Genomic DNA, 68,122 nt, shown 5'->3' with positions numbered 1-68,122 from the left:
TGTTAAGATAGGGGAAGAAATGACGGAAGAGAGTGCAATTGGAAGGGGAGTTCGACAAGGATGCTGCTCTCGCCAACACTATTTAATGTCTATCTAGAAGAGATAGTGAAAAAGAGTTTACATGATGATGCTGATATTTCGGTAGGAGGTAGAGTGATTAGATGTATAAGATTTGCAGACGATATGGCGCTTCTTGCCGAATCTGAAAAGAAAATCAATAAAATGTTAGAAAAATGAGAAAGGGCTTTGAAGAATATGGGATGAAAATAAATGTTAGAAAGACAAAAGCCATGGTGATTGGAACGAAGGGATCTGTGTCAAATATAAAAGTAGGAGGGGAGAAAATAGAACAAGTGAATAGTTTTCGATACCTGGGTAGTGTTCTTAGTAATGACATGAAATGCGAACGTGAAATAAAAGCAAGGATAGGAATGGCGAAAGAAGCCTTTAAAAGAAAGAAAAGTCTGTTTTGTGGGACCTTGAACAAAGAGTTGAGAAAAAGACTCATAAAATGCTTCGTGTGGAGTGTTGTACTGTATGGGGCGGAAACATGGACATTACGTAAAGGTGACGCAAATCGACTGGAAGCCTTCGAAATGTGGATGTGGAGAAGAATGGAAAGAATTAGTTGGGTCGAGCGGAAAACGAATGAGAGTGTGTTAGAAATGGTGGGTGAGAAAAGAACACTTTTAGATATTATTAGGAAGAGGAAGAGAAACTGGTTGGGACATTGCCTAAGAAGAGATTGTATCATGAGGGACGTCCTAGAGGATATGGGGGCGGGAAAAAGAGGGAGGGGCGAAGGAGACTACAATTAATGGATGATATTAAAACAGAAAGATCATACGCGAAGACGAAAAGGTTAGCGGAGTACCGTGGAGCATGGAAGCTTCTCAACTGCGGCAAGTGACCTGCCAATAAAGGCAGAATACCTATGATGATGATGATGCCATAAAACAGAGCCTCACCTCAAATCTGTCGAGGACGAAAGCCGAATAGCAGAGAGAAAAAATGAAATAAAAGAGTATACGAGAGAGAGAAAAAAAGGCAGAGGCAAGTTGCGAATGCCCTATAATAAGACCGTAAGAAATCGGTCAAGTCGGGGGATGTGGAAACTTAACAAACAAACATACATACAAACAAAAAAATCGTTGAGGTCTTTTTAATTTGGCTAATCAGAGTACTCCTTTAACCGTGTATATTCGACAACGACCGTTTGGGATCAGATAAAATGCTTTCGCCATTGTCATTTTATGATAAAATGACGCGCGTCTATTTACTTTATTTCATAGTTCTTTCATATTCACCTTCTAATGATCGGCGACAGTTGCCTTCTAAATTCATACAATTATACGCACTCATCTCAAGATTTTTCACTTCATGATGTAGAGGCAGGGGTTACTCTTGACCCCCGGAGCTCACTTTAGGAACAATTCGTCAGGAAATAATAATAATAATAATCGCATGCATATGACGCGATAGTTCGTGTTGGTCCCTTCGCGACGAATCGAAGGAGCGCGACCAAAATGAAGTCCTTGCTGCTGCTACGCGGTCGTAGCTTCAGCATCCCGACTCTAAATATATGTTTCGACTCGATGAAACCCTGCCGCCAGTGGCACACTAGCGGCAATCCTTTGACACGTCGCTATATGACGATCAACATTTACCGGCAAGTGGGCCACTAGCTGTTGGCGACGTTTACGGCATGGGATATTGTGCCATACACGTAACTATTCTGCACATCCTACTGACAATGATACCAGGCGCTACAGTGTTAAATTGCAAAACCTGTAAAACAAAAACAAAAGCAAACAAACAAAAAAAGCAGATAAATTAACAAAACATATCTCATCAGTCCCTGCACCGCTCTTTATTGTGTCGAATACTTTTGCTGTTTCACCCACATATGGCTGGCGGGGAGAAAACAAATTTGTTTTCACTTTTTCTCACCTGGTGTCGCTTAAATCGAAATCTTACGAATTTTCTTTCCGAAATATAGCGCGCTGTAAACACGAGAAATCTCACAGGATTGTTCAGAACATAGGAAATGACATAGATCTGATGCCATACACGTTGAGATTTAGACTCTAGGAAAAATCGGAAGAGATTTCCTAGGATCTATCCTATAATGTATAGCAGACCTAAGATTTTTTCTTTGGTCTTAGTCCACTGTAGAGACCTGCATGGGCCGGGCCCGGCCCGCGGGCCGACTCTGTTATTTCTTTGGGCCGGGCCGACACTGATTTCTCTTCAGGTCGGACCGGGCTGGGCCGATTAATTGCAATTCCTTAATAATTATTGACATTCGTTAAACGATAATTGGAATAAAGTCAAACGTTGAAGAAGTGTGTCTGTGAAAAATATTACAAAGAATGTAGTAGCTATTTAGTTTTTGTTGCTTAGCGGCTCCACTTTCAGTATAGAGGATTGCAGGCATTGCGCGGTAAATTGAGCTCTGATCTTGATCTTCACTGAACCCAAAAAATGACAAGAGGGGGTGGGAAAGTTTTGCCTGTCGCTAAACAATATTGCAATCTTCACTTACGCTCAAAATCAATTAAGTTAGATTTTTCTGACAGGAAATGGAGATTTTGTTCTCTCGATGACAGGCAAAGTTCTAGGAGGCAATGGTACTATTCGGTAGGCAAGCGTCAGGTTGTGAACCAGAGTTTAGAAAATGTTTCTGAGGGTTAAGTCAAATTAGTACTAAATTTTGAGAAAGATTGGGGCTCGAGCTCAATTTTTTTTAAAAATTATCGGGCCGGGGTTGGGCCAAAAACTTTTAAAATTTATCGGGCCCGGGCCGGGCTTGGGCCAAGAATTTTAAAAAACTTATCGGGCCGGGCCGAAAATCTCCAAAACTTTTCGGGCCCGGGCTGGGCCGGGCCTAGGTACATTCGGGCTGGATTGGGCTCGGGCCGAAAAATTCGGCCCGTGCAGGTCTCTAGTCCACTGTAAGATTTTGTACACAGGTCCTGCATACCTTATCTGGTGCCCAGGATTTGCCTTGGTCACCCAGTCTACTCCCGAAATATGGACTATAAAACTTTCCTTACAAATTCGGTAATATTTGTCTTCTGTTTTGGGGTTGTAAAGGAATCACAAATATAGCAAAATATATCTGGACCGTTCTTGCACCTTCGACGAAGAGATGCCTTATCTTTGACGTCCATTAAAATCGGAAACAGCTGTAGAGATAAGTATCTATAACGTTAAGTATCTTTCCTTCGCAGAGAACAGCACAACAAACAAATCACTTAATGGAGATGTGGATTTGAAATAGGCCTTATGTGGATTTAAAACATACAGAAACAATAACACGAATTCAATATTACAATACCTGTACCTATACGAATCCCGTCAATGCTCGCCTACCGAAGGTATTACAGTGAAACCTCTACTAACGGACACCTCCCTTAACGAACATATTTTGTAATCTCCAAACACTGTAATAGGAAAAAAACATATTGACAAACCTCTCCAAAGTGGACACTCTCTAGTACGGACACGGACAGTCTTTTCTGTCTTTTATAGGTATTATTTACCTCCGTATTACGGACACTTTCTCTAGAAATAAGTTGAAAAGTGTAGTAAAAATACATTTTTAGTAATTCATACATGTGTCACCAAGGAAGCATTATGACAACATTTTGCCTCCTCAACTGTCTGCTCAGCAACCCAGATGAAGCGTCTCTGTTTAACAACATCCTTATGTCTTTTGCTTGCATCCCACTCGCACCCAAGCTGTTTTAGACACAAAAGTGATTGACAGTTGCCCGCCGTTAGGGATGACACGTTATGCTACTGTCCCGTTGGAGTCTGTAACCAACCAGAAGACAAGTTTAGTATTTTTTGCTCTCAGGTATATATATTGTCTCAAAAAGGACACTTCAGGACTGCAATTACCCCACAAATTAAAGTGCCACACTGAAAACGAAGAAAGTACTGATAAGTGTAAAGTGCAGAGAATTATAACATGTTATTTCCATGTTGTGCCTCGAACATAGAGTATTGGATGACAGAGGATTGATTATGCAGGTAATATTCGTAAATACGTGATTCATGCAAAAATATTTTTTTTTCTAATTGTATATTACCTTGCTCACTAATTTACATAACAAAATACTGGAACCTCTTGAAGGCGGACACCTCTCTATAGCGGACAATTTTTGATTCCCCACGGCTGTCCGCTTTAGAGAGGTTTCACTGTATTTGTTACACGTCATGCCTCTCGTGCCTGAATTATATTCATAAACAATTCATGAGACAAGCGAAAAAAGACATATTTTGCTGTTTCTACTTCTCGTTTAGGAATAGTACATACATATCCAATAATTCATAGTAATAAAATAGCAATTATATAAAGGATAGAAGTGTAAGTTTATCTCTCAAATATATATATATATATTTTACTAATCCTTTTAAAGATAAAAGGCCGGTTTTTGAATTTAGTTTGCCCGCCATTCTGTTTGTCATTCAGCTTATCTCGAAAATAAAAAGAAATACCTATTTACAAACGAACATCAGATTCGGAATCGTAGGCATCATGACCTATCTAGTATTCCTTGTATGTTAGAATGAATATAATATAGACTCCAGATTCAGAACGAGTTCCTTCCATTACTTTGGTTGTCTTCCCTCTACAAGTGTTTTCATCCACATGCACGCATATAACGCTGTGTATCTTAATAACGGTAACACGCTTTAGACTCGGAATCAGAATCCTCGATTTACTCGGCCAGTTTAAGTACGATTTGAATTTTTTGGAATCAATAACCTCCATTTATCAGCTTACATAATGATTTTCTGGCAGTCTGTCTATAACTTCCGGTATATCGAAAAGATCAACTGACATTCCAAATCAGACAGAAATGTTACGTTGTGGAATCAACTACTATTTAAAATATCTTCATGAGAAGTCTGTTGAACTGTGGAAAAATATATTATGCAGTATTAGAAGCTGTAACAATATTATTGTGTTACATACGTAAAGTTCCAACTGTTTTGAAATGCATTTACCGTACTGTGTTTATAATGAAAACTCAGCTCTTTTGTTTTCTCGCGCGTTCAATCATGTTCATGTTCTCATGTGTTGAAAAATCTGGTAATGGCTACTGGTCAATCATACTTATTGAAAAGTCTTATAGTTAGTTGCCCATAGGTGAAGTTATATCATGGGTTTCCAAGGTGGATGAAACGTTTAGTTCAAGTAACAACCAAAGATTAGATATAAAGTATATAATTTCTACAAGAACAGGGGTGGATTGGCCCATCAGGCAACTGGACAATTGCCCAGTTAGCCTTTTCCTTTATGCCGCCCTCTCAAAAATCTATTTAATAACGAATATTTTTCTCTGAAATTTTTACATTATTTTTCTCCAAAACACAAAATAATACACGAATTTTGTAAAACTTTGTTGGCAGTAACTTTCCAAGACGCGTGTGAGATCGACAAACCTTAAGTTACAGCTATATTTTAGTGTCATTATGGCTGTTTTCTATAATCAAACATCAGACTAAAACAGCTCCTTGATATTCTTCCAAAGTAGTGTTGTGGGTTTTAAGTTGGATTTCTGTCTGCTGTATTAGATAGATACATGCCGTGGTAGATGGATAGATAGATTGAATAATCTCTAAGTAATTTATTTTCAATGGATCTCGTCTAATCAATTGGTATGGCGCCCTTGTAATATACGGACTACCGTTCCTTTCATGGATTCAATGAACAACTATATAAGACCAACATTCTTAATCAATGCCTTACTCAAGGCAAGGTGGTATTAATGGTCAGAACGTACTAAGTAATCAAAATGGTAGGATCTGCCCCTCATGGAATTAAGCAGGGTTGGCAAAAACCATGGTTTTTATTGAAAAAACCAAAAAACCAAGTTTTTTTATTTAAACCCGTTTTCTTTTGGTTTAAACCCGTTTTTTTTTTTTTTTTTTTTTGGTTTAAATAATTTACTCTATGTATTTATATTAGATATGGACAGAAATAAGTTTGTTTCGCCTTGGTGTTATTATACAACAACAAGGTTATGCTGGAAGGGATCGCATAAGCTTAAAGCGGAATCCAAACTGCTTCTCGACTTACATCCAAGAGAAATTGTCCATTTGGACAAGAAACCGGCACTAATTGATCACAAATGCGATTGCCGACTCACTCACGAAGGACGCCTGATAAAAATACGTTGTACTGATCTTTACATAGGCGTACTTGTTAATATAATTGTCAGGAGTCATTTCAAAAGGACAAAAGATAAACAGTTATACTAGTAGAATTATATATAAATCGGGAAACTCCCGCCTTAGCCATTGGAATCCTGTTATTACTTTAAATGTGTTTGTATGTAAAATTTTAAGGTCAACATATCATAATCACTACGCTAAAACTGAGATATTAAATTACAAATTTGGTATGTAGAAATCATTCAAAAAAATTAAAACAAAGTCAAATCCAAGTTGATGTAGGAATCTACGTAGGCAGTTGATAAATTTTGCCAATTTCTATCAATAAGAGGCAAGCTTGGCTTCCTTATAAAACAACTGACATTCATTCAAGTAGAAATATATAATTTGGTTTCATTTCGTATGTTTAGGCTTAATATCCTTATGAAATACCAAGGTTATCACGGAGAAGACTTTCGCTTAAAGGCACACCTCGAATCGCTACTTGGTTTACACTTGAAAGATGGGTTGTGGTTCGACCGAGAATTGAACACGGGACCCCTTGATTAAAAGGTAAAAAGTAGATAAACGTAATGCGGATGGTTTGATCTGTGGAAACGTCACCATTAGGTTCACTTAAACCAAGGTTTAAACCAGCCAACCCTGGAATTAAGTAAGCTTTAAAAGCAACTACTGAATTTTGAGGCACACTGTAAACAAATAATGTATGCGTTTACTGTATCAACCCTTTATTAGAAAACAACGAATTCAAATAATAAACGCTTCTCATGGTTTTATGATGGAGTCTTTCAAACAGGACAAGCAACTAGAGTTTTCTGAATATGTCAACAGTTTTCTTGTTTCTCTTTCTCTTAATTCACCAAAATAGACGTGTTTCACTATGAATTAATTCAAAGCTGAGCAGTACTATCATACAAATACCATATACAGCATTTTGAAATAATAAAGATTGTTACATTTTAAATTTATAAACATAAGTTTCGTTTAAGCTCACGGTTAAGCTCATATATGCTTATCGCATAGCATACTTCTCTTAAAAATGAAAATTAATAAATACATTGAAAGGGTAGTGAAGAAGGAAATTGTTGCTATTTTTATTACATATTTTTTAAATATAATTAACGTCTGAGTATGTTTTGTAGGATAAATGAGTTGGTTATTCGTTTGAAGTTAAACGTCACTTTTTAAGTACCAATGCTATAGAAGGAAGTAGACCGGCAGCTTAACGTGGGATCCGAACCACATGAACTCCCACTGCGAGTAGAGTCCGAGTCTCCCTTGCCAAAGGCGTGTACGTTGGTTAAACAACCATGAAGGAACTCAGTAGAATTTATTGAAAAATCAGAAATGATCGCAACAGTAGTCAATATAATATGTTACACAAACACTCCTTCCCTAGCAAATAAAGCTCGGACTTGCGACTTTTATCTTGCACTTACCAGCCACCGTCTCAGACCAATCGACTAGCCATGTTGCAAGTTTTCAGAACTCAGAAAATAGTGCACAATGACTCAGTCCATAAAATTACCTTTGGGAACACATGGAAAATGAAATGAAATCTTTAAGTTTTACGTCCCACGGTTATGCTAAAGGAGACGGTGATAATGAGAAATGAATGAAATGGTGGAATGAAGAAAGTGGGAGGGAACGAGAGAACCCCGAGAAAACCCACGAGCACGGTGTTTGTCCACCACAAAGTCCACATGGCGCGAGCTGGGATCGAACCAGGGACCCCATGCACCGGAGATGAACGCTCTACCACTGAGTTACCGCGTCCCCCTGGGAATACATGGAGACGTACAAAATATTTCTGCAACATTTTTCAGATAACATCCCCAATTAGTTGGCAACACTTGCTTTTTTAACCTTATCAGCAGTTTCTCGCAGCTGTATGCTCCAGCCTGGCCTACAAGCTTGTTCGGAGCTACGAGTGAGTGGGTGTGCAATTTCATTGCTGGATGCGTCCATTTCTTTAATGAGATATATCCTTAGTATTTATGTTTCTGACGGATAAGAGGCAAATTTGGGAGCGCAAAGGATTTTGAGGACTCAAAATTGAAAGTAAGTGTTGTATTGTACAATAGTACTACTTTTTTGGAATAGTTCTAAAAAATTAATCATAAAATAGTAAACTACGCAGACCAAAGCAGCTGTTGTCTAAATATAATATAAGTTGGCATAAAAAAAAAAAGCTTACCTTGTGCCTCCGTGTTTATTACTTTAACTGAATATTTCCTTCCTCTGTAGGAATGTCATCACCCATAGAATAGATGGTGCATCATTTTATATATTGTTTCTGTTAGAAGCAATGTTTATTGAATAAACACGGATCAGCCTTCGGATACATTATATAAATAAGCTTTCGAAATAAAACACAGATTTTTAAAATAAATATTTAATATCGTGTGAATAACGGATTTATCTGTACAAGAAGTCATTGCAACTTAAGGTGGTCCATTTATACATATCACGATTTTTCCTGCTGGTAGTACAAGAAGAGCTGCAGAAGAAAGACTGTTTCATCCAATTGGATTTCCGCATGGTTCAATTTGTCACTTGTTTCACGCACTTTCTCCAGCAACGCACGCTCGGGAGGGGTTAACATTTCTTCAATCTGTAACAAAACTTCTTATTAAGTAACATTAAATACCCTAAAATGCAAACAATTTTACTACGAACCTTTTATATATAACATAATTTATTTTCTTATATATATTTAATTATTAAAACTAAATTTTGCTCAATATTGTAAGTACATGGAGATAAAATGATCCCGGCGGTAATAGATTTAGAAATTAATAATGGTCAAGAAGATGAGGGAGAAATTAAAGTTGAAAATACGTTAGATTGACAAATAAACAAGAAAAACTACTAAATCTACGGAGTGAAGTGCGTATTGAGCGGTATAATAAAGTATTGCACGTAGGATAACTTTAATTCCTGAAAATAACTGGTATTTCCAAGTTTTCGGCTCTCTCCTGAAGCCTTGATCATGCAGACTAAAAACACCAAAAGAAATAATCAAAATATCCAGAAAATAAAGAGAATGGATCCATCAGAGTCGAGAAAACACACTCTGTACAGGTTCTTGTCACTAATCAAATGGTGGACCAGCACATTGTAACATGGCGGGCTCAGCATGAGCCTCATTTCACATAGGCCATGTCCTCGGTAGATAATCCAATAAAACATATGTTAAAGTACTAGGTGAGTTAATACGAAAATACATAGTTTAGGCAAAGGTCAAACAGAGACGCGAAAATTGAATTTGGAATTAAAATAATCGTCTTTGGGAAAAGTACACCCACCCACCCACCCACCGACCGACCGACCGACCGACCGACGGACGGACGGACTGACTGACTGACTGACTGACTGACTGACTGACTGACTGACTGACTGACTGACTGACTGACTGACTGACTGACTGACTGACTGACTGACTGACTGACTGACTGACTGACAGACAGACAGACAGACAGACAGACAGACAGACAGACAGACAGACAGACAGACAGAGACACACACACACACAAAAAAAAAACTTTTGGGTTTTTATTACATATTTCAATAGTACTTCGTAAAACTTTTTAAATGAGCATACACTCGCCTTCAGAAGATGTACCATTGTCGAGCTATGTTCAATCAAAGTTCGACCGAATTGATATTTTAAACATAAAAGTCTAATAAGATGCCGCTTATCACATAAGAAAGATGATCGAATGATCAACAGTTGGACTGCATACCAAAGGTTCTGGGGTCGAACGCCTTCCACGCCAGAATCTCATTTTTTTAATATATATATATATATATATATATATATATATATATATATATATATAAATCGAGTTTAGTACTTTAAAAACGAAGGAAGAGAATTAAAAAAAATCTTCTAAATGAAAATAGAAAAGCAGGTTGTAAACAGTTTTCATCAAGCAAAAATTATTTGTGGATTACGGAAGCATATTTTGACAACCACGAATTTTTTGAAATTCCATCCCGAACAGGGAAGGAAAGAAGAGATATAAGTTTATTTTGACTCGCTAGATGTACACACGCACAAATTTCATATACTGAGGGAACCGTGGTGTTTCAGTGGTAAAGCGCTTATTTCTGGTGTTGGAGTTCCTAGTGCGACTCCAGATCGCGCCAAAAGAGCTTTGTGGTGGACAAGCATCTATACATGGGTTTTCTCGGAACTTTTACCTCCTTCATTTCAGATTTCCTTACTCTGGAAATATAATCCTTATTCCAGATTTCCTTACTGAGGCTGTGATTCATTTGCACAGTACTATTCAGCCCAGAAATGTTTAGAAGACTGAAGAAAACAGTAAGTGGCCACCGGTTCGATGTTCTAGCTACTGAGTAATGCCCTTTGATCTCGTCTACAGTATCTACCCCTCCTTTAATAGAATTATAAAATGTCAGCACAAAAGGTTTGTTCTGTTCTCCTGATTCCGGATCGATATCATCGGTGTGGTGCAAAGCAGATAATAACAATACTGCTTTATTCTTCTTGGGACAGTATGATACAAGTGTCTTATCTCCGTTAAAACCAAACATACTCGAGTTAACTTCTCGGACTTTTGTTTCCAGAAATATAGGTGAAATTTCCCGCTTATTTTTTCGAATGGTTCCTACAATTGTCAACCTATGACGTGTCAACAAACTTGAAACAAGTTCTACTGATGTGTAATAATTGTCCATAGTGACATTTCTTCCTGTGCCACTTATAGGTTCAACTAGTCTTTCAACAACACTCTGTGGAGAGTTAGCCAAGGCATAGGGGCCTTCTGGTTTCTTCCTCACGTAAGGTTCTAATTTCACAGTATATAATGTTCTTGCACAACACAGAGCATAAATCTTCAAACCATATTTCGCCGGCTTGTTTGTCATGTATTGTCTAAACTTACAACATCCTTTGAAAGACTAACATTCCGTCAATAGTCACAGTCTGGCTGGAAACATAATTGCTTTCATAGTTACTAACAAACTGCTGAAATATCTCTCTAATCGCAGCAAACTTCTCTTGTTTCATCCGATCATTTCGCATCATTGCGTCATCAAATCTCACGACTCTCAGAAGAAACCTAAATCTTCTTAAGTTCATACACGCTCTAAAATATTCGACTCCTGTACCATCTGCACACCATATATCACTTAAATTAACATGAGTAGCTTTCAAAAGACCTGCTAAGTACAAAAGACCTATAACAGCCTTTATTTCTGTCTTTGTTGTGATTTATGCATCACGGTCAGGGCCATATTTATCCTTTATTTCAAGGATCCTTTGATTAGTGTAATTAACTATATCCAACATAGAGTCTGTGAAAAATAGACTCCATGCAGTAAATGGAGTATTAGCTACAGATGCTACCTGTTTTACTACAGGCATACGACTTACTAATTCGTATTTGCTCGTCCTATGTGTTCGGGTTGGACAGTGTACATTCCATAATGTGTTCCCATCTTTTCCTGTGTACATTAGTACAGATAGGGCATTCGGGAATTCTGTTGCAATATTTGTGTCATCACTGGATTTCTCACAATCACAGTCATTGCTATCTTCTTCAATATTATCTTCTTCTTCATCACAACCCAACGGAGAGTTGAGTTCTATTTCAGAAAGATTATCATCGAAAAACAATTGCCTTCGAATACGCCTCACTTCACTACGACTTACAGAAAACTTCGAATTTTGTCTACTTGAATTTTGTCTGCATAAAATTTCCCTCTCAACTCTATCTAGCATGTTTCTAATTCTCTCTTCCTCTTTACCATCCATTATACTTATTCAAAAGTACGTACAAAAGCACTAAAATATCAAAATCCACAACAACACATTAAAATAAACTAAGAAAATAAAAACCATACCGTCATAAAACACTATTATTTAAATGCAACGCCAGAGGTCGCTCATGGTGCAATCGACCGGTTACTTATTTCTTCAGGAGTCGCGCACGGTTCAAAAGATCAGCTGGTAAACAGAAGCATTGCTGCGTGCAACTTATGGCAAATAAAAGGAAAAAATAAAAATGTGCTTATAGAGAACGAGTCTACATGAAGGTATAGAGACAGGGGGTATTGTGACTTGTAAAATATTCAACGAAATTGTTCAGCACGGTCTTTTAAACCGTGACGCGACTCCTGAAGGGTTGAAAAACAAAGGGGGGGGAGAGAGAGATATATGAAATATATTCTTGCCGTACCAGATCCATACCAAAAAACTGCTTATTGCTATCTATTTCTATTATTTACTATTGCGATCAGTGTTGCAACCAGGAATCTACGATTTCTACCACTTCCAGTTTGAATAGAGTGATAAAAGTTGAGAGAAACCTTATTCATGGACGCTGAATCCATGTCAAAAAACCGTGTCTCACTCTCTCTTGCAACTTTTGCTCTATGAAGATCAATATTGAAACCGAAAGTGATACTAAATTTCTACCAATTTTGATTTTGGATAGAAATAGAACCTAGGCCTACTCTTGAAACGCAGAATCGATTTCGGGAAACCGCTACCTATTGCCGTTTATGTTCTATGAAGAATAACGTTGAAACATGAAATGGTACTATCATTTCCGGTTTGAACAGAGGATTAATAGAGAAGATGAAAGTTGTTATTGAGCACTGAATTGATTGCAAAAGACCACTTCTCTCTATCTCTTACAATTTTTCTTCTACGGTGATCAACTTTGAAGCCGGAAATTGTTAATTTCTACTACTTCCGGTTTGCACAGAGTTAACGAAGTAGACAACTTATTATTGGGACGCCAAATCTACGTTTTCAAAATCTTTTTGCCAATTCCTCACCGTTCCTCCTCTTAAGATGATCAATATTGAAACTGAAAGTAGTAATAAATTTCTACTACATCCAGTTTCAGTAAAGCGATGCGAATGAAGATGCGATCCTTCCTTGGGTCGCTTAATCGATTCCAAGAAACGATTTGTCGTTATCTGTTACCGTTTTGTTGTGTGGCGATCACCATTGAAACCGGAAATGGTTAGCGAATGATGAAATTTACCCTTGAGACGCTGAATCAATTACAACAAACGCACATACAAATTGCTTCCCCAATCTCTTATCATATTTGCTCTGATACTTGTTGACAGACAGACGGATGGATGGACTATAAGACTTCCGATCCTTATGAATAACATAATTTGAAAATCTAAAATGAAGAGCAATGTCCTAGCCAAATTTGTTGCAGCGGCATTCGTTTATCCGGATATTCCTCCGAGATGTTTGAACGGTTCTTAAAAAAAATTTGAGATGGTGATTCAAGAGCGCGAGCGGAGTATCGTAAGGATCGCATGACCCTATCGGACATACCATTGAGATAATTACCGAAAAACGAGATGCCCATATACTTGACCTTGGAAAAGCATTTGGCGTGCAAATTCTCATTGTAAACAATGGAAAATAGAATTTTCAGCATTAGAAATATGGCGATGCCCTTTTCGTTTTGTTCTGCGAACACAACTTTTGAAAGCTATTTTGCTTTTCACTGATTTGTCAAATTAACTATTTGCATGTCGTGTTCAAAACAATTGATACAATAAAAAAAAATTCTATGAATAATCAATAAAAATCGATCACTTCACTCCAAATTTGCAAGTAATGCATACCTAGTTTATTTCTACTTATTTATTTATTTTGTATTTGATAATTTAGTTCTTCCTCAGTATCTAACAGTATAATTGGCATGAGAGTATCTCAAGCTTATAGGTTTTCTTCTGTTCAATGATTGGTTCACTGTACGGTATACAGCTAAAGAAAACCTTTCACAATATAAGGTAACTCTAGCTAAACTTACCGTAATTCATTTTCAGATTTCTTACCTCTGTTAACTGTTCTTCCGATGCCCCTTGCTCTCTCATATTGTGCATAATTGAATCAATTCTTTGTTGCTTCTCTATCATGCGCCTGTTTTCTGTCCGTTCATGATCCATACGGGTCATAATATTATAAAGAGCCTTATATGTCATTTCCAACACCATTCGCACCACCTTGAAAGACAAATTTATTCTCAATATTTTTCAGGTTTATAATAATTAATTTTATTGCATAATCGTATATTTTATGCACAATATATCTATTGAAAAACTATTTTATAATAGTAAAGCAGTGTATGCAATTTTTCTTTCATCTTATTTGATCACATTTATGTATCATTAAAATTTTACAAATTCTGTACACTATCTATCTTAAACGTAAAGCAACATTCTTTTATTTCGTATATCGAGATTAGCAAGTATCAATATCTGGAGCTTTGATATGCTGCAGCACCACCACATATAACTTTAAAAAAGAAAATACAACAGGCAAAACAAATTCACATTATTCCTTTTGGACACTTATTTGGTTGAATAATATCATGGGAATTGTTAACTTAGTTATTTTGATTATTATTTTTTTATATATAGTAAATGCTTCAACACCCTGGGTCAGACACTGGTTATTAGACGGCAGAAGTGAATATCATTTTCGCAACATGTATTTTTAGAATCCAAGCTTTTCTCGTTAATCTAATGGTTAGCACGTGCTCCTTTACACGTGCTTCCGAGTTTGATTACTGCTGGGAGAGTGCTGAAATCTTAAGTGGTTTGGAATAAAATTAAATGAAATATTTCAGTTTTACGTCCCACGTTTATCCCGGTTAGGCTAAAGGAGACGGTGATGATGAGAAATGAATAAAATGGTGGAATGAAGAAAGTGGGAGGAAACGGAAAAACCCAAGAAAACTCACGCATACGGTGTTTGTCCACCACAAAGCATACTTGGCGCGAGATGGGATCGAACCAAGGACCCCATGCACCAGAGGTAAACGCTCTACCACTGAGCAACAGCGACCCCCATTACGTGGTTTGGATTCCACCTTAAATTGTAGGATTCACGTTTCATACGTCCTCGGTGTTGAAATGGAGCCCGAAACTTCAATAAACAAACAAAATTTTAGAAGCCAAAAAAGTAGTCCTATTTGCATGAAATGGTCCTACACATCTATGGAAATCTCTCTCAATAAAGTGGAAAATCAATCAGCTACATTTGGAGTACTAAGTCCTCAAGCAATCTTAAATTACCAGCAGCCGTTTTTCACCCTCAGTTGTTGTAATTTTAGAAAGCACATCAACGTAAATTTTACTGATCTGTAGCGCAAACAGATAACATACGGAAACCAACATTCCATTAATATATAATTCTAATATTACATTAATTGTATTAGTAAAAATTAACTTGTTTTTAAATAAACTAATTGTTTTCCTCTGATTCGATCGGTCGCTCATATTGTACATCTTTAACCAGGAAATAAAGACGTACCCAAAATTCCTCACACTAATGCATTCTGGTATCAAGCAAATAATCTATACGGCATTCGGATATCGCCGACTCAGAAAAAGAGAACGGTGTCTATAACACTCAATATATGAAATAAGGAGTTACGAAGAATAAGGAACAAAACTGAAAGGGTCAACAGGATATAAACGAAGAAAATAAAAATTAATATTCGAATGAAATGAAATGAAAATTTTCAGTTTTACGTCCCACGCTTATGTCGGATATGCTAAAGGTAATGGTGAGAAATGAAAGGAATGGTGGAATGAATAAAGTGGAAAGAAACAAGAGAACCCGAGAAAACTCGGCAACCCCTCCATTGGTTTTTCCTCCAAAGAACGGCTATAAAAGAGGATGACGGAACCAAGAAATTATCGAAGTTTTGTACTAATCATTAACATACAATACTTTCCCCTGAGGCCGCCATGGGCTACAGAGGGAGCATAAACCTATAGTACTTTCTCCTGAGGCCACCATGGGCTACAGAGGGAGCATAAACCTATAGTACTTTCTCCTGAGGCCGCCATGGGCTACAGAGGGAGCATAAACCTATAGTACTTTCTCCTGAGGCCGCCATAGGCTACAGAGGGAGCATAAACCTATAGTAATTTCTCCTGAGGCTGCTACGAGCTACGAAGACATCTACCCCGTCTGAGGCCGCTTTGGGCTAAGACACATGCTATCTACCCGAGGAAACATCGTATGCCGAAAGGAATCATTCATATTTTACACTGAAAACATTTATTTAGAGTGTTTATAAACTTATAAAAAGACTTATAGTAGCTTTGTATGATTATTATATACGATATTTTTTATAATAAGAGAGTGAAGGGTTAAGACTCCCGTGTACGTTATTGACTCTACCTACAGAATATTGCAATATTTAATTCAAACTGTGCATTGTGTAAGTTCTAGAAGAGCATTTACCAAACTGTGGTCCACGAAACCGTAAGTGGTCCTCGTGCTCTGCCTTTTGTGGTAGTCATAGATTAAACATTAGTTGAAAAAAAAAAAACACACAATACACAAACAAACAAACAAAAATGAAATTCAAATGAATTTCGTACCACATACTACTGAGAATTTCAAACAGAGGTCACAAATTTTAATAGGCAAGCATCTTTCACTTTTTCTCCCAGGACTGACATTTTATGAAATTTATTACCCTAACCTATTTACTTCAATTATTAAACCAAAGTAATACGTATTTTCTTCCATTAATACCCAAATAAAATTAACGGAACTTTAATTAATAATATCTTTTAAAAAATACGTGTACTGGTGTTGATAAACGTGTGCTCAAAAGTTTTCTTAAAAGAAAGATAAATTTACTTTCAAGGGGAAAAAATACTGTGGTTCATTTGCCAAAGAGACGGCGTAACCCTATGAGAGGCTGGAGAAGTAATAATTTTTTTTGAAAAACATCATCCTTATAAGAAGCCATTTCTCTCTTCTCCTTTCACACACACACACACACACACACACACACACACAAATTATAGAACATTTCGACTGATACAAGTAGTCCTCAGTTCAAATGAATTTTGAGAAACGTTGTTTTAGAATCTTCATCTTACATGCCTTTGTGGAAAACCTATAGCATATGTGGTCTTATACTCCATAATGTATCATAAATTAGTATCAAAATCTAAGGTACTAAACGATCACATAGCACTACTATATAAGAACTACACAAAGCCCAGTTCAACGTCAAAATGATCCTTTCCTCCTATAATCCTTCGTACCAGTGGTTACAATTCTGGCTCTTAAGTAGCAGACAGTAACATAATATTTGCTTCAATATTATCTTCTCAGTCATGTTCACCGATTATACACTCTTGCCTTCTTTGATCATGTGACAGTTATCTGTCTGTCATACTTCTTATCATATCCTTGATTTAAAAAAAAAAATTCTCTAATTTTCCTTTTTGAAAAAACAAAAAAAAAAAAAAAAAATATTTCTAGTATTGGTTTTCTTTCCTCAACTTCAATTAATACTCACTGCATTTTCGTGCTACCCAGTTAACACTGCTACCTTGTAATCTGTCATAATTTTATGAATATAATTGTCAGTTTTACACTAATATTACCTTTAATGAAACAAGCCCCAGGCTTTTAATTTTTTCTGGACCTGCCATGCAAACACTATGCGTGTTTTGTCTTTTCTCACCATTTCCTTTTCCTCTTCCTTCATCGTTTGACCAACACTTCTATTATTCATTTCTACGGGAGTCAGTCAAATGCAAACCTTAAAAGTTTATTATAAATTTGAAATGTGTGATGCTACTGTTATATTAGTTAGTAATATTGTTGCTAGCAATTCTCTTTTTCCAGCAGCTGGCAGAAGAGTGTACTGACACAAGTGCCATCACAGAAAAATATTGCATGAAATCTTTGTTTTACGTCCCATGTTTATACTTTATAGCAGAGAAGAAAGCTTGTTCACTGTTTTTCCCTGTGGTAAATCATTATGCTTATTTTTCATTTCAATTTAAAAATAGAAAACAATTGCAATCAGATATATGACTCAAGTTGTTAAAAATACACTTTCTTTTTCGAAAACTGTATCCAACCTTTCATTAAGAAGGCGAATCACTAAATAACGAACAAACAAACGAATTTCTTTTACTTTTAAAAAAGGTAATTCGTAGGCATGTTTACTTTGCCGGAAGGATTGAATAAAATCTCAAAATTTCAAGTTACGAAATAGTCTGCAACAATAAAGAAGCAATAATGGTTATAACAATGATAATAAATACTTTTTTTTTCAAAATTAGAAATGCACAGAAAAAAAGTTCTACAGAAAAGTAACACAGTATGAAACTTTAAATTTTAGATTCATAATAGTAATGTGAAATACAAATATACCTTTTTCTCGATGTCTTGCAATTTGATTGCTATAGAATTAATAATTTTGTTTCGATTTCCTCGCAACACACCAGCGACCCATTCGCGGCACACCGGTTGGGAAACGCTGCTGTATAGGCTAAAGGAGACGGTGATGATGAGAATGAGTGAAACGGGAAGAAATGGGAAAACCCCGAGAAAACCCACACATCCCTTTTGTCCACTACAAAGTCTATTTGGCGCGAGCTAGGATTTAACAAAGAAACCCATGCACCAGAGATGAACAATCTATTACTAACCCACTGCACCCCCATTGGGCCGTCACAAGAGCAATTTGAAGGTGACTGCCCAACACAACATGCACTAAGGTCGAACAGCGTTCTGTCGTAAGATTTTTAGATTGATCGGAGAATGCAGATACAGGCGACGAACGTTTGTGAATCGCCTGACAACAACTTTATGAGTGGAGTAGGAAATTCTTAAAGTCTGTAACATCTGATGAGAAAGCTTCTCGTATGGGTCAAGCACATCGAATTGTGACGCCGGAGAAGACTGAAGCTGTGATAAGAAACAATCGTCGAGTGACTGTGGATAAGTACCGACAATTATTGGCGTAAGTCATGGTTTAAGCCATAAAATTATTCACGGTGTGCTTCGGTTTCGGAAAGTGTCTGCCAAATGGGTACCACGGCAGCTGACAGACAAGCTGAAACAGCGACGTTGAGTTGATTTTGAGTTTAACGTCCCTTTCAGCAGCGAGGCTATATGAGATGGGACCTACTGATTGACGTGGAATCCAAATTACATGAGCTCCCGCCGGGAAGCGAACACAGCGATGTGTTGATGTGTGTGAGAGGTTTTGTGGTGCTTCGAACGAGAAGATAACGACTTTCTGAAGACTCGTTACTGAGGATGAAACATGTATGTACTATTACACCTCAGAAAAAAATAAATAAAAATAAAATAAAATAAAATAATCGAGCATAGAATGGCGGCATTGATCATCTAAGCCCAAAATTTTCGAATACAATCATTTGCAAGGAAGTAAACGCTTATTCTCTTCTGGGACCAACAGGGTGTCATTTTGGAGTACAACACGCCTACGAGATGCAGTCAATAGCTCTCTTATTCCGATCTCTTCCAAAATCATCTTAGACCTGCCATGCAAATTAAGCAACGCGGATTACTGTCAACAGGTGTCCTGCAGCATGACAATACTCGGGCTCATACTGCCTTATAAGGGCTTCGATCAATACATTTCGAATATCTACCTCATCATATTTACTCACCTGATTTCACCCTCAGTGATTTTTACATGTTTGGACACTTTAAATGAGGCACTCACTAGGCGAAAAGAAGTTCCAATCGACGAAGAGGTGGAACAAGTGTTAATGACTGACTGCACAGCTAACAAACAAACAAACAAACAAAAAACTTTTTACAAAGGCATTGAGGCACTTTGTAAGTGATGGGAAACTTATATTAAGTGTGTGGGGAGTGATTATTAAGGGAGGGGAGGGGTTACGTAGAAAAATAATATTTTGGCGTTTCTCATTCGTCCAATAAATTTTTAAAGGGTTTTTAAGGTTTTCATTTGACTGATTCTCGCATTAGAAGTTGAAAACATAACAGTATAATTAAATAGCTTTAAGTCTTAAATATTCTCAAGCATTTCTTGCTCGCCAACTGTGTACCTGCTGTTGGTAACAAACAAACTTTTATTGATAATAATTTGAATAAATCAAGCTTGCTATTTACCTGGTTTAAATCAATGTGAAACAGAAAAAAGGTTTTATTCGGTCCAGCATTAGACATAGATTTCCTGAGCTCCTGAAGCTGCAAGAAGTTTTCTTGTAACAAACGATAAGTTAAAAGCTTTGCTTCTTTCGCTGGAATCATTCCCAACTCCTGAATTTGGTCTTGTTCTAAATGTTTCTTCATTTTCACTAACCTATTATACAGAAAATTATCATATAGTAAAAAAGAGGATTGCAAACAATATGTTTTTCATATACTTTTTTTTTTTTTTAAAGTAAGTATTACATTACAAATAATGAAAGTATTCTTCTTTATTTTTTTCTACAGATGTCCTCTTATTAATATAGACAACAAGTTATTTACCATACAGTATGAAACCACGGTAGATTTCCAAACTATGCAAATTTAATACTCAAACTGGAAGCAGTACATCTACAATTACTGCCTGTAATAGTGGAATAAGATCAAAGATAAAACCTGCTCCTCGAACACATAATTCATATCAAAAAGCCCTGACTCGCAATCTTTTACTGTTATCGCTCTATGAAGATTATTATTGAAACCGGAAGTGTTAATTGCTCCATGAGTCAAAAGTTATCTATAAAGAAATACTTATTTTAGTTTGAAACACAGAAACGAAACATGATGTGTGCAAAAGACTTATGATACAGAAACAACCTATTTTCCAATATATTCGTCATACGCACGCAAGCAATTCTCATAGCATGCGTGACACCAGTTTTTCTATTCCGCCATTATACTCTACTGTCGCCGATGTATTAAAAAAAAAAATTGAAAATCTTTAAGATTTACGCCCCACAGTTATGACAGCTAGGCTAAAGGAGACGATGATGGTGAGAAATGAATGAAATACTAGAATGAAGAAAGTGGAAGGAAATGGAGAACCCCAAGAAAACCCACGCACACGGTGTTTGTTCACCACAAAGTTCACATGGCGCGAGCTGAAATCGAACCAAGGACCTCGTGCATCAGATGTGAATGCTCTATCACTAGGCCCCCGCGGCCTCTGGCAAAGAATTTTTGAGTTCACTAGTGGAGAGAAATGCTTTTCGGACAGAGCATTTCAACTTGCGGAACAAGATAAAACGACAAAACTTAGCACTAAGGCTCGGGTTTTTATGAGCTAAACATCTTAAAAATATGCATGTATTTATTCCATAAAAATGGCAGCATATGACTTAAAATATGTCAGACTGGCCCACAAAAATAAATAAATATTTAACAAAAGCTCCAGAGTAATAATTAAGAAGAAGTTTACACAAGGTTATTTTGTGCAGAATAAACCTCTCTGAGATCTGTATCATAAATCTCACCAGTTTGGTGACCCCCATAAAGACAAAAACTACATGGCTCACTCTTCGTTGTCAATACTGGAGATATATATATATATATATAAACAATAAGTGAAACTCACCTAAAATATGATTAAAATTATGCTTTTAGATTAACCTCGGCTCAAACATGGTTCAAAATGTATTTATATTTAAATGAATATGCAGAAAGATCCCAGGATGAAAATATGTCTGTCAGAGAAATTCGAGCCTTACTTACGGCACTTCGCACCTGGCAGTTTTTAGAGTGCTCCAGTTTGTCATCGCTCACAACTCGATAATGTTCATGTTCACACTGGCTACCGCCTCACTGCTTGGCTTAAGCTGTAAGGAATAGTATGTGAAGCATAGGTGCTGCAGGAATTTATTATTTCTGGGAAAGCTATTTTCCCTTGTTGATGAACTCAAAAAAAGTTGTCATGCATGGTTGAATACACAAAAAGCTGTCATGCACAGTTGAATACACAAAAAGCTGTCATGCATGGCTGAATATATTTATTAACAGTAACAGAGCACAATGATGGTAGAGAAAATTTAGTATCACTCTATAACGATAAGTGTGCATCCATATATATGACGAATATCTTGAAAAGTAGAGGAAGATACGTAATTTCTGTACCACGTTGAAAAGCAAAGTAAGATACGTAGTTTCAATATTACATTGAAAACCAGAGTAAGATATGTACAACTGTAGTTTCCCTATCACACCTGTATCATTCTGAAAAGCAGAGTAATATGCATAGTTTCTGTACCATGCTGAAAACCAGAGTAAGATATGCAGTTTCTGTATTATGTTTAGAAAAGAGTAAAATATGAAGTTTCTCTAAGTTTTGGACGAAGTTGAGAAGCAGAGTAAAAAAAAGTAGTTTCTACACCATATTGTTTAGCACAGTAAGATATGTAGTTTCTGTTTCATGTTGAAAACCAGAGGAAGGTTCATAGTTTCTCTATGTACTTTCTGTACCATGTCCAAAAGGAAATTAAGATATGTAGTTTCTGAATCATACTGAAAAGCAAAGTAAACTATGTAGTTTCTGTACCATTTTGAAAAGCAGAATAAAATATTTAGTTTCTGTATCATTTTGAAAAACAGAATAAGATATGTAGTTTCTGTAAGTTTCAGCACCATGTTTAAAAGCAGAGTAAGATATGAAATATCTACATGTTTTGTACTATGTTGAAAAGCAGAGTAAGATATGTAATTTCTGTATCATACTGAAAAGCAAAGATACGTAGTTTTTGTATCATGTTAAAAAGCAGAATAAGATATGTAGTTTCTGTATCATATTGAAAAGCAGAGTGAGATCTGTAGATTCTGTTCCATGTTTAAAATCAGGGTAAGATTTGTAGTTTTTGTGTCATTGAAAATCACAATAAGATGCGGTGTTTCTGTATCATGTTTAGAAGCAGAGTAAGATACGTGGTTTCTGTATCACGTTGAAAAGCAAAGTAAGATACATAGTTTGTGTATCATATTGAAAACCAGAGTAAGATGCATAATTTTTGTACCATTAATCTTTTTCACACATCATTTGTTGTTTGTTTCACAACACTTTTTTATTTATTTATTATTTGTCATCTATTTTATGTCTTATCTACAAAGTAAAATACTTAAAGACAATACAAAAGCAATTACTCCTTCAAATAGGAGTATAAACTCAACCTACAGTATTGAATAATACCTGAATATCCTTGCAGCTTTGGATCCAAACCGTTCAAGAACAACGTTTTCAACAGTTGCCCATGTCAGCTGTAAGAATGCATGTTTTATATTCACACTGAACTGTCCTCCTCCACTGTCGCCAACTTTGTTAATAAATCTCGTCGAGTCGTCTTCTGAAAAATCAAGAAATACTTTCAATTTTATACAGAGCCAAGTAATTCGTCTACTTGAAAACAGAAATAAACCAGATGAAAACAACTTATCTTTTCAAGAAACTGTATTATCTACAGGAAAGGTTACTTCAAACGAAAAGAGAATTCCACTACCAATTGAAAATGTTAAAGCAAGGCCACATTGTCAAACCATACTACTTGGACAGTTAGCATATTCCCTTCAGTGTATGCGGTTCCACGGTTCATTCTAGGTTAGAACAATTTTTATTTTCCCACATAACAAATTTGGTGAAATCTATTCAATTTCGTATTCAGTTATTAGTTACAATATTTTCCACCTATTATTAATTAAATTTTGTCGTGTCTAATAGCAAACAAGACCAATTTGCTTCATGTGAAACCAGAGTTGGACGTGTGTACGATACTAAGCAGGAAAACTGCTTGTAAGATGTATGTGTGCCCAGTATTCTCGATATGTGCATAAAGTGCAGCAGCCTTATTTGAGTAAGCACAGTAATAAATCGGTGTTGTGGCGGTTGCTTGCGTTACTTCGTTGAACGTCCCATTATTATGCTGCGAGGCTCTAAGGAAGGAAGTAATGATCATGAACGAAATGGTACAATGAAAAAAGTAGGAGGAAACGGGAGAACCCAGATAAAACCCACGCACATGGTGTTTATCAATTACAAAGTCCACTTGACGCGAGATGAGATCGAACTAGCGACCCCATGCACCTGAGGTGAGTGTGCACCGTGACCCTAGCTTGCGTTAAGTATTAAGACAATTGATTGGATGATTTGAGTTTAGTGTACTTTCAGCAGCGAAGCTATAAGAAATATGTACTTACAGTTAGCGTGGTATCCAAACCACATAAGCTCACACTCAGCATCTAATCCGGATTTCCCAAAGTAATTAAAAAGAGTATTAACATTGTACTTGTATGACACCGCAGAGATCAGATGATCAGCAGAGAATCAGACTTTAAGAGCCTGCCTTACTAAAAATAATACAAAATTTACCATTTTTCTTTTGCTTGTTTATTCATAAGTGAAAGGAAATAATGAAATGCAAGTCACCATAATCATAGATAATGTTATTCTATATCAGAAAATATGAACTTGAAGAATGTTCAGTGTTGCCATCCATAGAAATTACAGTGTTGCCAGAAAAACAATTTCCCTAAAATCTAAGTTAAGGCAGCGAGTAGAGGAACGAACTCAACTGCATTTGATTACGTATCATGTTGTTTTGGTTTCTTGTGAATTACTTTTTAATTAACATCATTATTTAGTTTTAATAACTGTATGTTAAAACTATTTTGTTTATTACAAACTAAATACAACTGTTATTTAAAAAGTAGTTCACAGGAAACCAAAACAATATGATACGTAACCAAATGCAGTTGAATTTGTTCCTCTACTCGCTGCCTTAACTTAGATTTTAGGGAAATTGTTTTTCTAGCAACACTGTAATTTCTATGGATGGCAACACTGAACATTCTTCAGGTTCATATTTTCTGTTATAGAATAACATTATTTATGATTGTGGTGACTTGCATTTCATTATCTCCTTTCTCTGATGAATAAACAAGCAAAAGAAAAATGGTAAATTTTGCATTATTTTTAGTAAGGCAGACTCTTAATAGCCATCTTTTTAAAATTTATATTATGGAGTAAATCTTCGAATAATATACAATGTACTGAGTGTCTTATATACAATGTATGAAATGTTCTGTTTAAAACAATTACTGTTTTTCATGTTTACGTAAAACTAAAAATTTACTGAATTATTAAAATACTGCGAGTTCTGAATATACACATTTCTCCAAAATATATTTGCGCGCCTGAATTTTTTAAAGTCTCTTAAAATAGGAAGTTTGGCAACAGTGCGTTCGAAGGAGGGAAAGCCCGAGTAGTGAAGTACTCTCAACACACCTCACTGTTTGCTGTTTGAAATATTCACTCCCTAATTTGTTACTCAATGTAATGTTACTTCCTGACATCAGACGAACGAAGAGAATGAAGAAAGGAAGAAGGCAGCCACCTAAATAATAACGTGTTAATATTCAAAACTGTCGCAATTTGAGGTGGATTTTCAAAAATAGTGCTGATGAGAACCTGTCCCAGGTGATGATCAATGACCTGACCGAAAATGATCTCGATTCACAAAGTAATTCATGTGTGATGATGCACATCATAAACAAATATCTTTTCATTTGTGAAATATATAATTGAAACTCACCGAGGATTTTTAAATATTGATCTATATACTGCAAAAGAATTGGATGATTTCCTTGCCTCCTAACTGACTCCTTTATTTCTGTGAACGGAATGGGATTTGATGTCCCTGACCAAGCATCTGTTCGTTGGTACATCAACTTAAGAAGATGCTTCATAAGTTCACCTGCATTCTCATCAATTCTCCTAGTTATGGCAGATATCATGATCTGATCCCTGGAAATAAAAGTAATATATTTGTTTAGTTTACGTTCAATACTTCTGCCCAGTACACTGATGAACAGTATGTCAATACATACAAGCAGAATGGAATCACTTACGCCAAAACTAAATGGACTGATCATTTGGTTTCTGATGATCCTGGAAAAACAGCATAACTCATTTTTGATCAATTTGAAACTTTGATACCTTTAGCAAAGTGACAATTATTTCTACAGATGTAAATATATTTCTCTAGAGATTAACACTCTTTTCAACGTGGATTTATAGTTTAAAGTAACTAGAAGTGATCCTGCAAAGGTGGATAATATTGCAAATTCAGTTATTAGCAGAATGTTCGTTTTTCGCACAAGAACAACAAGCTATTCGAAATATATACATTTTTTTTCAAACTACTTGTTTATGCAAGTTACATTTTACTGGAGTTACAAATACTTCCCCCATTCTTCCTTACGGGTAAAATTTCATTTTATCGATCAGTCTAGAGAACATGGAAAATATTTAAACAAAACTTCAAATTCTACGTCTAATAGTTCAGAAGATCTGGAGAACAGAAAACAATAAAGCCTCTATTTCCCCTTCAAGGGTCACAGGTCAGAAAATCCCGTTTTATCTGCAGCCTACAGTACAACTTTACATCTGATATAGTTTCAGAGATCCGGTGATCAGTGAGACAGTGTATTTACTTTTTTATATAACTCTTCGAAAATGTTGTCTACTCTCACGCAGCCATAGTATTAGTATGAGTCAGACCCCATAGAACATAATTTTCGGTATTAATCCAGCATCCAGATGCTATTAGGAGCTGGATTATTTTTTGTCTGAAAAAAAATATCCCAGGATCATCTTTTGAACCAAGAAAAAACGATTAAAAAATGTACGCTTACAAGCAGGTAAATACGGCATATTCTTTGCCATTTCCGAATATAAAGAAACACAATAGACAGTGTAAAAGGCACTAAGTTGCAATAAATATTTCACTAAAAGGTATCTCTAATGTTCGATTTCATTTACTTAAATATATAAAGGATGTAACAAAAGTCCCGTGCCACAGGCCAACTTTCTTATGAGTGCTGATTTAAAAAATGTAAAAACAGTGAAATTGTTGGACTTCAATCTGACAGGTTTTCAATCTAAAGTGTTAGAATTTTTAAAATCGAATCAGCAATTTTGGCTTTACACTAGTAGTCGCGCCAATGGTAATTCAAAAAGCAACGTTGTCACACACAGTGTTTCAATAGAAGTATTAGTTCACGCAATAATTGAGCGGAAAACTAGCAAAACTTATGTCGTAAGGAAGAAACAAAAATACTACAAATCTCGGTTGGAATCTTACCATCGTGGGGTGTAGGGGGCGGACGGGAGTAGAGGAATGAAATTCGTAACAGCTTGAAAACTTGTTCGGAAAAATGCATCCATGATGTTGCGAAAAACAAACATTGCCACATATTACTGCAAATATTACCTCCTCTTGCTACGTACTACTAATAGTATTATGTTAACACTACCATTAAAAGTCTCGTACCCTTACTACGGGTATTACCATCTCGTACTGGAATGCTGTCACGCAAAAAGTAATGTACTGACATTCGAAGTATTTCTGCAAGTATCATTTTTGAATCGTAAAAGATCCAGCCATCATGAGTTAATGTTCATTATGTTATAGATCCCTAAAGGACACTACTGTTATTCTTCTGTCTCTCTGTCGTACCTTCCCTGTCGGTTACATCTCCGCTATCTCGACACTCAACTTCACATCGAAATGTCAGTCAAATTTCAGACCGCTGATCCCAAGCGGTCACTTCCAGTCAAGGCTGAAATATGTCATTTGTTAATTTCTGTAGGGATCGCCTGAGTTATGTACCTGATACAAACTCAAATTATTAGCATTATAACACTCTCAAGAATAAAAATGTCAGTACTGGCACGTGTAGCCAAGGCAGTAGAGCATCTGGCTGCAACGCAGGGGACCCGGGTTCGATTTCCGAGGAGATCAGAACCAGATACATTTTTCATCGTCTCCACACCTAGAGGCTCTGAGACTTACTTAGCCTTAAGATAATGTGCGTACCTGGGAATAAGAAGAGGCCTTGGCGTCGTGTTGACCATCCATCTCCAATATGATTGAAGTCAAGAAAGAATGGAGCTCTGTATCTGTATCTCCCTCCACATCCCTTCATAGCACGAGCTTCGTACGAGGCACACTTTCACCTCCACCACTGGTCATTACTTTGTTTCAAAATATTTAACATACCTAAAGATAATGGCAATTTATCAGAGCAGTAGGTCGTACTTGTTTTACTTATTGGATCAATGAATAAATAGAAACTCAAATTACCTGAACTCCTGATGAAACCGATCGAAGTTGGTGCGCCAATAGACATTGTCATCTGGTTGACTTCCCAAATCTTCAGCTCTAGATTGAGCTTTCAATGTCAAATCTTTAATATCGATATCTGGAACTAAGTACAGCTCTCCCTCCTTAACTTTTAACACAGGTACTGACGCAGTACCTTGCTCTGTTGGGGACGGGCATCGTTGGATGAACTGGTTTGTCACCAGCGCTGTAAATTTATCGCGTAGTACAACTAACGACACAGATTTGTTTTGACCTGAAATAAGAAGTGCCTAATTCAATATTATTTGTGAACTGTACATTATGTCAAAACCATTTAAATTACGAGGGAGTTCAAGTTTGACCTAGCTTTTATTACCAAATAGATCACTTTATATTAGATATTTTTTCGAAATATCCTCCACTCCTCCTCTGATTAATTTTACAGTTCTTCTGGAAGTGTCCAGATCCAGTTTCATTAACACACTCTAGTATGTAAACAAGCTCAAGACTGTTTTTTTTTTATTATTATTATTATTATTATTGATGCAATGTCTACCTTACATCATTCAAACATGGATAAACGGGAGACAAGAGAATCACAAAACTATTCAATAAATCTACGACTCTCCTCTCACCTTCCCTGCAAGTAATCTTCCTGAAACTAACGCGGTAATTAAAAACAAAGAAAACGTTACTGATTTGATTATCTAATTCACACCTGATTTCAATACACGTATAATTAGCTAAAAAGAATTACCTTAAGCGTCTGTTAAACAACACAGCTGCAACGGTTTCAATGATTCTCTCTCTCACCATCTCACCGGACAAGAATAATGCAGAATTCCTATCCTATGGAATTTGTTGAAGTTCACCGAAGTGATAGTGGCTCACTGAAGGGTGACAAATTAGGCTGTGTATTCTTTTATTAGGAAGTCAAGGTTGCTAACCAATATTAACAGTTTTATTGTGTTCTGGTTAGGTTTTTTAAGTTCTGGTTAGTTTAAATAAACACATTTTCAAAAACCAACCCTCTGAGCTCCACTTTCGGTTCCGAATAAGAACTAATTCCATTATCTAATGTTACCACTGAATCTATAGCCGAGTGAAGTGTTCCTCTTAAAAGCAGAAAGAATAATTTGAAAGCTAACAAACATTATAGAACAGAATCCTAGAATATAAAGTAGAGAAACAGAGAAAAGTTCATGTTTTTATCGTATACCAAGTTCTCTGAAGATATATACATATATGTACAATGAAATTTACAGTAAAAATATGACGTTGGGCCGGAGATGGAACCCTGGTTTCCACTTTACCGTGCCAGTATGCAGCATAATAATCTACAGATTCCAGACTTTTACTCTTTAAATTTCAGACACACCAATTTTACCTTCCATGGCTTCATTCAGTCTTTTAGCAGCTCTCAGAATAATTCTAGACGCCGTATCTTGTCCATGTCTGAGTAGCTCTTCAACAAGCATTTCGGCTTCGTCACCATAGAGTTTCTTAATAAGAAACAAATACCTGAAGAAAGAAGAAAAAAATGCACTCAATAAAAGCACAGGCATTCACGATCACGAAGTGTTACGAATTGTTCTTGTAACACTGCTTTTCAAGTTTTCATTTCTTTTCAGACATTTTCAAGCAATTTTCCTTTCTGTTTCAGATCCCTTTATTCCAGCTATATACAATATTTAAAAAGCATTAGTATGGATCTATCTTGTTTAGATAGATCCATACTGCAATAAACAATGTAGATCTATGTGTATACATAGTATTAAATAGTACAGTATAACCTCGTTTATCCGGACTAACTGGGATCAAAGGCAATCCCGAAAATCGAAAAAATCCGGGTAATATGGATAACAAGCAAATCAAATTCTTAAATAAGCAGACTTACCGTTTATTACGATACTTTAACAAAGAATTGGTTCACTGTTTTCTGTCTCAAACATGTGTTGCGTTTGAATGAAGCACGGTCACGCAAACGCTTCATCATTAATATTTCAGCTGGAGTGCTGTGGGACTGATGGTCCAAATACGCCATGATGTTTGTCAGCTGGTGCGCATCATTTGCATGTGTCGACAGCTCTTTTCTGAAATGTCTACAAATTTGATCCGGATTGTCGAGGGCCGCATAAAGGAGGTTGTACCGCATTAAAAATTGGTCACTCCCTTTCTCAAATATATATATATATATATATATATATAAACACACTTAAATACAGATAGAGTTCATTTAATTCAAAGTTAGGCTCTAACAAAATAAACACACATACTTGTGTGTATCTTGTCACTAACATCTCTCTGACGTTAAAATCATACATAAATTGAGCGAAGCGAAATGAATTGTACATTAGTTTATGCATTTTTTTTTAAAAATGCAGGTGAATAATAATGCTTATGATATTAAATTGTCTCTTAATGTTGAAGTTCAGCGAGGCTTATACGAGAGTTAAACCCGCAGTTTAAGGTGGAATCCGAACCACCATAATGCATTCGATGTTGTTCTACTGGAGAAATCAAACCGGGGACTCGGTGTGACAAAGGCGCGAGTCCTAGCCAGAGGATCATTGGAGAGAGCTGTTCTTGTTCCTTAACGTTAGCGATTAATTTTTTCGATTAGTTATTCACTATTTGTGACCACTTAAGATGCTGTCTACGTATTAGGCATGGTCTATTGACCAGTCTCACATATCAGCTATCAAATAGGAGAAAAAATGAAATTAAATCTTTAAGTTTTACGTCACACTTTTATGCCGGTGAGGCTGAAGGAGACGGTAATGATGAAAAATGAATGAAATAGAAATGTGGAATGGAGAAAGTGAGAGGAAACGAGGGAACCCCTAAAAGCCCCGCCCATACGGTGTTTGTTCACCACAAAGCTCACTTGACGTGAGGTGGGATCGAACCAAGAACCCCATGCACTAGAGGTGAACGCTCCACCACTGAGTCACTGCAGCCCCTTTAAATAGGACAGTTAGGATCCGTGTTAGAAAATACTATTACGCTATTATTATTACATTACTATTATTAGAATTATAATTATGCTGCTTATTGGTGGTGAATTGGAGTTTAGTGTCCCTTTCAAGTTTCAAAGCTACGTGAGAGCAGATCTTAAACTTAACGTGGGATCTGAACTATATGAAATCTCGCCAAGGGTCGAACCCGAGTCTTTCACGCCGAAGACGCTTACGCTAACCATGTATCAAGAAAAGAGTTCTACTATGCTACTTATTATTAATTTATGTTCAAAACTTGTTAACTGACCGGACAATTTATATCGACACTACGTTTTAAATATGTATACTTATGACAAAGGAAAGCTACTAATATCAAAACCTGCTCTCTTGATCGCTAAAGACGAACTACAATTCGAGAAACGAAAATGATGACCTGGAACATTCAAACATGGTTTAGTAGTTCACTCGGAAGACGTCTTGAGACATTTCTTTCTCAGCACGCAAATAAGTGAAGTCACGAATTGTTCCGAGAAACTAACCTCGAGCAAATGGAATGATGGCCAGAGATTAAACGAGATAAACACTTAAAGAACTTTATTTTGACATGACACCTAAACAGACCTAAGAACAAAGTGTGGAATTAAGTTTCTTTCTCTCTTTTATTATTATTATTATGCACTTCCTTATATATAAGGATTATGTTTTAACTAAGATTTGCTCTGCAATGAAAACGAACCAAGTACATTCACAAAAAGCAATTATTTTTTGAATTTACATATAATTTTCTATTTCTCTGCGTAATTTCTTTGCCGGTTTAAGCATTGATCATAACGAACAAGGAGTTCTCGGATACCCTCCTCACAGATCCCTACCGCCTGCGGTGATAGCCAGTTCTTCACGGTCCTTTTCACTTCTTCATCGGTGTCTAAACGCTCGCTGTTCAGGAAGGTTTTCAAATGAGAAGATAGTAAGTTGCTAAGCACAAGTTCTGGACTGTATTGTACGTATCTCCCAGCCAAAATACATGATCAGATCTTGAGTTTTACAACCTGTCGCACTTTCGCATTTTACTGATACTCATTGCATTGTGACCATACCTTTAATATATCTAGCGATGGATATTTGAAGCTGTCATGTTTCTTGCTGTTAGGGACCAGATGACTGCCTGTACTTCACAGTCGGCAAGCCGCTCAATAAACTTAAACATGTTAACCTCACGCTACGAAGCATACAGACTGATACCGCGAATGTAAATGGCGTCCCATTGTACGCAAAGGATGCCAGAAGCCTGAGCACATCTTAAGGACACACGATATTTCAAATGGACTTAAAAAAAATTCTTATTTTATAAATGAATTATTTCTTTTTAAATCTAAGAAGAATCGAATCGTAAGTACTGTATTTTTTTTTTTTTTCATTAATCATTCTAGCACTGATTACCTACTACATACAGAAACTTATTCTGATGATTACGAAGTTAGATGTGTAACCAACAGTACTTATACAGGCATGATTAAACGCAATATAAAAAACTAGAAATTCTAAGGAAAAGAATTCAGCAAAAAAACTAAATGACATACAACGTTTTGCATGAATCAGCGTAGCCGATTAAAAGAAAAACATCTGAATCATTTTTATACGTATTAAAGATCCAAACCTTAACACTCAGATAGACAGGGAGAGAGAAAGGGAAATAAACAAAGCCTAAGGTACAATTAAAACAGCCTTTTATCAAAAATAACATATCATCAACAGATCTATAATAAATTTAATGGTCTGCACCATATTAGCTTCTATAATTTAACAACACAAATAAAAATCGAATTAATATAATTCAACGCTGACGCACATATAACATCGTTTAGCGTTGGTATTTATTTTAGAAAGTTTAATTACGGTAGGAGCATTCCTTTTCAAATAATAGACCATATGCAGTACATAAAATTTCCTACCTAAATTTTCCTAATCCATTCGTATTAACTGCTTCGTAAATGGGTAAAGCGCAATTAGCCAAAATTGTAAGCTACAATTGTAACGGTGAACACAAATAGGTTTACAGATATTGATTATGAATAATATGCGTTCTTTGTGTATGATTAATGGATTTGGCTTAGTTGTGTTAAAATAATGAGTAATTGTACACAAGAAAAATATTTAACTCCTTCCACTACGATTTTTATTTTCTGAATTCTCATAATTGAGGTATAAGTTATAAAAGTGCATTATAGATGGTTTATTATTATATAACTTTCAAAACATCAATACAGTAACCCTACGTGATGCTACAATAGTTTAAATTTTATGACAAGTGTAGCTCGTCATTGTGCGATTTGGCACCGAGAGGCCATGACGAGCTAGACTTGTCATTTCAGTGCGATGGGTCAAGGTTATTCCATTATTATAATTTAATATAGGAATGAAATTAAATCTTTCAGTTTTATGTCCCACGGTTATGCCGGCTAGATTAAAAGAGATGGTGATTATGAGAAATGAATGCAATGGTGGAATGAATGAAATTGGAGGAAACGGGAGAACCCCGAGAAAAACTCAAGAATACGGTGTTTGTCCACCACAAAGCCTACTTGACGCCAGCTGGGATCGAACTAAAGACCCCGCGCACCACAGGTGAACGCTCTACTACTGAGCCACCGTGCCCGAATTTAATATAGAGAATCAGTAGAATCAACAAGAATCAGTTTCTCAGAGTATGCGAATTAGTCTATTACAAACTGTTATGCGCAGCTGGTTACTCATGAATATGTTCATTTGAATTAAGGCGTATACACTATATAATTACCATAAAAACGAATAGTTTAGTTGCTTGAAGCATATAAATAATTACTGGTGAACTCGCCTCTGTATTCGCGAAAATTTTTACACAGGATACAGAGGAGAGTTTACCATTTATCTGCGTAATATTACGGCGTTCATCAGCAAATAGGACTTTCTTTCTTTGCCAATAATATGAATTAGTATTTGCAAAGATAAAATTGAGATGCAATTACAAGTGATAAATATTAAAGAACTAAGAGCTCCCTTAAACCATTCTCTTGTCCTTCTAAAATTTTAAATTACTGTTTGATTTTTACAACCTTTCTCATTTCACCTTACCTCGGATAGCGAAGAAACAGAACTACTTTTTGAGGTAATAATTCATACTCTGCTACATCTGGAACCTTGCCGGGCCCGAAAGAAACCAAACCATACTGGATTAAAACGCACAGCGCCTGTTTGGTCTGAAAAGAAAGAAAAAAAAAAAAAAAAGAAACGAAACCACTGATTCAGAAGATTCAGATTCAAATATTAAGTACAGCCAATTCATTCTAAATATGGATTTATAAAGAATTAGTTATTCATTTACAACATTGAAGTAAGGTTAGGTTTAATTTTATTGCAACAATTACACTTTGAGCACACACAGCTCAATGTGTTGACTTACTGCTCCGATTACAAGTAATTCTGAATACACGAATTGTCACGTAAACAAAGTAATTGAGGGCGATGTAAACTAACGGTAAGAAATACAACTTCAACATGAGAGTATCAATTTAGAAGTCCCTATAGCCTGACAGTGGTTTATTTTTGTACATAATATTCGTAAGTAGAATGAAAACAAATTACCTATTTTAATCAAAATAAATTATCCCACATTTGTGTCCTATGATTCAATTTTTATTGATAATTTCGATCACTTATGCAGCAGCCTTGGACGGAGAACAAAAAGAGTACAACTCAAAAACTAGAATTAAAGAGCTTCGCAGATAGAAAGGAACAGTTGTGAATTATTTAGTTGAAAAGTTTGGCTTACTAAAACACTTTTATAAATTTACCTCTCTGTTCGATCGTCCAGGAGATAAAATATATCAAGAACTACTTGATTGGCCAGGATGTTGAAGGTTAAAAGTTAGGAGTTTGCTGATAGGTGATACTCAAATCAGAAATGGTAGAAATAAAGCATTTACGGTTTTTACGTTGATTCTATAACGCGATAACGTATTAGATAGCAAAAATAGTGTCTTTGCAATTGACTAAGCATCCCAAGAATGCATTTAAAAAAAAAAAAAAGGTCAAATCCCTCGGTTATGCTCTTTAGCCTAAAAAAGATGGATGATTAATCGAGCCAGGAGCCATGTGCACATAGCAGGATTCAGAACATTGGCCCGCACCCACTGAGTTGTAATAAAAGAAAAAGAAAAAAAATCTGGCTACTAACCCACCTTCACTCATATATGCAGAACAACGTTCTAGAACCTTTTCCCAAGGCACACACGCTGGCCACTACACGAGCGAGTAGGACTAAATGGCATGCAAGTTGTAATATCACTAGTGACTGTAGTTTGTAAGAATAACTTAGTTTATGGGCATACCTACCGTCACAAACGCGCCTGCTCCCTACGGATAGACCCTCAGCCAGTCTTATCATCTTTGATATTTCCCAAAACGGAATAGGCTCCAGCTTGTTAGCTGGTATACCGAGACGGATTGTTACGAAAGTACTTCGGTGGCGTTTGAGTTACATTGTCACTTTTAAATGGCTAAACATAGTAGACTATTTATTATAATTGTTATGCCATTATATGATTTGTGTTGGGGAGGGTAGGAAGACTTGTCACCCTCACTATCTAAAGTGTTTACTTTATCTTAGTCTTACATCGATTTCTGGATATGATTTAACATCCCTTTCAGCAGCGAGGCTGTATGAGACACAGACCTACAGATAACGTGGGATCCGAACCACATAAGCTACAGCCGGGAATTGAACTCAGGTCTCCAGTGCCAAAGGCGCGTATGCTATCCACACAGCCACGAGGAAGCTCTACCTTGTCATAGATGTCTACCGTTTCACTTTCTCCTCTTACATTTTCAGATTGTATACCTCTCCAGAGAATTTGGTAGTAATTCGCAGTGTTAAAAGAAATTCAACATAAAGTTAGTTTGGATGTTTATTCATTGATTTACATTATTTTGCTCACTTCATTGAGAATGTTTTTTTCCCAAGTTACTTGGGATTCGCGTATAAATATAGCGCGGCGTAAAACCGTCAGCGCATAAATCACAAACCAACCTGTGCTAGGTGGAAACTAAAACACGAACACTACCTAACCTAGTCACGGCAGGCCGAAGCTGGTTAGTGCAGGGGTGTATCTGAAGGAAGCTGGCGCGTCAGTGACGGTGGGTGGATACGTAAGCAAAGGTAGTGAGAACTAGTGGTTTTTGGCAATGATACGAGTTTCAACGGCACTTGTCATGGTTTCATACTAGTAGGGCTCCATTTGTTGTACAGTGAGCAGAAATACACCGAAGGTCGAAAATAGTATCTAATACAGGGTTTTAACTTTTAGAATTGCCCTCCGTGTGCGTGGGTTTTCTCGGGGTTCTCCCGTTTCCTCCCACTTTATTCATTCCACCATTTCATTCATTACTCACCATAACCGTCTCCTTTTGCCTAACCGGCATATACGTGGGACGAAAAACTCAAAGTTTTTTTTTTTTTTTTTTTCCAGTTTCAAACCCACAAAAATTCTCTTAAAACATTAAAAATTGTTAGGTTACCCGGTACGATTTTACTTAGAACATAACAGTGACTGAAACCGGTTCTCACAGATTGTGGTTTTCACTTCAAAATAGATTTTCTTCATTATTCTTATATAATTTTGTAAAACTCAACATGGAAATATCATACCCAACACACCGATTCACCATTCTGTACGACTACCATGCTCCTGAATCATCGAAACCTGTCGCGTATTGCAAATAGTATCAACTTCTACATACAACTATAGAGAAACCCAATGAAACACCTATAATGACGAGATGTTTTAGTTCAAATAATATTAGTTATTTTGTTTATTTGCTTAGCTTAGAGACGTGGGATGATATTTATGAACTAACCGACGTGAATGACGTATATGAGAAAATATATGATACTGTAAAACATAGTTTTGAAGTAGCATTTCCAATAAAAAATAATTTTAGTAAAATAAAGAAGAAAAAAATAAAATGGATTACACCTGAAATCTTAAAAGCAAACATGGTAAACATACAACTAAATAAAACTAGGAAGCGTTACCCTACCGGGATGAATGAATTAATTTAAAACTAGTTATAAAAAAATGTTGAAGATAGCGAAACAAAATTATAACAGTAGGAAAATTCTTCAGTCACACAATAAAACAAAGGCAATGTGGAAAATAATTAAAGAAGAGCTCAACATGCAAATACGTAGTACCCATATAAACAACATAATTTATGAGGGCGTGAACATGACAAATCCAAAGAACATAGCAACGACTTTTAATAAATATTTCACAAATGTAGGGCAAACTCTTATTAAAAACAAAGGAACTAGTAAAACTAACTTATCGGAACTTAAAATTAAAAAATGTGATAAATCTATATTCTTGAAACCAGTAACAGAGAGTGAAATAATCATCATAATAAAACAAATGAAAAATTCGAATTCGGCTGGGTCGGACGAATTATCTAACAATTTAGTAAAAAGTTGTTACAAATATTTAGTTAAACCATTATGTTATCTCTCAAATATTTCAATCGCCACAGGAACCTTTCCTGATAAACTAAAGATTGCTAAAGTTAAACCTTTGCACAAAAAAGGTAAACGCAATGAGATAGAAAACTATAGACCGATATCATTGCTACCCATTATAGGTAAAATTCTGGAAAAAATAATGTTTAATCGGGTTATGGATTTCATTAATAAATATTCTATTATATCCAACGCACAACATGGTTTCTTGAAAGGTAAATCTACTGAGACAGCAATTTTTCATTTTCTAGAAAACTGCAGAAAGTTACTGGATGACAAAAAATTATCTATAGGAATATTTTTAGATCTAACAAAAGCCTTCGATTTAGTAAATCATCATATATTGCTAGAAAAACTTAGTTGCTATGGTATTAGAGGCTTAGCAAATAAATGGTTTGAATCATACCTCAAAGATCGGAAACAAGTAATTGAAATCACAGGAATAGTTAAAAATAAAATTAAAAAATGTGTGTCAAGTGATGAAATTATTAATCGTGGAGTACCACAAGGATCAATTCTAGGACCACTTCTCTTTCTTCTTTATATAAATGATCTTTCTGAAAGTATTAATAGTTCATGTGTGACTTTATATGCAGATGATACAAACGTAATAGTTAGTGGGAAAGATGAATGCGAATTAGCTTTAAACTGCCAAACGGCAATGAACCAACTTTCAAGTTGGATGAATAAAAATGACCTAATCATTAATGTAAATAAAACATGTGCCTTAAATTTTAACAATGGTAAAAGTAATCAAGCCAATGCAATAATAAAAATAAATAATAAAACAGTTAAATATGTAGAAACTGCTACCTTTCTCGGAGTTAAAATATCTAATAATTTCAACTGGGAACCACATATAGAACATGTAAGAAGTAAGCTAAGCAAACTATGCTATGCAATTAGATGTGTAAGAGATAAGATTAATGTAAAAACAGCTAAGTGTATATATTACTCAAATTTTCATTCTACAATAAAATATGGCTTGATGTTCTGGGGAAATGTACCTAAAAGTATTGCTATCTTTAGACTACAGAAGAAAGTAGTAAGAATACTTGCAGGAGTAAAATGGAACTCTTCTTGTAGAAATATTTTTAAGGAACTTGGAATAATGACTCTTCCCTCAATGTATTTGTTCGAAATATTAATGTATTTGAAAAAACATAGTAGTGAATTTATTGTTAACAAAGACATTCACAGCTATAACACAAGAAGTAAAGACGACATTCACTTGCATGCACATAGGACAAATATATACAATAAATCAGTTACGCACAAAGGTACTCTATTATACAATCTACTTCCATCATGTATAAAAAATCAGGTCTCTGTCAGTAGCTTTAGATCCAAACTGGAAAGGTACTTGATAGAACATTGCTTTTATTCGGTTGAAGAATATGTAGAAAATAATTCGTATACGTAAAATTAAATGTATAGTAAGTAAATTAGTGAAACCATAAGAATCTATATGTAATAATAGTATGTATGTTTATGTATACTGGTATATATATATATATATATATATATATATATATATATATATATATAAATGACATGTCCAATTTCGTTGTATGACGATGAACGGATGCAATAAATTATGATTATGATTATGATTACATTTTCTCGTACTAAACATTACTTTACTTCGAAGATTATACATATAAACATCACATAAGGACTCCAAATCACCATATTTTACCTGATTTGTTATGTAATTTTTTCTTTTAAATTTTTATAAGAAACGGAGAGGTATCCCTGAAGTTAGCATTAATAAAGTTCTTTTTATATATACTCACTTATTTTATCTGTCGTAAAGTAATTCCTTTTAATGATTTTTATACTAGTAACCCTACACTTGTAAGCCTAAAATACAGCAGTATTTAATTCTATCGTATGCAGAAATTCGTTCTTTATAAATGTGTTTTCAAGCAAAGTATTGAATTTCACTAGTAAATCTTCCAAAATGTGGTGTCAAAAGTAACCCACCACCAGAAATCTTGTTTGTAGTGATCATTTAGCACAGGTTGTTGCATACTTCTGACACGAATAATCGTTGTCTAGCGTGTCAGCTAGTCTGCATATTACCAATTTGTGCACAATTTAGACTTGCGCCATGGCAATAACAATCTAGAATGCATTAAGATGTTATTTGCATCAAGAAAATCGGAGTAAAAGAATTTTAGGGTTACTGTAACTTTACAATGCCCGCTCCAGCTGATATATTCACTCAGAAACGAGTAATTACTTTCTATTAATTTTATGAAAATGGATCAAATATTTCCTAAGGATATAGTATACGTAAAGCCGCGTCACTTCCCGAATGAGCAGGACGCTCATACTTTTAGGGATTATTCATTGAGTATCTACGAACTTACCAAGGGGGAAACAAAACGACTTTTATTTACTTATCGACTGATACGAAAATAAGAAAGAACGTACCTATACTTTATATCTGTACGTGTTGTGCCCTTGTACTTTATCTATGACTATGTGTGTATGTGTGTGGGGGGGGATGAATTTAACGCATATCGCATGTATTGTGCACATGGATACTTCTTACTATTGTACTACGTAGAAAATTTATGGTATTTTATGTAGAAGTGGTAATAGAACACAGAAGAAACGCAGATCAGGGGGTTTTCATGTATACTATTACTTTCCTAACCTTAAGCTAGCCCGTTCTTACCACCTACCCTACTTATCCCTATCTTTACCCTATCCTACTACACTATACCCTTTTAAAGCGGCCCTACTTATCGATTCGCAGCTGGTATGTGTATTGTAAAAATTACCGAATTTTATAAAGTAGTTCTCATATCTTACATCTGTACGTATTTTACTCTCAATTTTAGAAAATAACACTTATTCTTAATCTACACAAAACACTCAGTAGGCGCAAGGAATAAAGAGGAATTTAATGTAGTACAGCTTACTTTGCCCAGAGGTAATCCAGTGTTTGAAGCTATTAAGTTTAATGGTTTTGGTCCATATTTAAATAAATCATAACCAACTTTCTGCACTATCTCACCAAAATACTCAAATAACATTAGAGAACATAACTTTCCAAATTGAGACGACATGGTAAAGGCAGGTCACAATCTCAACTCTTTGATAGTTCAGTTCATCCTTGCAAATGTATAACCATTTATTTTTATTTATTTAGTTAGTTTTCATTTCAGTTCTTAGTGCTTGTTGTTATAAATAATGAACAAATAGCACGTTTATTTTGTATACCAACTATCAAAACTATACTACACATGTTTAAATGAAAACAGTTGATACTCGTAATTCGCATTAACAGTGTTGTCATAAGAGGGTAACTGACATAAGATTAATGCTGTGTTTATAATTTAGGATAAATTGGTGTATACGTTCTGTATGAAATTGGTAAGCATAACAATGTTGTTGCATGAACTAAAGATGTGTTCCTGCCGAAGAAGTTAAACTAATAAATAAAAAAAAAAAAAACAGATGAAAATATCTCAATACAAAAATTGAAGGTAGGGAGTTGCTTATGCCCTCGAAACCGTTACATATTCCTCTCAATTTAGACTTCCAAACTACTCTGCATAAGAACCAAAGAACGGCTCTGCATGCCGATAGGTATCAGAGTGAAAAATGTAAAAGATTGTGAAAAACTGTTTCCTGATATGTTTTCAGTCTCCCAAGAATAGGCTGCAACTTAATGTTTAACCCTCTGTTGCAATTAGTGAAAAAAGTCGATCATTCCCGGTTTCAATATTAGTCGCCAAAGAACAAAAACGATGAAGATTACAAGAAATGGTTTTAAATGTGGCTTAAGTATGTCAAAAATAGACCCCTTTCTGTAGTTATCATTCTGCTAAAGCCGGACGTAGTCGAAATCCGCTTCAACTTCTGTTTTCTATGTTGGTTCTCATAAAGTATAATAGTAATATATCGAGAAACTTTTTTTTATATATAAAGTTACTGTTTCTAAAATATGTTCGATCTTCTCTCTAATGTCTGTATTGTAACCGAAGTGGCAGAAAACTACTGTCTCCGGTTTCGGTGTCTATCGTTATAGAGCAGGAACGATAGGATAGCCTTTGACTGCCTGGGGAGTTTGATCCCAGACACCCAATTTTGCTCAACCTACAACCTCGCAACTCACATTTGAGCTTTTACTTCCGTTCTTCGCAAGCAAGAATACATTTATGGCATCATTCTTTGGAGAAAAATTTAAACCTCTTTCTCCCCTAGAATACGCATTAGGGTGTTCTCTATTTATATAGGAAAATATAAATTTCCGAAACTGGTCGCGGACAAATCCCAACATGATGCAGTTTGATGCGAAAATATATCGTGCAAAATTTTTCTTTCTTTGCTAAAGGGGAAAAGGTGCCGCATCGCGTCTAAAGATTGATACTGCATTCTGCAATTTGTCAGGTATTGTGTAATCAGGTTGTTAAGTGGATTTCAAGGAAATACTAGTTATTGTAATCAGCCTCATGTCGCGTCTTCCAGAAAATTTTGTGATACTTACACGAACGTCATTTAGGGGGAAGAAGGGGGCAATTGTCCCGTCCCCCCAAGTTAGAGGAATACATATACTTTAATCGATTGTCTACTAATATACTAGTACAAAACGTGAAAGTCCTATGTCAGTGGTGCTCTTACCCCCTCAAGTGAAGTCTGAAACGACGCCCCTGGATACTTATCCGATACATGTCTTAGGCTAGTTTTAGACGGAAGCATTTATTGTAGCATTTCTCACATGTGCTGCAAAAAAATCTCGTATAATATTCTATGGCATCAAAAATATATGGTTGTTTTACACGGTAGCATTTTGATAAGCATCTTGTCGTGACGTAGCAAACAAATCATTGGAAAAGAGCGCAATTATGGCTCCGAAACTAAAGCGTGAGGTAGCTAAAGCTATAGTGGTTGTAACAACAGTTCTGGCCTGTTATATTAAAAAAACGAAAACCACAAAGAAGTATGTGGGCAAAGAGCATTCCCACTCCAACTCATTTTTCTTACTACAATTCAATCTCCCACTCCCACACAGAATAAAGAGCATGGATATTTGGCACAAAATCTTTCGCTTCTTTTTAACACACCACGGCACTGGAATCGGACCAGAAATGCTGGGGAAAATGCTACGAAATAGAGCAGGTTCTATAGACAAGAAATGCCATAGGATATGCCATGGCATGGGAAACGCTGTAGCATTTGCTACTTTACATGGTGGGATATCGATGATACGATTTTTACTACGAGAAATGCTAGGATAAATGCTTCCGTCTAAAACTAGCCTTATACACCCCGAAATCACCATTAGTTCAAATATATTTACAGGGTTGCAGAAACGTAGGTATACAGTACCGTACGGATAAGCTCATTGCATTTTATATAATTTCTTATTGTTATCCATGAGGTTGACTTAGTTTCTTTATTATTTACTCTTAATGTGTTTTTACTTATATCTTAAGCTCGGAACAGCCGAAGCTAATACACTCATAAACTAGAATGTTATATCGATCAATGCAGAGGTGTATATCTACTTTTGGGTTACCCTGTATATCAATAGCATAGGGTAATATAAGAAGGGTCATATGTATGCTCACCCCCTAATAGCATGTTGGTTTGCAGCAAGTCTTTCACTATATTTGATTTTAACATGCTAGACTTTCCGTGCACTGTACACCTGCTGCAGGTTTTTCGAAAGAGTTACTCGCAAATGTCGTAATTTGGTTTTCACTTACTAGATTTTACTTGCCTCGGAGACTTGCTGCAACTTTGTAGCAAGTGTGTCACTTCTAATTTCTACTAACAGGTGGCACAAAAGTCTAATCTTAGAAATCTCTCCGCCAGGTCGCCATTTGTAGTAGGTGCGAAGTGTGTGAATCATTAAAACAAGTGGATAATTAAGACAATTACGTAAGATTCCCAGTATGTAGAGATAATTTATATGTTAAACGTGTAATGTTTGACAAAGTTGTTGAGAAAAATATACTGTGTGTATATTCGTATACAGTATGTATACAGTATACGGTAAATTCAGTAAATGTACCCGCAGAAGACTTACTACACTCATTTGCTGAAAACCTGATGTAGACTTGCAATGTAAGTATATACTCGCAAAAGACTTACTACAAACTTGCTGGAAACTTGCAGTGCAAATGGCATCGTTGCACAGACTTGCTTTCAACCTACACAAACTTGCTGCCTACTTGCTGTGTACTTGCAGTGCAAGTGGAAACTTGCAGTAGGCTTGATGTGCAAGTAAATCCCTTCCAGAAACTTGCTTTGCAAACTCACCATACACTTGTAATGTAGGCGAGCTGCAAGTTCGAAGAGCGTCAACTAGGAAGTTTGCATTAAACTTGCATCAAACTTGCAGACTTGCATCACAAGTCTGCTGCAAGTTTGCCAGACTTGAATTGCAAATCTGCTGCAAGTTTTTTGCAAGCCATTTTTGCTATCCGGGCCCTTTTTGCAAAATGATACCGTCCGTAATTCTCAACAGGCCGGACTCGGGCCTACAAAGCATATATCACTTCGGGCCCGGGCCGTAAATTTTTAAATATACAATCATATTTCTCGGGTCTTTTCGGGCCTAACTTTGTAAATATACTATACAACTATATTTATTGGACCATTCTTTCTGGAGAACTTTTAAAGCACAACTGCAAAATCCAACCTCTTCTTGCTGTAAATAAAAATACAATTTTGAGTTAATTATTAAGTTTCTGTAATTCGGGCTTATTTCGGGTTCATTTGATTAACACACGATTTCGGGCCGAGCTCGAGCCTAAGTGCTAAGACTCGGGTCGCGCCTCACATTATAAACTCACGGCCTGGGCTCGGGCCAAAAATTCTGGCCGTGCAGACCTCTATCCTTCTCCCCTTCGGGCACCCATGCATATGAACTATTTCTTAAAATCTATTGTTATTTATTTCTCTTTTCAGACTGTTTCAGGTAATTTTCAATCTGTCCAAAAAGATTTAAAAGCTTTGAACTTATAATAGAATAAAGGCACAAAAGGTAACAAATCTGTATTTCAAAGATTTTAAAAATGTTTGGCAACTGTAACTCTTTTTGAGTCAGGAAATGTACGAGTCGGTAATGAGATACCTCTTGCATAATAAACTGTTCCTGTTCTTCATTCTTTGTCAGCACAATGTTATACTCTTCCATAAGTTTCACTCCTCTTTCTGCAGAATCATTTACAACTTTCAAGCTCTTCACAATGGTTCTGACTTATTGGTACCTTCTATCTATTTTTCAAACCGAAGGATCTTCCTGAAGAAAAGTTTCATCTATATTGAATAGATGATAAATTTCCAAGGAACATGGATAGATAAACTGTTCCAATCCTTGTTTTGAAAGCATTTCAATGTTCTCTGGCTTTAACCGTCAATTCCTTTATTTCGAGTGATAATAGGTCCTCTTCCCTGTCATTGTTGCAGTGTAATACTTTCACCAAATCGTTTGGTATTTGTAGACACCTTGTTATCGCAACTGTTTCTGGAGACAGATACCACAAATGATTATAAAAATTTACTCGATGTTGGAAGGCTTATTTCAGGATCAATTATGTTGTATTGGTGTATACTTTTCAAGAATTCGAAGTCTTGACCGGGAGCTTCGATGGTATTAGAAGCGTTAAGCCAAGCTCTTATATGCAAACTGGCAAGGAAAATACAAATATCGCGTAGTCCGGATTCTTCAGCTCGTCTCAGAAGGCAGGGTACCTCAGTGTAAAACGCCGATTGTGATGAGATTGTAGAGACATAAAGAACATCAAAAAAGAAATGACACGTATTTTTATATAGGCCAAGAAGGATCAAATAGGGGCATAAAGATGGGGTCAAAATGCGATTATATGGAATATAGCGAAAACGAGAAGAGATATCGGAAAAGTTTAAATTTACGTAATATGTACTACCCATAGTCGAAGAAAGGCAATAAGGCAGAAAACGCCCATGAGAAGAAAGCAGAACATCCGGAAATGGACCAATCATGTGTACAACATTGTCACAATGTGTTACGGAAATGAGTGAAAAGGGTGGTAAGGAGCAGGAAGAAAGAAGAAACGAAAACAAAAAATACGTATTTTTGCTTTGGGTGCATATGTTGACCGTATGCATATGTTGCCCGTATGAGGCTCAGACTTATCTCAATGCAAGAAGATGGGAGAACACGCAGGAAGGATGCAAACGCCGTTCGTATAGGCAGCCAGCGAAACATACTGCACAGTGGGTTGCATATATCGCATAATTGGAACAAAAATACATAGCACAGTAGAATGTAATAGCAGGTGCTCCACATACGTAAGAAAAACAGCAACAGTAATATCAGTAACACGCATGACTATCAACATTGCATAACTACGGAAATACGCGTACAACATATTAGTAACATTTTTGATTTGTGTTACTACTGCCTATACACATTTTCATTTCGGACATCAATCTCATTGTTGTTCCCATTACGTGATATATGCAACCCGCTGCGCAGTACTGTCTCGCTGGCTGCCTATACGAACGGCGTTTGCATCTTTCCTACGTGTTATCCCATCTTCGTGCATTGAGATGAATCTGCGTCTCTTTCGCATACGGGCAACATATGCACCCAAAGCATAAACACGTATTTTCTGTTTTCGTTTCTTCTTTCTTCCTGCTCCTTACCACCCTTTTCACTCATTTCCGTAACACGTTTTGACAATGTTGTGCACGTGATTGGTCCATTTCCGGACGTTCTGCTTTCTTCTCGTGGGTATTTTCTGCCTTATTGCCTTTCTTCGACTATGGGTAGTATTTCGTACATTTAAACTTTTCCGATATCTCTTCTCGTTTTTGTTATATTTCACACAATCGCATTTTGACCCTATTTTTATGCCCCTATTTGACCCTTTCAATGCGATTGTTGGCCGATATATATTTTTTTAAAAAAAATTCGTGTCGCTTCTTTTTTGATGTTCTTCATGTCTGTGCAATCTCATCACAATCGGCGTGTTACACCGAGGTACCCTCTTGTCAGTGAAAATGAGTCATGGAAGAGGAAAATTTTCAAGGAATATATGGTTTTTGCTATTCATCTAACATGATGATAAATAAGCTCCTGGCACTCGAAATTAGCTGGCAATAAGCTCCTCTTGGTGATGTGGTTAAATAAACTTTATGCCAAAAAACAGTAAATATGATAACTATCCAATCGAAATAACTTATTTTCGTAGCACATCTTAACTTATTATTTTTTCTTGAAAATCACAGAAAAGAATTTGGAAATGTCGCTTGTAAGTGCTTGTTATTGCATCTTTATTAGTGCTGCCATCTATTGGATAATTCAAAAGCTCCCAATAAATGAACTAAAACTTTAAGGTCTTTGTGGCACGATTTATCCTCATTCGATTGGAATGAAATTTTGCACAGGATAGTAGCCCTATTTCGACAAGTGGCAACAAATGAAGAAGAGTCCCGAAAAAAATATTTTACTAAGAACCAATCAGAAAAATCAAACGTTATTTAAATAACTTTGGATAACACTTCTTGAGTAACCCAAATTCTAATAATCTTTAATCGTTTCCTTTTAAGTCTAAAGCCCATTATACATCGTCATACTTTTCTTTGATGGTAATTTGGTCAAATTAGTTGGCTAAAACTTTCGTACCCATTATAAACGATCAAATATAAAGATCAATATCCTTGCTCATTTGTTTATATTTCTTGATTCAATTGTTAGATTACTTGAACGTATGTGTATAGTTTTATACCGCCAACTGCTGGTGTAACTATAAGGTTGTAGAAATGAATGGAATGGTACTCACAATTACTTCTGTCTCACTTTCCTCCTTTATTGCTATTCCCAAATACTTCTTATTTTCATGATTCCTTTCTTGTTCAGTAAATACGTATGAATCTACCTGTATATTGTATTTATTTGTCCGATGCTTAAATTTCGTTTAACTCAGTTAATTTTCGAGTAACTTTTGTAACTTTGGGATACTGATTAAAAATGAATAGTCCGTCATAAAAATGTTAGGTTTTACAGTTAAAATGCGAGAGTGCATATTAAAGAATATATAATATATTCTACATATTATATTATGTAGAATATTAAATTCCGGAGGAATTTTTCACAGTATAGTAAACCACTAATTTATATTTAGAAATGCGAAAATATTACATGTGCTATGTGATTTTATGCAACATCAAGTGTTTTTCGCACTATTCTTCTTTAAGCGCCCACCTTCTATGACGAATGCCCCTGCCTCTTGCGAACCCAGCCCTGAACTAACTCGCGGGTTCCCTGCTGTGCTCCTGCTCTGAATCGTTAAATATCATCCTCGCTTTTAATGGCCATCTAACGTAAGTTGCTTTTTCCGCAGTCTTTTTTAATGGTATTCGTCCGATGCGTATTTATACCATAAAAGGAGTCTCGTAAAGTGAATCTGTACGCAAGAATGTAACCCCTACCCTAAGAAACAATTTATAAGACATTATGGATGAATTTCGTGAGGCGTAATAAGATAGCACATAATGATCCCAGACATTTCATATGCAAGCATATTGTCAATCTGTACTCAATTATCTGAGCATGTACCAAAGTAATAACATACCAGAACGTCTTAAGAGATCATTTAAATCAAGAAAAATGAAAGAAAATGTTTGTTTTTATACATTTCCCGAAATATTCTTAATCTAAACCAATTTTGGGAGATCACCTGCGGTACTTATCCCTAATATTCTTTAATTTTATAGTTATGCAAAACATTAATGCTATAAGAATGTCAACTGCTTTCCGTGTCCACGCCATCCTCAATTTTAGTGACATCACATAGCGATTTTCGTTTGTTTTCTTTGAGACAATGATGGATAGAAATAGAACAAATTCTAATTTAGAAGAATTGTATCAAATGTTGTAACCAATCTAAAAGTTGCATAGAACTTGGTATCGTACACGTTCAAATTCCACTTTGACGAAATATTTGATACAATATTTGATGGAATGTTTGATCGTCTATAACTGGCTTAGTACTAAAATGTTCTAGAAGTATCTGTACATTATCTTCTTCTTCTTCTATTTTATGTATAGTGCTTAAGCACGGCTGCCCTGATTACAATCGAAAAAATACAATGTACAACGTTATCGTTGTAAATACACGCAACCACCACGGCCGTCATTTTGGTGTTCGCTACCTTGAACATCAGTTTATAGCAGGTTATCATAAAATAAGTATGGCTGTTCAGAGAACTCTGGAGACGTAACCACTTGACAGAATGGAACCAAACCTGGTAGGAGTACTTTTGGGAACATGCAGAAGTGATTGGGGTAAAAAACAAAATTAGTTCCAATTTTCACCACCAGAGGTAATTGTGGCACTGTATACAACACCAAGTAAGTGCAACGTGGAAGAAAAACGACACTAGAGATGCTAAATGATAAGAAAGGCTGTAATTACCCCTCGTGTGGGTCTCCTGGCATTGATTACTAATGTTAGTAATACCTCGTGGTCAGTGGCGGATTTACGGGGAAGGGGCATTTTGAACTGAAGCATCTCTTTTAAATTCTTGGATATCTTACAAAAACGAAGTTAAATGTTAGTCTTTCCTGTGGTCCCTAAAATGCAAGCTCCCTCCAAAATTTCAAGAAAAGATTAGTGTCTAATCTCGCCTCCAGAGGCTATTGTGTTTCTGCTCAGTGTTTCCACTCAGTACGGCGAGTTTGATATGGAAGACAGATGATATTGATGTTCAATTAAAGAAAGGCCGTAATTATGACCCCGTGCGACGCGTGCATTGATTTGTACTCCTATTAATAACCCCGTGCTGTAGCGGTGTTATGGAGTGATGATGCTGATGTGGAGGTCTTTGAGAAAGGAAATTGCATGGTGACTAGTACTGTGTGTGATGATGGTGATCTACGGACGGGACCTACAGGGTAACGTAGGATCCGACTCACATGTGTCTTCACCAGAAATCAAACCCGGCACCCTGGTGAAAGAAGCAAACATCGGGTCACCATCAATTCACTTCTGGCACATAGTGGCCCTCAAACCGTATCACTGAAACACATGCAGGCGTGAGTAAACGCCTGGAGAGGTAATTACAGTATTTCTTATCATTTAGCATCACTAATGTTTTTCTTTTACGCTGCACTTACATGGCGTTGTACAGCTCCACAATTACCTCTGATGGCGAAAATTGGAACTAATTTTTGTTTTCTACACCAATCGCTTCTGCATGCTCCCAAATATGTTCCTATTAAGTTTGGTTGTATTCTGTCGGGTAGTTACGTCTCCAGAGCTCTCTGAACAGCGATACTTATTTTATGGTAACATGGTATTTTCAATAAGCAGGTCGGTATGCGAAACACTATTTATATGCAGTATTCTTCGCAACAGTGCAGGCCCACTGACCGTTTTGTTCTATTGGTAATTATGATCTGTTTTATCTTTATAGGTGTTTTATCTTTATAGGAATATGCTGCAGATGATCGAGGAATATGTGGAGATGATCCAGGTGTGTGGAAATCGTAGCTCTTATGTAAGACAAGATCTGTGGCCAACAAACTTCACAGTGGTCGTTCGTAAAGGTTACAGATTAGACAACAACTGTTGTTGTGCCCCAATCTTCAGTAAAAGTCACCAACGTAGCACATGACGCTTATCCCAGCGATGTAGAATAACTCAAATGTCCATATAGAAAATACTTTCCGTTACCAAGAGGCATCTTGAAAAATTCAGTTGCACCAGCATGAGACAGAGAACAATCCACACCACCGGATGCATTTTGCCGAACGGCCGACGAAGGAATTGACAAACAACCTGGCTTTCCTCTTGAACATGTTGTTCTCCGATTGGACGTGCTTTTACTTGAACGAGAAGTAAATATACAAAGCTGCTGCCACCACAGCGACAGCAACCCGTATTGGATTGATACATCAGGGGTGCCTAGTTGCGGAAAGGTTATGGTCTGGTGTGGTATTTTTGTCACAAGGATCAGAAGCCCATTTTTCAACTATAACAAGCTAAACGCTGACCAATACCTGCGGCTGCTGGATGAAGAATTCCTCCCATCAGTTTTGTCGGAAGATGACACGTACCAGATACTTTTCCGCCTGGAAGGACACCATCTCTATTATTGACGTAGTGTGCGAAACTTTCTGGATCAGTAGGTTTCTAGAAGATGCAGTGCGTATAGGAACTGGTGGAGTGACCACCATGCTCTCCGAATTTCATGCCTCTGGGCTTCTTACCTGTGAGGACGCCTTACTGCCATGTTGCAGGCCTACACAATCAAGATACGGAATTTACAGCATTTGCTTCAACGAATTGAGAATGTATGTGCTGCCATGCGTCCAAAGACACTAATAGCTGTGCACGAGGAGTGAAGAGGCATGTGGTGCACACAATTATTGTACAAGTCATTTTCGAGTATGTGTTGGAGAATATTAGTAGGGGAAAAACGAACATAATTAGTGAACTGTTAGTGATTGTTATAGAACAGTGTTTCTCAAACATTAGTACGCGTAGCACAAGTGGATCTCGAAATATGTCGTTTTGGTTGCTTAAGGCTGAGCATGAGTCCAAAAAAAGTAAGAAAAATAGAATTCATCATCAGTGAGGTTATATGAAAAGTGGACCTACAACTTAATGATAAATCTAAATCACACCAGGATAATGAATTTACACCAGAATTCGAAACCGGTTCTCCCGCGTCTAAGACGCTATCCATATAACCTCAAGGAAGTTAATATATTCAAGCTTTGATAAACATCTAGGCCAACAATGAATACATAGGAGTACTAGTGGTTTACCTTATTGTCAAATCAAAGTGGCCTATTTTAACAGAAATATATAAAAGAACACAAAAACAGCAATGTCGAAGACATGTAAATATTTGATGCACTCGTCTAGTAAATATACCTGTAGATTTATTTTAATCGAATTTTTGGTTTAATTTCCCTTTGAATGATAAACTTGTCCTGAATATGAAGAAACTGTAGCAAGTACAGTTTATGTATTGTTACAGAGAAACAAAAGAATTTGAGGTCCTACTGAAAGTAAAGTTTTAGATTTGGTCAACAAACCGAAAAATACAACAAATTATCCAAATAGGCTACCTCTCAATCAAGGAAGGAAAACAATTAATATCCTTAGTACAATTAATAGAAAGCGATTTAACCTACCACAGAACCTGGTTGTTAACTTACCTTCAGGAACAAAAAATAGTCCTGACATGACTTTAGAGAAACACTTCCTTGAAGCAATTGAAACTATGAAAGTAACCAAAAAAAAAACAATCGCTATTTGTGGAGGTCTGTGTTCCATTGGCCCTCACACCGTGAGTTGAATGCGAATGGAGATAGGCGAAGGTCAGTTGTTGGTGTGGGTATATCTAACATATTACCTGGTTGTAGCAATTCAGTTATACCGTAAACTTGCGTAAGAACAGAGTGACCTTGGGACCTCCACAGAGCGTCATAAGGGCGTGTATGTTGTACGAGTTCAAACTGCGGTCAAACGACACTGCACCGGAGCGGAAGATATGCCAGGCCTTTGGTGAGGGTGTTGTGACTACGCAAACAGTGCAGCAGTGGTTTGACAAGTTTAAGGATGGTGACGAAATACCCGAAGACGCACCACGTGCCGGAAAATCAACACATGTACAAAATGATCTTCAGGCAGCAATTGAGGCGAACAGTGGTCAGACATGTAACTGGGACTACAATTTAGTGTGAGTGGAGAAACCATTCGGCAGCACCTCCATCAACTTGGGAAGCACTACAAGTTGGATTGATGGCTAACATATGATTTGACTCCGGTCCACAAGGCAACGAAAACAGACAATTGTGTTTTTTTGCTGCCTCGTTTGAGGAAGGAGCCATTTCTGGACAAAGTTTTGACAAGTGATGAGAAGTAGGTCCTGTACGAAGCTCCACGGTGCCGTCATCATTGGTTAGTATCCCATGAACCGGTTCCGAAACAGCCGAAACCAGTACTGCACCAGAAGAAAGTCCTCCTGTGTGTTTGGTGGATTGCTCGCGGCATCATGCATCGGGAACTGCTACCAGCTGGTGAGAGCATCAATGCAATTGTGTACTGTCAGCAGTTGAGCCGTGTTCAAGAAAAACTCAAAACTCTGAAACCAGCACTTCTGAATCGCAAAGGGGTCCTCCTGTTACAGGACAACGCTAAGTCCCACGTGGCAAGGATGATCCGGGACACCATCCTTGGATCCTTGGATCCTACGCCTTGGTTGGGAAACGCTATTGCATCCGCCATACGGTACTCCGCGAATATTGTACCGTCAGATTATCACCTGCTCAATTCCTTGGACAATCACCTTAGAGGACGCCAGTTCAAATTCCTAGTGGAGATGCAAAATGCACTTGATATCTTCTTCTCTTCACGGCCCACTAAATTCTACCCCGATGGAATCCATGGCCTTCCAGAACGTTGGCAGAAGGTAGTTGATGCTGATGGGAACTACTTTTGATCTATCAGGTACGTCTTAGGTGACATATCGATGTTCGAAGATGGTGGGTGAAAAATCGACAGAACTTTCTTGGTTACTTTTATACTACCATAAATTTTAATGGTGGGCGAATTCTGTAGCTAGAACGGGTGGTGAAAATTTGCGAGTCCGCTGCTGTGAATATTTGATTGTGTGGTAAATAGTTTTTCAAAATGTTCAAATGCTCATTTACCATTTTATACTAATTTTATAATTCTCTATTAACTTATTACAATTTGCCTTTTATTGTTTTTTTAAGAAAAAAATTAAACAGAATTTGTATAAATTTCAAAAATTACACTCGTAGTATCTTCTTAGTTATTTACTTCAATTAATCGATACTGCTGAGAGTAGCACGTAATATCCGAGGACAAAGAACCAATATGCACTATAGAAATCTGGAAAGACAGAAATTAGTAGAGAATCACTAAGTTACAAAACATTTTCCTTTTGATTTGATTTTTAAACATTAGGTTTAGGAGTAGATGCTATCTAAGTGAATAGATTTAATGCTTAGATGTAGTAGTTATACATTACTAAGCGATCCTAAGGAAACATCGAAAATTCAGATTGTTTTATAAATACTCTTAGAGGAATTTCTCCAATATTTCCAAGCTATGTTAGAGACACGATACCCAAAAATTTGATGTTAAATAATTGAAATTAGCACGTAAGAAAGTTGATATTCTACCAAGTTATTGTCTACAACCTGTAGACGGTTAAATTATCTTTGTTGTGTGAACACAATTTACAAAAAGTAGACCAACATAGCATTTTTGCAACTTCTGATAAGTCAGATAAATGCCATTATTCTTCGTGATGTGATACGTCAAATTAACCAAAAAACATAAGTATATGCTCTGATTGTTGGAGATCAAAAACTGCACAGACAAAATCGAACTGGACCAATAGAGTACGAAGAATTTGATCAAGAGGGTCCAAACACTAAATCTCGTATCATTTCAGAACAAGCATGATATTTGTAAATCTATTTTAATATAGTGAATGTTTATTTCTTCATAATATATTGCTGAAGGGAGTTTAAAACCCTGAAAGTAGTAGGGACCCGCGTATATGCAGCCGAGTCAGCAAAAATTTTCTCGATTCTGATTGGCTGATAGTGGTCACGTGATGTTGAGCCCCGCCCATGCGGGAAATTCAAATTTCCAGGTCACGTGGTATGACGTCATGAGTCACCCCGCGGGGAAATCCCTCATTCTCTTTCATGACCGGGATTTTTGAAATTTGTTCCCTTTTACGGGTAAGATGATGCTTTGATACCCGATTCTGATTGGCTTACAGAGGTCACATGATCTTAGGTTCAGAGATATTTGAAATTCGTTCCCTTTTACGGGTAAGATGAATGCTTTGGTACCACGATGATGATTGGTTGATAGAGGTGTCACGTGATCTTAGGCTCTGGGACTTTTTTTTAAATTCGTTCCCTTTTATGGGTAAGGTGAGTGGTTTGGTACCTTGATTTTGATTGGTTGATAGAGATCACATGATCTTAGACCCTGTGATTTTTGAAATTTGGGCACCCTCTTTGATCAGTACTTTGCTACCACGATTCTGATTCGCTGATAGAGGTTACATGATCTTAGACTCACCACACGGTGAACAGGTCACATGGTATGACGTCATGTTTTACCCTTGCGGGGAAATCCATCACTCAGGATTTTTGAAATTCGTTTCCTTTTACGGGTAAGATGAGTGCTTTGGTACCTTGATTCTGATTGGCTGATAGAGGTCACGTGATCTTATGTCCTAGGATTTTTGAAATTAGGGTATCCTCCCTGATGTGTACTTTGGTACTACGATACTGATTGCGTGGTAGAGGTCACATGATTTTAGACCCATCACACGGTGAACAGATTACATGGTATAACGTGGGGAAATCCCTCACTCATTCGTTTCATTTTATGTGTAAGATGAATGTTTTGGTCCCTCAATTTTCATTGGAGGATAGAAGTCACATAATCTTACCCCTCACCCCAATGCTAGAAATTCATTTTTTTTAAGGTTACGTGATATGACAGCGATCCATCCTCGACCGGGATTTTAGAATTTTGTTCACTTTTAATTTTTATCCTTTTTGGTACCTTAAAGTTCCCATGGAGGATTCAACCCCCTCCTTAAATAACCCTTTTTTGATATCATGATATTGTACTGAAGTTTACATTAAATATTATCGTTCTCTTTGACAGGTAAGATGATTACCATTTTTCTTACCTTGATGGAGAGACAGCTCGCCTTATATGTTTACGTATAGAGATCCTGTCCTTGAATTAGTAGCCTATGTCTCTGAAAGGGTATTGTTACTACTTGGAAGTATAGTAAAAAGCGATCAATATTGAGCCATATATTAATTGTACTATTTTGAGAAGTGGCCGGATTATATAATATAGGAACATTATGAATGTTACTGATAGTGGAACGATTGACAATCAAGTAATAAATTCTTCAGACAACATGTTGGAAGCCTTAAAAGAAATATCACGACAAATCAAGAACCAAGCTCGACGTAATGATGAGCAGTTTGAAAAGGTGAATCAGCAACTGGAAAAACTGGAACAGAAGGTGAATCAACAAGATCAGCATTTTGACGAAAGATTAGAGCAGTTGCAGCAACATAATGATGGCATACAACAGCAATTACAACAGATAAATCAGCAAATTGTAACCAAATTTGGACGTTATAATGAAGATATGGAAAAGATAGTACAGAGATGTACAGAGATCCAGGAGTCTGTAGACATTATAGAAACCACGGAGCAAGCAAACTTTGAAGCTACATTAGTGGAATTAACGGATTTTTCACAAAAGCATACTGCCGTATTAGTTGAAACAGACTAACCTAACTTTTCCTTTGACATACTTTTGATTGTCGCATACTTTTGATTGTCTTATGGATGCTGCATGTAATGGTGATGTCGGTATGCATCAAAGTGTGAAAAGGTACGACCGTTTTCGTCTAGTGAATGATATTGATTGCTTGTATTCACAATATATTCAGCATGATATTAATCCTGTGATTCATGTAGCAGAAGGTAAGTTGATTCCAATATTCGTGAAATGCAGAAAGATAACGTGTGATCCTATTAGTGCTTGTGTTGATTGGTCGATTGAATTGAATCTGTTGAATTGTTCATTCAACGAAAGGATTAATGTGATAATAGTGAGCAATCCGATGATTGAGTTCCGCGGTGATAGTGATAGAGTGAACATCGCAGAAAGTGAGCTGCCGAAGAGGAAGTGGATAAAGTGAAAGACATTCATTAGATATCATTTACATTCATTACATCTAACACGAAAACATCTATACACACTTTCAAACATTTTACACCCAATCATTTCATCTATATTTCATTTTTTCCAATATTTCACCCCGAACAACTGGGTAACTGGCCCTCTTCTTCCCGTTGGAACTCCTTCCCGATTATGACATTATATACCTAACTAAGACTATACAATTACTACCTGGATTTGACTTATTGCTTCTATATATATCATAACGTAACTGACGAACATTTTATACTTAAAAACATTTTAATACTATATATAACAGGAAAAACGACTTTGAAGTCGACCAGAAAAAATGCAAATGGCGGCTTACGCCATTTGCAAAAATAGTTACAATTTCGAGAAAGACATTTCAATTTTCATACATTTTTAGCATACTAGGCAAATAATGCTGATGCTTATATTTAAAACACCGATAGTTGGTGATTGAAGACAAGACAAGACAATCCGATGATTTTCACAGAACGTGATGCAGTACATTGACTTAAATAATCTAAGCATGATATTGCAAAGTTTTGAAAATCCATCAATGGTGCAATACAGTGCTAGCTTGAATCAAACTAACCTTCAAAACCAAGTTCGAAGTGTCCATGTGAGACTAAAGTGTGATCCCAATGTAAAAGGTGATGTTAAATCCATATGTACCGGTAATGTAACCGAGCCTAACTACAGAAGAAACAGAAACCATGGCAGGACAGATTACCATGAATATTGTAGAAAGAATAGGTATAGACACAACATCTCGTTACCAATGAAACGAATGAGAACTAAACCTAGTGTTACCGGTAAGATAACCGAACCTAACCTTAGTAGTAACGGTAAATGTGATTGTGTGATTCGACCTAATCCTAGTGTAGTACGATTACGTTCACCTAAGAAGCATGTAAGCATTAGATCTAATCACGTTCGATGGAGACTTCGTAGAAATCCCATAGATGACGAAAATTCTCAAAGTAAGAAACAAAGAACTGTAGATGTAAATAACTCGCAAGACCGTATTCCGGTTTATGACTTTCAATGCAACCTAAACAAATTCATTGGTCATGTAACCTAACCTAATGTAGGGGCGTCCGAAAGGATAAATCAAATTGATTCTTAATATGGCCACATATGTCTTAATGTTATGTGTTTTCTTTGATATTTGTATTTCATAATATTCATGCGTTTTCCTATGATAGCAGAATACAGTATCAATCGCATTATTCGTGTTCCATGTTATTGAAGTATATTTAAAAGCATCTTTGTAATGCTAGGATATATATTGAAGTTAATAATTTATGTTTTCTATAAGGAATTTGTATTTTAAACAATTCTTACTTTTGTGTTCTTGTTACATTCGAATTATATGCTAATAATATAAATATGCTCAATCATTTTTCGTTAAATGAACAACTAGATGAATATCGCATACATCTTTTTCAAAATCTTCTTCATGATGCCTAACTAAATAATTATTAACTTGTAACAAGCATTTAATGGACCCGAAAAAGGACTTAAAAATCAAACAACTTGTAAATCAAATTTCGAATATACCTTATCGTCGTTGAAATGTATAAATAAATAAAGATGATAATAAAGTTTAAAATAAATATGATGATAAATATGATAATGATATTGTTATAAAATTAAATATCATATATGTATATTTATATGAATTGTAATTTTCAAGTATACGAGGTGCATTCGAAAACTTGAATGATTGATATGTAAAGGTAAACGGTCCAAAATTCTTTTTCTTTTTTATGAGGTTAATGAATAAAAAGAAAAGTCCGTCGGGCGCCATAATATACAACGATACGTTGTATATTTGTATATTGTTACTACTTGTAAATTTTTATTACTTGTAAATTTTGGCCGTAAAGTATTTTATATATGTACTAGACTGGTTAAATTATTCGAAGAAGAAAAAGAAAAGAAGAAGGAAGTTTGTGAGATATAATATCAATATTAAGAAGATATTTATAGGTTGTCATAGTTTTTAAATAATATGATTGTCGATAGGAGGTTGTCAGAACAACAAGATATAAATAAATGGAATTAATACAAAAACGGAGTGTGTGTTATTTAATGGCTCAATTTATATAAAAAAGAATCGTTGTACATTAAACAGAACAGCTTCAAGCTGAACTTGAAATTGTTCTTTTTTCTGCCCGCAATAAACTACTTTCTGGTGGAAATCCTAGAAAACCTTCAATACGCGATAACACTCACGCAGGATCAGTCGTATGGTTAAGAATTCTATGTAAACTATATTCCCTTCCCTAACAAATTTAGTTCTTTTGCCTCTGGGCCTTGCATCTTTCCCGACAATTTCATAGATAACAAAACAAACATTGTTTTACAATAACATTTTCAACGAGCAATGTTTCCTCTCTTACTTTTCTTGCAAAAGCAACACTTTTCTTTTACTTATGATACTGGAACAAGTTTGGGTTGGAGTTTTCCCGGCTTCCTTTTCCACTTTCTCTAAGAGGATATTCTTGGTGATTGGGGCTGGGTCAACAAAATATGTACTCCCATATGCCTTTTCATCTATTCCGCCATCGAAGATACCGCGCCAATACACAAACGCACAAACACACACACATGTTTCTTCTGCAACCGTACTGAGGATTCTCGAGGATACTTGCTAATGAGTTTCAAGTATCAAGTATCCTTATAGAGGAAAAAGTATGCCTTTTTCGCTAAACAAAAGAGTTTAACCGATTAGTTGGTTCCTAAGGCCTATTTTAGATTTGATGATAAATCTTCAGGGATAGAGATTTTTTTAATGATGTGCAAGAGAGATATTTTCTATTTACAAACGGCGATATCGCTCGGAGATCTCTCTCGCAAAAGGTCAATAGAGTCTGCCATCTTTCGGAGGTTATGCGAACTATTTCAGAAACTTCAACTTTCTTTTTAACGAACAAAAGAGGGCCACGATGTTTGGCTGTGTGCGTGTGTGTGTGTGTGTGTGTGTGTGTGTGTGTGCCCGTTTCTACCTATCCCTCGTGAATACTACTTTTACAATAACTCGATAGCATATGATGTACAACTTGCATTCTGCTCTGCGGCAGACTATGCAATAAACTTCAAATCGCTTGAGCCACCTCTAAATATTAATCAATTTGATTCAAATTTCACAGAAAATTGTTTTTCGTAGAAAGGAACTATATAAAAAGGTCAGATGTTGAAATTTCAGATATGCGAAAATAAGGACCACCCTAATTTATATATATACAGGGGCGGATCCATGATATGATCAAGGGAGGGGCTGAACCATATTTTGCCGTTTTATCCAGTGTAAAGCAGGATTGAAGCCCATTTTATCCAGTGTATATCTGAGCGTCAAGGGGGGGGCTATAGCCCCTCCCTTGGATCCGCCACTGGATATATATATATATATATATATATATATATATATATATATATATATATATATATATATATATATATATATATATATATATATATATATATCGAGAATCTGTTTTTGGCAAACAATTCAGTGTCCCAAGAACTGATTCCATCTCCTCGGTTAACCGTCTACTCAAATTGACATTCGTAGAAATAAACCATTCTCGATTTCAACGTTGACCTTCATAGACTGGAAACGGCAATAGACAGGGACAAGTCTCTTTTCTTTTTAATCGATTCGGCGTTTCAAGACAACATATCACCACCTACTACACTCTACCAAATCCAGAAGTGGTTAAAATTTACTATTACTTTCGGTTTCTGTATTGAATCAAATTGATTTCAAATTCAAATCGATTCAGCGTCGCAATGATAGATTCCATCTCCTCTGTTAACTCTATATTCAAATCGGAAGCGATAGAATTCAACCGTTTCCGGTTTCAACGTTGATCGCCATAGAACAGAAATAGTGACAGATAGCGACACGCTGCTTTTTGTAACCACCCCAAAATTCAATATCTCAAGAGAACATACCATAACCACCCACAATACTCTACCAAAACTGGAAGTGGTTGAAATGTACTATTACTTCTGGTTTCAATATTTATTTCCATGAAGCAAAAGCAATAAAAAGTCGAAAAGCGGTTATTTGACACAGATTCAGCATTGCGAGAATGAGTTTTCACTAGACTTTTATCTATCTGTTCAAACCGGAAAAAAGATGTCAACAAGCAGGGTTTTGTACAGGGTATTTCAAAACAACACCGACAACGCTTGAGGGGTGATTCCTGGCACCAGGATAAGACAAAAAGTATAGACCAACCTGGGTGCTGAAATCCGTCATTTCGGAGTTATAGGCTGCCAAGAACATGAAAAAATGAACTTTAAAAGGTCCATAGCTCTAATACAATGGGATCTACAGTAGTTGGATCAAGACTTCAGTTAGGAAATAGTATGTGTTCTATCCAAATATCCATGTTTCAAAATCCTGCGGTACTCATGCAACAATTTTTATAGAGGGAGTTTGGCTATGGTCATATAATTTGAAGTACTCAAAACTACCTAATGCAAGTTTATCTAATACTTTTTAATATGGATTCTGCTACCGTAGAACAGGTTCTATATTTGATCTTATTCCTCTATTGCAGCCAGTAGTTATAGATATACTATTTCAAGTTAGAATATTGAATTCACATAGTTTTGAAGTCTACTTTAGTTTCAACTGTAAAATGAAATTCACTTGTTTGTCTTCTGCTGACAGTAACAGACATACTCTTAACAGTGACACTCACACTGCTTTAAAATATTACCATTGTTGACAAAAAGATATAAAAGTAACTATTCACTTTTGTTTACAATAAACGTGCATATAAACCAAGGATCTTATAAATAGAGGATCTGCCCTTACAATAAAATCTTGAAGCCATACGTCACAGTTTCGCCACCCCTACTCTGCCCACTCCACCCAATAGGATCGCAATGTTTTGAGCCAACAAACATTGCGGAAACGAAAGTAACCAATCAGACGATGGCGGAAACGAGAGTATCCAATCAGGCGTGCCGATGCTCGGTTGTTTTTTGGCTTCATCGATTTAATAGGATGAAGATACATATGGGCAGATCCTCTATTTATAACATCCTTGATATAAACTTTATATAATTTTGTTTGCCTCTAATAAAGTCACTTGATTTTTAATGTGACAGTGCAATACATCTATTTGTTTCCTACAGAGTACTTAAAATATTAAAATCCACACCTTACAGAAATGAAAACTATTATATAATGATAGCTAAATAAATCACAGTACGATAAGTAAATAACTATACAGTATCTTAGAAAACATGAATTGGAAAATCACTCATGATAATTTGAAATTTTCATCATATGGATCCGAATCCAGTTCGGATCTGGGTTCGGTCAGATACACGATATCTGGATCCCAAAAAAATGGCGATCCCTATTATAGGCCTATATAAATATTGTGGTCATAATTTTCTCACTATTTCTTGCTTCAGGCACTAGACCACTTCAAAATGGCCTCATGGCTAAACAGTCAGAGTACGTTCCTTTGGCGGGGGAGATCCGTGTTCGATTCTCAGCTGGAGCTCATATGGTTCCGATTCCATGTTCATCAGTAAGTCCCGTCTCATATAGCCTCGCTGCTGAAAGGGACGTTAAACTCAAAATCAACTCAACTCCAGAATGAAAAAAAAAGGATGGATAGTTTCGGCCACTGCAGGCTCATCTAGGTTTATTTATTTTTTTAACTAAAACTAGATCTGTGTTAATTTTTCAGCTTGAGAATGTGTTAAAATATAATATTAAACAATAAAACCGCTTACACACAAGGCTTTTACACCTATTCGAGAAAGTCGCCCATACAGCTCTCTCCGGAATAGTAAACGCAAGATACATATATGTCATAAGTAGCAGCACAACCATGAAACCTACTTCAACTAACCAAAGGAGGATTAAAAAATCACAGCTCTGAAAAAGAAATTATAAATTGTTTAATTAAATATAGCCATATAGAAGAAACATCAAATCTACAATTTCCATATATGGACGATAGCTGAGTGCTTAACGTGTGTGCATTTGGTGCGTGTAGTACACCGAGGAAAATTTGAAAAGTCAATTTTTAACAAGAAGTTACTACTATTAGCAACACTGCTCTCAGGTCATGCATGTTTCTTCTCTCTCTCTCTCTCTCTTTTTTTTTTTTTTTTTGTCATACGAGTACAACCAGTGTTTGTAGTTTGAGCGAAATTTCCCTAATCTAGGGAAATTTCATAGGTAAATTTAGCAAAAAGGGAAAAGGGATTTTTTAATAAAACGAAGATAAATTTAAATTCTCACGTTGACTGATTTTTTCTCTGTTTTTAGAAATGAACCAATATAATAGCAAAGTTTGTGTGTGCGTTCAAAATAGCATAATTTGTACACATTGCTTGCTGGGTGTATTTGTGTGCATTTTTTGTTTTAAAAAGAGTGAAGGAAAAAGTAAAAATATATACAAGCAAAAAGCAAATGAATAAAATAAATATGGTTGACACTTCATTTAATATAGCTAAATCAATCTTATGACATACCGGTAACTTATGTCATCGAAATTGGAAAATCAACAAATTAGGGAAAATTTGATAAGAAAAGGGTAAGTTTTGTGTCAGTCGAGGAAAATTTTCTTAAGGAAACCTACGAACACTGACAAGAAACATCACCCAAGTGTTCGGCTCCGTTTTTAATTATTTTTTTCCCCTGATAGATTGCATGTATGCATTATTTGTGATGACAGAAATTTTTGCCATGGTGCATGTTTTCTATTTTTTTAAAAATATTTTTTAAGAGTTGTGATATGGTTATTAGAGATTACTGCAGAAGTCCCTTTGTAAACGGTGTGTTAATGAAAAAAGTGAAGAACAATTATGTGGATACATATAAGGTCTATGGAGAAGTCGTATGGTAGGTATGACCTTGACGGCAACCATTTTTATATCCGCCATTTTGAATTAAGGTCAATTTTTTAAAATGGGAATAGGGTAATATGATACATAATTTCGGGATAGAATTTAATCAGGAAAACAATGGTGACGTTAGTTTTAAGATTCGCACATTTGGGGAAAAGTTACAGGCATATTAATTGTTTATACTTACTATGTGCGAAAGTCCCATACCTCCGCTTCCAACCTGCGTATTAATGATAATAAATTGATAAAAGCTTCGGTAATACATATTAGGCCCAGAGGGAAGTGGTACCGTGAGGATAACCTTGACGGCAACCATCTTGAAATCCGCCATTTTGAATTAAAGTGAAGTTTTGAAAAATGAAAACCCTAGCATGTGACACCTCATTTTAATAGCAAATTTTCCCAAAAAGCCAATAGTGTGCTTATTTTTGTTCTATAGTTAACCAGTATAAATTTAAAATTGCTTCTAATGTGCACCAAACGTCCATGCGAATTTACGTGAGACACCTGATCGGTAGATCTAATAGTTTATTAATTGCTGGTGTTTCTTTGAATATTATTATTATTATTATTATTATTATTATTATTATTATTATTATTATTATTATTATTATTATTATTATTATTATTATTATTATTATTATTATTATTATTATTATTATTTCTCGATTGCGCAACATTGTCCGCTATATTCCCTAATAATTTTGTGTTCATGTCACAAGAATCAATTACAATTTCATTTTTGTTTGTTTGTCTCTCAAGCCTTCTTATATTCACGTCTCAAACGTCCATTATTCGATATTTCAAATTGGCAACACTCCTAACTTTCACCGCATGCTTTAAGATTCCAACTGGCACATTGCAATTATTGCCATGGCTCATGTTTTCTACATTTATTACATTTTTTAAGAGTTGCGATTTGTCAGTTCATGAATAGTGTTGGGATAAGCATCCAGCAATCTTTCTGAATTTTGAAGAAATTGCAATGTAATTATTTGTTTCAAACCAGAATACATGAGAAGTCTTATGAGACGTGAACATAAAAAGGCTTGAGAGACATAAACAAAAATGAAATTGTGAACACAACATTATTAGGGAATATAACGGACAATATTGCGCAAACGACAAATAATAATAATAATAATAATAATAATAATAATAATAATAATAATAATAATAATAATAATAATAATAATAATAATAATAATAATAATAATAATAATAATCTTTAAAAAAACACCAGCAATTAATAGACTAGTAGATCCACTGATGAGTGCCTCACGTAAATTTCAATGGACGTTTGGTGAACATTAGAAGCTGAAGTTTGCAGTTATTCCCAATGCTTGGGTATGGAATCAGTCGAGAGAGAAAGAATGAATTTAATTCTCTCCCTACAATTTAGAAAATACCGTATGTCTTACGATAGCTTTCGTAAAATTAGATTTTCATAGATGTCTGAACTGGGCTAGAATCCGACTGAATGTGGACGTTTCATGGTTTGACGTGGCTGGTGGAGTCAAGTTGCAATTAGCCGTAGCCTTATTGTCTCGTGTGAACATGCTAATTCAATTGCTTTGTCTTTGAGAGCAGATTGATGATATAAAGGATGGTTCCGTACTTCTTCAACTAGAGCGTGATCTTGAGCCGCTAAATGTTGACTGCGATCTACCGTTCCTAGGTTTGGACCTAGGCCATTCTATATTTCCCTGCTCCACATAACTGACCAGCCACATCCTCACAGTTGTAGGATCACAACCAAAATCTCTAGCAATGTGTGACAACTTCCCATCATTAGCAAATAATCCTGCCTTTTTTAGCGGTAGTCAATTCTAAAGAGCCCAAGGTAATCAGACGTTCCGTCCAGCCGTTGTAATGTTTTATCTGGTTCTCAAACAGGATGCCTAAATGTTTTTAAGCAAAAATAAACAGAGTTGGTTAAAATATAAATAATCAGAATAAATTCTATGCTCTTTCTTTAAAATGACTATGTATAGGGCTATTTTTCGTACCAACGCTCATTAGAAATTTTAGGTCTGTTCCCTTGTGTGCTGGCCTAGTGGATAGCACGTGAGACTTTGGAGTACGATTATGGGCGGAGTACAGAAGTTAATTTTGCAATAATTTTTACTAAAGGGCATAAGCGGGAGCCATGAAGCTAAAAACTTTCGAACCACTGGGCAAATTTATATACTCTTCACACACACACACACATATATCTATATATATCTATATCTATCTATCTATCTATCTATATATATATCTATCTATCTATCTATCTATATATATATATATATATATATATATATATATATATATATAGCCCAAAGGTAGGTATACACCCCTCCATTGATCGAGTATAACATTTTAGCTTATAGGTTTATTTGCTTCGGCTGTTCCGATCTTAAGATATATGGTACTTGTACCGATTATCGCCCGGGTCCCTATGGTCCACCCACCATATCTCTGCAGATTTACGTTGGTGCTACTAGATGACAATATAAACTATGTCTTCATGACAAGCGTAAACATATTTGCGCGGCTCAGAAAACATAGTTTATATTGTCATCTAGTAGCACCAACGTAAATCTGCAGAGATATGGTGGATGGGCCATATTAGGGATCCGGGCCATAATCGGTAGAAGTAACATAAGTAAAAAGAACAACATTAAGAACAAATAATAAAGAAACTTAGTCTACCTGATGGATAACAATAACAAATGATATAAAAAGCAATGAGTTGATTAGTACGGGACTGTATACCTACTTTTGGGTATCGTTTAAAAGTATCGAACCTCTTATGCAACGTCATTTAACAGTTGACAGTTGAGGCTAGTAGATCAGCAAAAAGTGTTGAAATTCTTATAATCAGACATAAGATATTACATCGTGAAGATAAGCAACCTTTCCGCAAAACGATGCTACATTTTACATTTTGATAAACGCTGCGAATGTCCGTGCAGAAATTTGTGCTATTTATATTGTAGGCACAAATACGCTAACAAAAGTAACAACCAAAATATGATTCAGTCGCTTTTATTCTGCGAATTTCAATCTCCAAAATGTTCGTCACAGTGGTAACCAATCATGTAAAAGAGGATAAGATTCTGGCAAAAGTCGAGCAACTCTAGCGTGTAAGCAGTAATTGCTTCGCCAGAGACCTAACAGCGTTATCAAAGTGTTAAACCATTTGGGGGGGGGGGGAAATGGCAACGAAAAGAAACTCGATATTTTAATGCCAGATGATTTTACTCAAAAACATTTACTCGATCGAACTTCTAACAACGAATATCTATTAAAACGTAATGCAGTCGAGCTATTTTTGAAACCGTTGGTCACGATGAAAAGTAAATAACCGATGACAACGATGTACGAGGGAGATTATTATTGAAGTGAGGAGAAACTCCACAGTCTGTAACAAAGCTCAGACTGAAGCTTAGGTAAGTTATGATGTGCGTTTTGTGGGATTTGAAGGGATTGAAAGAAGGAAGGAAGCAGCCTAGGACCTATAAGTTAGGTACCACCCCAGCATTTGCCTGGTGCGAATGAGGAAAAGTCAGTAAAACCTCATTCAGAATAGCTGGCCTGAAAAAGCTTCTTACATTTTTTCGATTGATTACACTCACCGGGAATCGAACCCTGGAGCGTTCGCACCGAAGGCGAGAGCGTTAGCGAATTCCCTGATGCTCATCTACTATCTGGTCATCAGAAAGATTTGCTGAAAGTCCGTTATTATATACCTTCCCCACTACCATCACGATATCCATAGCTCACTTTCTGCCCTCTGAAAAGAAAATATGTGATTTCGCGTGGGTCGAAGTTTTCATTATAATTTGATGCATAAAGCAAGTGACCGTAACATTGCAAAGCTTTGAAACATTCTCCTTATTACCCTGATATAGACCCTTTCGATTTCGATTGAATCCACAATTAGTTATGAGAACCCATAACTGGCACTAAGTTTCCTGGAGTTCCATTTGTGCTTAAACTAGTAAGAAGCACATTCACTGACCTATTGAGAACAATTTGCCGACAACATCCGAGGGCTACTAACCAGACATTTGGCGTAATAATATCTGTGTCTTTGCCGGTAATTAGGCTACATAGAAGGTATATAATGGAATTTTGATTGTCACTGGTAGTAATTGTATCAGGAATCGAACCCGAAACCACGCGAAGAGAAAGCATGCGTTAGCCAGTCAGCACAAAGGAACACAGTATATTCGCTATGTTACACATGCAGTTACAGATTTACCTCAACTCACATACGAATGAAAATGTACCGGCAATAACAGTCGTAGGTTATTTGACCACTATTTTCGATTCCGAGTAATAATAATAAAACACTCATAGTTCCGAGACAGCATGACGCAAAATGTGGTTTTGTGGATGCAAAAACACCACATCGTATCTCACAGAAATGACGCGATTTGTAACTACCTGAATGATACACATACTCTCCGCGAACGTGATTAATCCTCGGGTGGGTGGTACGTGAAAGGTCAGCTAGGTACTAACGTGTTACGTACGGTGTTTTTGTTAGGTAGGTACTTATTAAATTCATAAGAAGCATAGAGGATGGCACAAATAAGGCATTCGATTATATTACTTGTGGCCACATCATCGGAAGACTAGAAGAGCGCAAAGCCAATTAGCTGTGTGCAATAGTGTAACTAAAGATTTGGGCCTCCCCGCAGACAACGTGGAGTGGGGCCCTTTCCCTACGTCCCACTTCACGATTTGGGGACCCCTGATGGCTTGGACCCCTGCAATGGGGGGTCTGTAGGGCCCTTTTTTACGCCCTGGCTGTGGATGTGGTGTAGAATGTGGATAGTAGTTTAACTTCGCTACC

General features: G+C 36.2%; 1 protein-coding gene across 1 annotated transcript; it reads right to left on the bottom strand.

Annotated features, from left to right (window-relative positions):
• Positions 1-8,568: 8,568 nt before the first annotated feature.
• Positions 8,569-40,909, bottom strand: Polr3C (RNA polymerase III subunit C). Its single transcript, XM_081770942.1, has 9 exons — positions 40,554-40,909; positions 34,185-34,309; positions 29,501-29,634; positions 28,114-28,387; positions 25,561-25,772; positions 23,166-23,319; positions 20,132-20,324; positions 14,032-14,199; positions 8,569-8,803 (listed from the first exon to the last, which is right to left on the bottom strand). The coding sequence occupies exons 1-9, from the start codon at positions 40,698-40,700 to the stop codon at positions 8,657-8,659; spliced, it is 1,554 nt and encodes a 517-aa protein (XP_081627068.1). The 5' UTR covers positions 40,701-40,909; the 3' UTR covers positions 8,569-8,656.
• Between the last annotated feature and the right edge of the window lie 27,213 nt (positions 40,910-68,122).

Source organism: Thermobia domestica, chromosome 9 (genome assembly GCF_964235325.1).
Source record: "Thermobia domestica chromosome 9, izTheDome1.hap1.1, whole genome shotgun sequence".
Taxonomy (NCBI): Eukaryota; Metazoa; Arthropoda; class Insecta; order Zygentoma; family Lepismatidae; genus Thermobia; species Thermobia domestica.
This window is presented reverse-complemented; position numbering and strand designations above follow the sequence as displayed.

Bases quoted from the DNA above. Each gene is read 5' to 3' on its own strand.
- Polr3C (XM_081770942.1), bottom strand. From the start codon at position 40,700: ATGTCGTCTCAATTTGGAAAGTTATGTTCTCTAATGTTATTTGAGTAT. The intron at 34,310-40,553 runs GTAAGCTGTACT...CTTTCTTTTCAG, and splicing joins CTGGATTACCTCTGGGCAAA to ACCAAACAGGCGCTGTGCGT. The intron at 14,200-20,131 runs GTAAATAGCAAG...TTGTCTTTCAAG, and splicing joins TTCACATTGATTTAAACCAG to GTGGTGCGAATGGTGTTGGA.